The 72,089-nt window shown below is 41.7% G+C and overlaps 1 long non-coding RNA gene across 1 annotated transcript; it reads right to left on the minus strand.

The window, feature by feature from the left end:
- Nucleotides 1–12,022: 12,022 nt before the first annotated feature.
- LOC118239511 lies at nt 12,023–40,863 on the minus strand. The gene is made up of 3 exons (XR_004771943.1): nt 40,491–40,863; nt 16,800–16,942; nt 12,023–13,243 (listed from the first exon to the last, which is right to left on the minus strand). It is a non-coding gene; the product is annotated as an uncharacterized LOC118239511 (long non-coding RNA).
- Between the last annotated feature and the right edge of the window lie 31,226 nt (nt 40,864–72,089).

Genomic DNA, 72,089 nt, shown 5'->3' on the forward strand with positions numbered 1-72,089 from the left:
TAAAAGGCCTTTTAATAAACAGATGGGTGACTACCATTGTCTTTAGAGAATTTCCAAATGATCTGCAGGATTGGCCTGAAGGCAGCTCATTTTCACCTTCTTCTTTTCCAGGGTATAGGGGAACTCTGTTCTAAATTCCCATGTGTTTTCTCGGTAATTGGAAGTGGAGTCTTCTGTGCCCGTGGTGGTGGGGACTGACTTACCTGGAGTCTACTGCTCAGAGTCTAATTGGAGAACAGGCACCATGGTATGCCTCTGTATCTAGGGAGCGCCATAGCAGTAGGAACTGCACCTGTGTATCTAGGGAGCACCATGGTGTGCCTGTATAACTAGGGAGCACCATGGTGATGGGAGTTACACCTGTGTATCTAGGGGGCACTATAGTAATGGGAGTTACACCTGTGTATCTAGGGAGCACTATGTGATGGGAGTTATACCTGTGTATCTAGGGAGCACCATGGCCTGCCTGTGTATATAGGGAGCACCATAGTGATGGGAGTTACACCTGTGTATCTAGGGAGCACCATGGTGTGTCTGTGTATTTAGGGAGCACCATGGCAGTGGGAGCTACACCTGATGGGCAATGTCATTTTGTGTGTATGTTTATCTTACTGGTTGTTGAATAAAGCACTGTTGGCCAATAGGGGAGCAAGTTAGGTGGGGCTAGTAGTCCAGGAGAATTCTGGGAAATGTAGTAAAAGGAAGTCTTGTGTTACAGGCAGGAAGTGACATAGCAGGCAGACTCAGATATATGCAAGAACAAGAAAGAAGTCGTCCCCTTTTCTCTTGCTCTTCCTCCTGGTCTCTGCTCTGGAGTCGCCATGTGATCTGCCGGCAAGAGAGGGTGCCAGTCTGGAAGGACTAGAACTCTCCTGGTGAAGCAGTAGCAGTTGTGTGAGTGGCAACAGAGAAAGCAGGTGACAAGGAAGGACAAGGCAGCTGGGACAGCATCTTTATCCTGCCAGCCAGGGGCAGTAGGAAGAAATACAAAGTAACAAAATGATTTAATGAAAAACGTCATCATTATAGCTACAAGTTGGTTTTAATCAGCAACACTTCCTAGCTTGGCAAAGTCTGGGCAAGATTCCTAGAGGCTCTAGATTAGGGCCAACACAACCCTGTGTTTCCTTCTGTTCCCTTTCAGACAGCCACACCTTCAGGACCAGCTCTGGGTCAGAGCCCCAGGTAGGCTGGGAAGTAGCCTCCAGGACTTTCAGCAGGGACTTTCTGGCAATTGTTACCTGTAGACCCTATAAACAGTATGACCTTAGATATGAGGGAAGCCCAGAATGGTTTTAAACTAAAGATGTACAAGTTTTAAGGCATGAGCTATGTATCTTTTCAGATCTGTGTGTCTTAAAACTTACTGTGTATCAGAGTCATACACAAATCTGTTATAATTCAAATAGGTAGAACATGAACTTCAGAATTTTTTTTTTTTTTTTTAAGACTGGACCTTACTATGTAGCACTGGGTGTCCCAGAACCTACTATGCAGAGCAGGCTATCCTCTAACTCACAGAGTTCCCCTGCTTCTGCTTCCTGTGTGCTAGGATTAAAATTATGCAACACTACACCCTGTGAGCTGAAGTTCTAACTATCTCTTAGGTGATAAGAGTCCATAGACCACCCTTTGAGTGCAAGCTTTATAAGTATACTAATAGTTACCAGTGTGTGTGTGTGTGTGTGTGTGTGTGTGTGTGTGTGTGTGTGTAAATAAAGCATTTTTTTTTTTTAAAATCACAAGCCAGGTTTGGTGATATGCCCCTGTAATTCCCATTACTTGGGGGGCAGAGGTAAACAAATCTCTGGGACTTTGATGCCAGTCTGGCATACACAGCCAGTTCTAGGCCAGGCAAGAATACCTTATTAAGATCCTGTCTCAAAACAACGAAAAAAAAATTAAATTTCAGGGCAGTTCAAAAGATTATATTTTGGACGTATTATTTAGAATCTTGCGTCAGATTACACCCCAGCCTCTTGTACCCACTCTGCCTCCATTTTAATTTGCTGGCCGTGGCGGCATCGGGTCTTATCTTTAAACCGGGCTCTCAAGAGCCGCTTTGGAAGCCTCCTGCAACCTTCTAAAGCCCTACAGATTCCTAAGATATGTATTAGAGCAAATGGAGGACTAACTGTCTCCTGGAGTAGAAAGAGTTTTTGATTAGATTTAAACAGCCATCATCTCAGAAATTTCTCTCTCTACATCATTCTCTGCTTTCAACAAGCTCTCACAGGTTGCTCTCTTGGATGGCAGCTTTGGCCTGTATCCCTCCAACCCTGGCTAACTGTGTCCTCTGACAGGAATGGGTACATATTTAAGGACATCTTTACTAGCTCAAAAACACTTGGCATTGAGAAATTTTGCTCAGTACCTTCTTTGCCATAATGAGTATTTTCCCTCGTGCCCAGCAAAATTCAGTCACACAAAGGACGGTGATGCCTCAGGCAACACAGCTCAAAGCAGTTTTGAAAACTGCAGTGAAAAGTTGCTATTTTTCATTGAACCTAGAAGAGATTTAATCTAAAATATATGCGTTTTTTAAAAGCAGCTCAGACTTGTGGGAAACAGCAATTAAAAACCAGTGGACATTGAACCAAGATTACATCATGGAAAACTGACTAAGATTTTAAGGGTAAATATATTGCCGATAGTATCATTCTGTATTTTAAAAATAAAATGTAAAATACTGGGCTGAGTCTTGGATGAAGTTGCCCCTGGAGACTTTACAGATTGTAAGTGAAATGGCCGTTTTCTTGTTAGTCGTGATAAAGTGAATGGGGAATGTCTAAAAACACGTGAGAGCTGATTGCATGCTTTATTGCTGGCATTGCACTTCCAGGCCACCCATAGGGTACTGCGGTGGAGACTGTCAACTGGCTCCACCCAGCTTGAGGAAAACAGCACACTGGGCCTAGACCCTTAGAATGTATTTACCTGCTTAGTTAAATAAAGAGATTTTTGTAATTTTCCAGCCTTCAACCTTACTTATTCCACATAATGAAGAGGAAAATATCTTATTTTTTTTGGTGTTGAAACAAAGAACGTTCATCATTTAGGATTTCCTTTTCGGCTATGTATACCTAATTTTTAATGGAATTTGTCCCTTTTATATGTTGATGAGAGCAAAGGCATTCTTTTTATTTTGTTTTTATTTTTTACTTTATTTTATTGTTTGTTTTTTGAGACAGGGTATCTGTGTAGCCCTGACTGTCCTGGAATTCTCTTTGTAGACCCAGTTGTCCTGGAACTCACAGAGATCTGCCTGCCTCTGATTCCTGAGTGCTGAGATTAAAGGCGTGAACCACCATGCCTAGCTATAGCAAAGGTATAGCTATAGCTATACCAGAGGAAATGCGTAACACTGTGACATGCATTTCTTTTATTCTGTTATTTTCAGGCAGACTCTCCCTCTGTAGTCTAAGCTGGTTCCAACTTGCTGTGTAACCCCAGTTGTCCTTGAACTCACAATCCCTGCCACCTCAGCCTCCACAGTGTGTTGTGACCAGACATGCACCACTGCCAAAAGCTGCCCTGTGATCTCACTGTGACTGATACTGTCAGTCTTATCTACATTTTAAAACCATATGTGTGTTTCCAGGCCCACTGGAATTCCCTCTCTTCCAGGGTGACTGTATCACTCTCTCCCTCTTCTAGTCTAACAGTAGAATTCATCTGTGTGTAAAAAAAAAAAAAAAAAAAAAGTTCAATGTGTGAAATTTGTGAAGTCATCAATAAGGAATTAAAAATCACATATTGGAGCAGTGAGATGGTTCAACAAGGGCAGGGCCCTGCAAACCCGGTGACCTGAGTTTGATATCTAGATTTCACATAAAGATGGAAGGAGAAAACTGACTTGAGAAAGTTGTCCTCTAACCTACACACACTATGTATGTATGTATGTATGTATGTATGTATGTATATACGTACGTACATAAGTATGCACATACATAAGTATGTATATACATAATGACAGATGCCTATACATCTCTCAATTAAAAATTAAAGAAATCTCGGGAGGCAGAGGCAGGCGGATCTCTGTGAGTTCAAGACCAGCTTGGTCTACAAGAGCTAGTTCCAGGACAGCCTACAAAGCAATATAGAGAAATGCTGTCTCAAAAAACAAAAACAAACAAACAAACAAAAAAAAAACAAAAAAAAAGAAAGAAAGAAATCCTATTTAATTTGTTTTCTAGAAAGAACCTAAGTGTATCTAACAACGGAAGTGTGGTATTCCTAATGTCCTTATGTAATTTGTTTGTTTGTTTTACTTTGAGATAGGGTTTCACAGCATAGCCCAGGATGTCTTTATAGACCAGACTCACTTCTGCTTGTAGAGTGCTGGGATTAAAGGTTTATGCCACCATGCTCTACATTTAATCTTTTTTGGCACCCAAGACTACAGAAGAATGTTCCATGTGGTGACCCACCATATTTCTTTTAGTAAGTGAGTCATACAGTTTCATAACATATTTCAAATTTTAATGTGTACACATATTCTTAAAAAAATAAACTCATCTAATATGCTTGTATGAGAATCTCTCTTCCATACAGAAATATTTTGTTTGTAAAATTTCATGTAGGACTCGACTTTCTTGTCTTTTGTCTAACAAAATAAAGTTATATATTAAAGTCTAGTGCATAGGATTGACGTTGTTAGTATGTGAATACACCTCCATTCTTATTTAAAAATTATATTCTTACTCTTTAACTACTATGCTACTGAAAGCAATATACAATTAAAAATACATGTAATGGGCAGGCAGTGGGTGTTGCATACTTTTAATTCCAGCACTCGGAGGCAGAGACAGGTGGATCTCTGTGAGTTCGAGGCCCGTTTACTACACAAAATGAGTTCCAGGATAGCCAGGGATGTTACACAGAGAAGCCCTGTCTGGGAGGGGGGGAGTTAAATTAATGATTACTTCCATACCTTTCTCTCTATTATGAGAAACTAAGGAAGATCAAGAGAGAACCAGAGGCAAAGTTGAACAATATGATTTTCTTTTCCAAGTTTTAAAATCTATGATAAAATGACAATACTTCTATGTTTTCTGTTCCATCCTTTCCTTTATTAATTTTTTTATTTATTTTGCATACCAATCACAGTTTCCCCTCCCTCCTTTCCCCTTTCTAACCTACCCCCATCTACTCCTCAGGAAGGGTAACATCTCCCATTGGAAAATTTTCCATATTCTCTATTTTCAGAGTATTATTAATAAGCCCAAAAGCATCAGAGGAAACAGACCCTTTGCAGTATTAGAACAAGAGAAATCAATGATACGATGATCGTCTACTCTCAAGCCAAAGCTGCTCTAACTGGCACCAACTGGGTTGCACACAGGTACACAACCATTACTCACTTAAATCAGGGCACTGAAAAATGTAGGTCCAGAAAGCAGGGCTAAAACTCAGGGGTTGTAGAATGACCTCGACAATGATCAAGAGAGACCCTGCTCTCTCTTCGGAAGCCGTGGAAGTCATGGTGTGGCCCACAGAAGAGCGCTGAGGGCGTGGCTTCTCCCCATAAAGCCCACCCTGAACCTGAGGTCACATGGTGAAAGATCCAGATCCAGATGGCCAGACTTAACCTGCGCCGGCTACACCAGAGCGAGAGCGTTCTGGGTGTCTTCAGTTGTTTCTGTTTTTGTTTATTCATAGGCAAAAAAGACACAGCAGACTGTAGCAATTAGGAAAGTGAGAACCCTCAAAGTCAGGGAGAAAATCAAAGCCAAGACTTAGTCACTCAATCTTCCAGAAGGAAGGAGGGGAAAAACGAGCTGCAGCTTGATGGATTAAATGCCGAATGTGGGTTTTAGGAAGGAATTTTTGCGGTGAGGGGCAATGGAAGATACTGAGTTAACAGTACAAACCCTCATGAAAAATCAAAGACACTACCACCACAGGCACATTGTAGAATAAGGAGCCCTTGAAAGAGGAGGCCATGTATTTACCATTTTGCTTGATCTACATATCAAAAGCTTCCCCCACCGTATACAGAAGATCCTTGCAGGAATATGTTTCATAGGAAAAAGTGAAACGAAAAGGGAAGAAAGGGGCATGCGCTTCAGGCTATGTCCTGTCTTTTCTTCTTCCTCTTCTTTTTCTGTCCCATATTCTTTCATGAACCTCAGGTCAGTGCCATGAGCTCAGGCAAACCAGTTCCTTCCCAGATCTACACAAAATGCAAGAGACAGTGCAGCTAAAGGACAGAAACAGCCAAGGAGAAATCAAGTGGCCTGTGACACACAAAGGAAACACCCACCCCCCTCTTTAATGACCACTTGTATAATAAGAGCATTCTGTACCAGTCAGGGGGAAACTTTTACTCGGCTAATCTCGGAATCATTTCTATTTGATAATATAGCTTCCTAAGTATTTTCAATCAGTCATATTGAGAAACCGAAAGTCAACTTGCCAATGAGCTGAAACAAAGATGATTAGCTATTTGAAAACTAACATTATTCTACACACATATTAGGCCCATCTCTAACACTCTGTCATACTCTTAACAAAGAGATTTCACTCCTTAAAAAAAGGAAGAAACAGAAGTTTCTGCTCTCTGTGGTTTTTGTTTTATTTTCCTTGTTCTTATTTTTTTTTGTCCAGTCACTTCACCGCACTAATAGAGATTTAGACAGAAAAGTGATTTCATACAGATTGAAGATATTTAGTGTGTTATAACAATAAATATTTATGATTTACTTTGATCTTAAACCATCAACAGGGTTTTAACTGTGAGACTTCTTGACTTTCACCTGGAAACTCTGAGAATGTGTGTTGACCACAGCTCTTCTGACCAGGATCAGGGTTCAAATCCACCCCATGTTCTTTTGACATCAGGTGACTCTCTACAGTTTCCTTATCCTCATAATACAATAGCAATGCAGCTACTTATGGTTTGTGATATTGTGAGATTTGAGTGAACTAATGTGAAGAAATGTCCCAGTGCAGCGCCTGAGGTATTTGGGGCGAAACAAGTTCTGGTGTCATTCCCCACAAGAGCCCAGCCGTCACGCCCTGCCGGTCCTCTGCAGTCCTCTTTTGCCAGTCTTCCCTTCTGTCACCTACGTCAAGCCATGCACTCCCTCAGCCCTTGGCTAGAATAATGGCTGCTTAATTCTCTCTTACCCAAAGACTGGGATATTCCTAACCTATTCTTTATGTTGAACTCTTTCTTGGAAAAAAAATAGTCATATTGTTCTGCTGCTTAAAAGCTCTCCTGATGCCCATAAAACATAATTTAATTTTCCTAAAGGAGTATACAAGGGATTTGGTTATCAGAGAATTCACAGTTGACTTCTACCACTCCTTATCATACTTTCTATGTAACCAACTCTCTGTTCACCACACTTTTCCTGAAGCTCTGTCTTTGGGCTTGCATTCCTCACCCCTTTGTGATGTATTTCCCACCTTCTGACAGAGAACAACCATTTATCTTCAAGACATAGCTGAAATGTCACCTCCCATATGTCATCTTCTCAGGCACATAGAAGAATTTATCTTCCTGTAGGATTTGTAATTATATCCATTCTATTATACCATTTTTCCTTCAATAACTTGTTTATATCTCTGCCTCCACATTGAACAGCACTGTCCAATGTTTACCATAAGGCCAAGAAGGTTGTAACATTTGATAAGTATTTAGTGAATTAACAAATTATAGGATGGTGAAAAAAATAGGAAAAAGAAAAAAAATTAAAAACCCAATTGCAAACAACAGCAAAAAAGTCAATAATGCTACAACGGGTCAGCTCCTGAATTCATATGCAAGTGGATTTTTATTTTCCATATATATGTGTGTATATATATTCTTTCTACACTGGTGGGTGAAAGAAGTAGAATTGAAATATTTATTCAGGGAAGTCTGAAAAGCAGGAACAACCGCTGCTAGTTTACACATTGACTTATTGAAGATTGATATTTGTTTTTAATTATGTGTATGTGGAGGAAGCAGAACTCAAATGTGAGTGCAGGTGTCCACAGAGGCTAGAGGCCTACATACTCCTGGAGCTGCAGCCACAGGAGGCTCTGTGCTGGGAATCAAACACAGGTCACCCACAAAAGCAGGACCTACTGAGCTGTCTCTAAAGGCCTCTAGAGTCAATTATATTGGTTTTAAAAGAAAATGCATTTTTAACTTAAGTTTTCAAGCTCAACAATACATTTCCTCTGCTAGTTGGCACACAGCATAAACACGGAGATATTTTGTTATTTATAGAAAATAAAAAATTTTAGGTAGGCCAATTCTTTCTTTCTTTGCATGCTATTAAATAGGAAAGCCAGGGACATGTACGCACAGGAGCAAACCGACTCTTTTGTGTAGTTTTGTCATCGACTCTAACTCTTCATTCAGAAGGCTCTGTGTCCTGGTTTTCCTCTATCCTTGGGTTGCTGGGAATTTAATGAGAAGGTCAGTGGTGGTCTCATTTTCTTTTCTTCTGCTTTTGTTATGAAAGTAAGAAGAAAAAAAAAGCTGGTATGCAAAGATAAGTTCAGGGCTCTAGTAACAAGCTTCAGTGAGTGCCTAGCCTCGGGCTGACAGTGAATAAAGGAGCCTCGCTGGTGATGAAACACTAAATATGAGAACCTGTGTTTCTGGTTCTGCACTGTCATAGAGCTGCTGTTATTCAGCATTTATTAGGTACCCACAGCATGTGAGGCATAAACATGACAAGTGGAAAACACGGGTCCCTAGCCTCTAAATTACCAAAGACAGATGCACAAGGAAGGAGGTAGACCTGGAAATTGCTTCCAAATGGCTGTTTGTAAGAGGAATTAGAAAGGAGGGAAACTCGAGGAGGGGCCAGTGGGTGGACAGGATGGCGGGTAAGGCAGAAGGAGGTGTGAGAAGAGTTAGTGTTTTCATAAAAGGGAGAGGGTAAGAGGTCAGGCCAATTTCCAGAGTCGTAAGGATTGAGATGAAAGATGGACTGGCGATAATGAAGACCCCAAAGGGATGAGGGGGGTGGTGGTGGCTGCGCTGATGAGAATGCCCACATCCTGTCCTCCACCTTTCCAGGATGGTGGCAAGATAAAATATATCCTGGATCTCTTAAAATGAAAACCCAAGCTCCATGAATAGCTTGGCCATTCCCCAGCCCTGGTTTCCTCGTTTCTGATAACAAACAACAGAGCTGAGAACAGTGGTACAGGACTATAGTTCTACTTACTAGGAAACCTGGAACCTGAGGGCCCCAAGCTCAAAACCTACCTAGGGTAAAGACTCAAGTTCAGAGCCAACTTAGGTACTAAGGGTGGCCCTGACTTAAAAGTATAACAAAGACTAATGGCTCTCTGTTACCGCAGTACTGACTACACTCTCTCTACGGTACTAAATAAGTATGTTTTCTTTGTTTTTAAATATAAAAATGGGTAACTCCATGGTAGAACATTTTTGTAGAATGTGCATGAACCTAGCGAAAACAAAAAGTAAGATTTCAAAGAATCGCCCTGAGAATTAAAAGATAGAAAGCCATGCCAGTATCTTGCACATTGTTTGGGAGACTCACTCAAGACACACTGTAATCTTAGGCAACCTCTGATAACCAAGCTTTCTTGCTTTTCCTGGACATTCTTAGTACTCTTGAAGGAATAAGACTTTGTTCCCAAAGGAGAAGATTAAGTTTAAACAAGCAACATTCACTAGTAAGTACGTAGACAAGAAGAAACATCAACTAACAACTGAATTTTAACCTAGATGTTCGTTTGTGGTCATTAGACACAGACCAAACAATAAAATTAAAAATGAAGATGGCAGTGGGAGCCTTGTTCTATGGTTCTTGGGAACCTTGGAGGCAGGGCATAACCATCTTTTCATCCTCTGAAATGATCTATATGATCTTATTTATAAGGAGGCTGTCAGTCAATTTCACACTACCTTTCTCTAATGCTATCCCTCCCCCAAACATGTAAGCCCAAGGGATCAGTAACAACTTAAAGGGGGAAAAATAGTGTAAAGTTACACCAGGAACTGCTTCAGCGCTGCCTCTGTGTGCTGTTCCCTTGGGCTCCAACACTGAATGAAACTTATCTGAGTGGCCCAGTCTACTCCCACCCCGGTCAGATCCGCAGCCCTTTGTTAGAACATGATCGAGAATTGCCCAATCTCAGGGGGCAGCCAGTCTATAATGACCCACATTGTCCAAACACACAGGAGTTCACTCTCTAGGAATGAAAACTCATGCTCTTTTTCTATTTCTCTGTTGACAATGCAAAGCAGGGCTGTGTGGTAAACCCTGAGTTTATTCCCAGGATGCTGGCTTCATAGGCAGTACAGTTATGGAGTCGGACAGCTCACTGAAAGGGAAGCAAAATGGGATATTATCTCAGCATCATAGGAAGGGCCTGAGAAAGACAGAATATTCCCCAAATGTAGCCGTCACGAGCCTGGCATGCCCGCATTGATGATTTCATCAGGCCAATAATTAATAAGCGTGAATTAGGCTAATGAAATCAGATCGGGTAATGAAAAGCAGCCTTCTCGTTAGCCTCGCTATTTTCTCCATTGTTTAATCTCTAACAGAGACTGAATTTGCCGCTCGGGACCTAATTGAGCCTATTTGACTCCTAGCCGACTTTAAAAAGAATCTCAGGGAGCTTTTAGACCAAGGCAGGTATAAAAACCGCTAAGAATCTATGCGATGACACCTGTGACATTGGGAACAGATCACATCAGAAGCACTGCCAACTTGTCCTGCTCCCTTCAAGACTGAAGACGACGTTGCGATAAAAGAAATGATAAAGAGGGGTTTGCAGATGTTTTTCTGAGGCTGGAATTTAGATGAGGTGGAGATTCTCCTTCCCCCGATTGCAGCTTCTTTGAAATTTAAAGTCTATTTTGTGTGTGTGTGTGTGTGTGTGTGTGTGTGTGTGTGTGTGTGTGTGTGTGTGTGTGTGTGTGTGTGTGTGTGTGGCTCCTGGTGGTGGTGGTGGGGCTCACATGCATACAGAAGCCAGAGGATGACTTGGGTACTTTGGTGCCCATAGTCTGGCCTGAAACTTCCCAAGTAAGCTAGGCCAGTTGGGCAGGGAACCCGGGGGATCCACTTGTTCCCACCTCCCTCAGCCTGCGATTCTGCATCCGCAACAACACTGCCCGCCCACTTTCTGATGTGGGTGGAACCTTGCCAACTTGTCTGGACAGTTCAACCGCTGGAGATTCGGGACACGCGTATTTTAGTAACTGATTAAACTCTAATAAGTCGTTCCCTGTGAGGGCAAGTCTCAAGTGCAGTCTCAAGAGTGGAGGGATGGGAGTCAAGAGTGGACGCTTGGGCCTACACAGCAGAGCTGCAAAGGCTTGTCCTCCGTAGGAACAGTGATTTGCCTTCTCTGGCAAGAATTCACAGGATGGCTCCCTATCTTAAATCTGCAGAAAAAGCTGGACCCAGGCCTGATGGGATTTGGTTTCTATTTGAATCTTCTGTTCCAAAGAAAGCTCCAGAATCCACAGAAGAGATCAAGGGCAAGGAAAGCGTGTGCCTCCCATTCTTCTCCTGCAAGGAACCCGTGACAGGCTGGGCCCCATTCCAGTGGTGCCCCATGGTCCCCTGTCCCTGAATGAAAGCAAATGCAGAGAGGAAGGAAAGCGTCAGTGAGGAAGGGGTTAAACTAGGCAGGATGTGCGGTTTAAAAAAAATCAGAATATATTTCAAATCTGATAATATTGGATCTATTTTGAGATTACTTATCAGTTGGTTATTGTGCTAATAATTACCATTAAAATTAATACTACATTTTGGGAATTAGGCAAAGAGCTAACAAGTTTGCATTGACACAGAGCGTTCCAAAAGCAATCTGAGTAACTTGTTTCCGGAATGCAGCTGCGTACGTTTCATTACCATCTTGCAGGTGGAGCCTAATTTTAGTTCAGCCTTGAGAAGGAAGGAATTGTTTCCCTCCAGATACACACAGCCCCACAACAGCAGCCAGGCAGGTGGGGCTCCACTTGTTTACATTCCTGTTTTTTTTTTTTCATTAAAAAAAAAAAACAACATGATTCATCCCGTTAATCATACAGTTTCTCTCCGATTTTAACATGTTTTGAACAGAAAGAGTCTGGGTTACATTTGACCCCCGGTTCCTCCAATGTAAAACAAAGGCAATGAAATCGAAGATGATAAGAAAATGAGCAATGGATCCTAAATATAGTGTAGAAGCCAGTGAATGAACGCAAGGAAAATTTAGAAGTACATCTGTTTGGCTACAAACGCATTTTGGTTCTAACTGGTTGGCTCAGTTAGAAATACATACATTTCTTTCTGCCACTGCAATAAGGAAACTATTAGAGGAAGAACGCTGTTGCCAGGGGAAGAGATGAAGAGCAGAGAAGACATGGCTCAGTGGGGAAGACGTCTTACTGGACTAGCTTACATAGCCACACTGGGGACTCCAGCACCCATATAAAATGCCAGCCGTGAGCCAGGGTGGTGGTTCACACCTTTAATCCCAGCACTTGGAAGGCACTGACAGGAGAATCTCGGAGTTCAAGGCCAGCCAGGTCTACAAAGTGAGCCCCAGGTCAGCCAGGGCTACACAGAGAGACCTTCTCTCAAACAAACAAACAACAGAAAAGCCAGGCAGGCACAGACTCAGAGCTGAGTTCAGACACTCAGCACCCACACAAAGGTGTGCCTGTATGCCTGTAACCCAAGCACATGGGCGTGGGGGAGGGCAGCAACGGAGACCTGAAGGAGGCAGAGACCGGAGGATTGCTGGGGCTTGCTGGCCGCCAGGTTATCTGAAAACACAGAGCTCTGGCTGGGCCCAGGGGATAGAGCAGGACCCCTGATGTCTCCTTTGACCCGAATGTGCGTGGACATGTTCACTGCACACAAACGTGTACCCCGTACCCCACAAATTCAGGCATTAATTAAAGCAAAAATAGTGAAAGGAAGGGTAACTTGGCTTCAAGTAGTGCCCCACCTCTGGGTCTCCGGAAATCCCAGGAGCTTACGTTTGAGATGCAGGACAAAGCGTTTTAAAGGTTGGTTATTAACAGCAACGTCTCTTTAAATGGATTTAGCAAGTAGTTGAAGCTTCAAGGCACAAGCTGCATCCTTTTGCTGAATTTAACGTGTGCTGTGAACCTACTGTGTGTCTCTCTCTAGATATGAGAGCTAAGGGTTGGACCATAATCCAGCTGTGTGAGTCATCTTCTCTGTGGGGTGTTGTCGAACATTCTGCAAGCTCTAGAGAGAGGGGGTGGCGCGCTGTGAGACTCCTTTCTTTCAGTTCAGCCCTGTGGAATGGATGGAATTCGTCAGTATGCCGGAGAGATGCTTTTTGTTCTGAACCTGAACAGAGACTTCCTTGAGAGGCCTGTTTTGCACCTGGGAGGTCACCATTCAAAGACATCATCTTGATGACGTTTCTTAACCTGGGATGTAGGTTTGCCTGAGATCGAAATCTTCCTACTTAATGTGAATGTCTATTTTTCTCAGGATAGGGTGAAGAGCATTCCTGGGCTTCCCCCCTCCAAAAAGCAAGTCCATACTCCTGCTAAAAACCGCAGCTTTGCACAGAATGTTTTCAAGTAACTTTTAGCACAGTGGTCTGTGTCAGCTCATGGCCTCAGTTACACAGCAGCCTTTGCCTGCCTTCCTCTTACAGTAAGCTAAACTTTGGCAAGTTTGCACTTTTGCCTGCCTAGACTACTTAGGGTTTGCTTCACAATTCTTTTCCTGTCTCTGACCTCTAAGCATGTTGAATGACCATCTAAGAGAATGGTGGATTTTTCTAAAGACTGTTCTCTTATTCAGCATAGATTTATTAAGCACTGACTATATTTAATATATATCCAGATTTCAGAAATATGTAACACACTGTTTCCTTCTAAAATTCCAGGGCTTTTGGTAGAGACTTTTACCTAGGGAAAGAAATTCCAATCATCTAATCTGTTTGTAAAGGAAGAAAATATTCCTTAAGACCCCAGCTTTTCAAAACATCTTCACCTCTAATCTTGAGATTTAAATGAAAGGGTGGAAAACAAAGGATGGTGCTGTTTGTGCAGTATGACAAAAGCCACACCTCCTAGGAGGACTGTTTGCTCTACTGTCATATGCTACCTGCATGCAGAGGTGACTGACAAGGGGGTCTGTGTGGGTGAGCCAGAGCAATGAAACTTTCAGAATGGCTTTGGGGTGGAGTGATGGTATAGGTCAGAAAAGGCAGGGAAAAAAATGTGTGTTTGAAGCCTGGACTAAATTAGCATTTTTAAGCAATCTAATCTCATAGATGGTAATTGCTCGCTTACCAGATTGAGATTATGAAACTTTCTTGAGGGTAATTCTGACAGGATTTTAAAAAATCATGATAAGACCCAATCTTCTGATACCATCTCTTTCCAGTAGGTTGCAAACTGACTTCCCCATTTCTCTCATTCCTCCTTAATGAAGGTCCTTCCCTCTAACTTGCTCACAAGGCTGAGAGGATAAAGAAAAGGGGACAGAATGAACAAGAGAAGCAAATTATTTTTCCTTCTTTCTAGCTGAGACCCACACTATTAATAACAGGAGCCATCCCTTCCACCTTTGTTTGAAGCCTTCTTCCCTATGTAAATGTGGGGATCTACCCACTGCTCACCACCAGACACAAGGTTAGATGTGTGTGTGTGAGTGTGTGTGTGTGTGTGTGTGTGAGTGTGTGTGTGTGTGTGTGTGTGTGTGTGTGTGTGTGTGTGTGTGTAGGGGATTTATAGAATATAAAGGGAATTGTTTTAGCTACCTGTCCAGAGGCTCCTGGATTTGTTTGTTTGGGGTGTTGTTGTTTCTTTAGTATCCCCAGCTAAAAACCACAGAGCTGGCAGCTCCCTTCTCTTCTTTCAAGATGTGTCCTTTCCTGGTACAGTCTCTTCTGCTCACTCCCCCACCCCCCACCCTCACCCCCGAAAGCCTACTTTTCCTGCTAGGTTCCCTAAGACATATAGTCAAACATTACAGGAAGCACGTGACTCATTTTACTCCTGCTGCTCAGTGGACTCAGAATGCGACTTCAAAAGATTTGTTCCCCATGTTTAATCTGAACCTCATTGAGTCGCCTGCCATGGAAGCCTCCACCACAGCTGATGAGGTGAAGTCCTTTCTGAAGTACTTGGATGAGACCTGACTGGTAGGAAGCTGCTTCTGAAGAAGTTCTGACCGACATCGAGGCAACAGTTATGAGATTCTTGCAGATTTTTGCTTTCTTAAAGAGAGTTCAAGCTGTGGAGAGTCCAAGTACTTGATATGAAAACCCCCAGTCCTGTCCAAGTGCAGAAGACTGGTGAGACAGCCTTTTGGCAGGGTCACACCAACCTCCTAGGAGACAGATGAGATAAATCTCCTTTCCTGGCTCTCGGTGAAGGCAAAATTCTGCCACTTCAGGCCCAAGGCTGTCATGCCCTTTATCTGGAACCTGAGGTGGTTAGGGTTAGCACTAACACCCACCCTAGTGCTCACTGGGCTCAGCTCTGTTTAGTTTGTTTAGCACAGAGATTGGGTAAGGCTAAACAAAGCATTAGCCAAAACTCCTGTGAATGCATGAGAATCTTTTCGGTGGAGAAAAGAAACAATAATTTAAAAATAAAGACTATTTTGATTATACATACCAATATACTTGAATAATGTCTACTCTTATTTTATTTTTAAGGCTTTCGGTTAGCAAGAGTTATTTAGACTGGGGCAAGGTGTCTTTCGTATTTTTCAAGCCACTTTCTCCCAGCCTTACATATATAAGTGTATTTAAGCCCAAATTAAATAACGTATTTTGAAAGTGTTTATATTCATCCTACTGCCAAACAAAGATCCAGTTACTCAAATAGATTAGATTACTTGGGATAGCAGAATTGCCAACCAGTCTGTACCCAGCATTGATGGACCAGTTCCTTGAATGCTGTGCCCCTTTTCTGATTACTACAGGCAATGCAGGGTACAGCAGACACAGAATTGTTGGGCAAATGAAAATTGATGGTGCTAGTGGGAGTAGGATTGATTTGCAAATTGTCTTACCCAGTGTGATTTTCTTGATGTTTCTAATAATCTTTTAAGTAAATTGTAAAAGACTGCCCAGTATACTGATGGACCTGAAAGTCTGAAGGGGGGGCTCAAATGGGCAGATTCAGGCCCAGATCCCCATGCCTAAGGGGCACCAGAACCCTGTTGCCAGAGCCCAGTCTCCTATTCATTATTCTTAACTCACTTGGCCTTTCTAGGCATTTGGTATTTGAACCTCTGGGGTAAGAATATTTTTAAAAGGCCGTTCCATGAAAAGGCAAGCCTAAAATTTTTTGTTTTGTTTTAAGCATAAAATATTCCTACTAGACAAACCTGGGATAGTACATCATTCCCCCTGCCCAAGAACTCACTGCTGCACTGGATGTCTCTAGGTCTAAGAGCTCACATGCACTCAGGTTCCAGTATGGTTGGTGATGAGCCTCAGGCTGCCTCTCATTTTTTTCTCTGCTGAGTAAACTTAATCCTGGTGGCCACATGTGATATGCCCTGCTCTCTGCAGCCTCCTTGGAGCCTGTCTGCAGCTTCCCACCTGCCCCGTGTCTTTCATTTAATGAGTACCTGATGACTGAAGTAAAAAAGAAATAGCAATATTCTGTTAATATATTAGCTGGCCCTTGACTGCTCTCTCCTCAGGTTTATGTTGGAGTGGCAACATTATGGCTTTCTTCCTGTTTGAACTTCAGGTCAAATAACTTAACAAGGGAGATTTTAGGAAGAATAGTATCAAGCCCCATCTATCCCAGGAAATGAGAAAAAGTGAGGGCAATCAATAGGAAGATTGTAGGTTCAGACTTTTAAACTTACTTGCTTTCAAAATCGTTCCCTGTAGATTGGAGACGCAGCTCGGTTGGTAGAGTGAGTGTTCGAACAGCAAGGAGGAAGCTCTGGGTTCAATCCGCAGTGCTGGGGGAGCTGAGTTATTGTGGCACATCAATAGTCCCAGCACTCTGTTAGCAGAGGTAGGAGAACCAGAAGTTCAAGGTCATCCTTGCATGCTAAGGAGTTCAACTGAAGCCAGGCCTACTACACACACACACACACACACATTCACACACATACACACACACACACACATTCACACACATACACACACACACACACATACACACACACACACATATACACACACACTCACACACAAACATACACACGCAGACACACATATACACACACACACTCACACACAAACATACACACACAGACACACACAGACACACACATACACACACATACACACACACACACACACACACACACACACACACACACACACACACACAAAGAAAAAAAAGTTTCTTGCTTGAGTAGAGTCTATGAATCTGTTTCTTTACCTCTCTAGTTTGATAAACAGGGAGAACATTAATTCTGTCTAGAGAAGACAGTGTTCTGCCTCACCTCAGCAGGAGACAAATTGGTACCTGGCAGGGAAAATTATATGTCAAAAAATGATAAAGAAATGATAAGAACTGGCCCCAGTTATTGATTCATTCCCCAAATGTCCTTTAGGGCTTGTAGTGTTTTAGGGCTTGGTGATAAGGAGACATGTAAACACGTAAGTGCAGAGTTTGTTATGAGCACAGACGGGCATCTATGCAGGGAAGGAGAGGAAATGCGTGTGGCGTGCGTCCTGTCTGACGAAATCAAGTTGACGCTCCTGAGCTGAATCCTAACAGAAACCACACATTTTGTACTCAATTTGGATAAGACATTAAAGAATGTTTAACTCTATAAAGTAGATTAGGACAATTAATCTCCCTTCCATGGAAGTACAGGCCATAGAAGAACACTTAAGAATATAAGGTATTTATCAAAAAGCATCTAGGGGCTGCAAAATAAATGAGTAGAGGTGTATACTCTCCATTCTGCCTTGATTTCAATTCTGGCCCCATAGTCTGTTAACAGTGTGAATTGGGCAAGTTGCTTAAGTTCCTTCTGCCTCAGTTTTCTCCTTTGTTTAGAGGAAGTGATATGATGGCCTCATATCCTAGAGTCGAGACTAATAATAAATAATTAAATGTGAGGAAAATGTTTATCTCTGAAATGCCTGGCACACAATTGTATAAGGTCAGCCATTAGCAACATCACAGTAAAATACAGTAGAAAACAAACGACTGTGCTCCTCCTGAAACAGCCACCTCAACAACAGGATCATATATTTCAAAGCACTTACTAATGAAAACTTAGATAATTAAAACAAAAAGAACGCTCAAACCTCATATGCCTTGCATCATTTATGCTTCAGCTTTGCATTTTACTCTCACTCATCTTGGATAATGAAACCAGACCAGCTCCCATAATTGCCCTTCTGCAAGTAACTGATCAGAATTTGGTTTTTCAATTTTTCAGTGAGGATGGTCTTCCAGCTGCAGTAAATTAGCATAACATCGCTGTGTCTCCACATCGTCAAGGAGAAAGGCTCTACAATACGCTTTTATTATCAAATGTAATTTAGACTTGTGAATTGTAATTGTTTTGGGTATTGTTTTTCATTTTCAAGATAAGGTTTCATGTAGCCCAGGCTAACTTTGAGCTCATTTGGGTGATATTCAATTTCTAATCCTTCTGCCTCCATCTCCTCAATGCTGGGATTACAGAAGCTGCTGGGGATCAAACCCAAGGTGTTATGCATGGAGACAAGCATTTACCAATTGAGTTACTTCCTGGCCCCTGATTCAGAAGCTTTCCCCAACTGTCTTTTAAGTCCTTACAAATGTCACTGTATGACTCCCGCACCCACCCTCCACTTGGTAGGTAGATAGTATTCAAGGAGTATTTTTGAGATGTGTTTTATATGTAGGGCTTTTTACAGAACAAATTCAATGTTTGCTTTCCTTCCAATAAATTCAATGACAGCAAATGAACCCCAATAAGCTGAAATGAATGGGCAAAATAAGTGCTGGTACTTTCTCTAAAACGGAATTTCGGGTGAGCAGCTCTGCCTGATATGTTTGCGATACCAGAGAAAACGGGATAGAGTCAGGAAAATTCAATCAGTGCTGAGCTATGTTTGGTAAGAGTTCAAGGTAGGTCCTGAGCTTAACATCATTCCCTAAGAAAATTTACATGGAATTCATAAAGTGAAAGAGAACATTTAGAAAAGACGACGCTGGATATTACACATTAATACAAGTCCACTAAGAAGAAAATAGCCTCCAGGAAACCCACAGTCTTTCTTCAGAAGAGTGTGGGCCTGGATTTAGCAAGTCATTCCATCAAAATACACATTTCTAGAAGCTAAGTTAGAGTCGGGTGTTAATGCCGTTCTGGTTTCCAACAAGTAGGGATCCCAAACTTGAGAGTGATTGGGAATAGACTTTGGAGCAAGATGCTTAGACAATGTAGAAGTTCTAAAACACACTGACCAAGTGCATCTGTGAAGGTTCTGTCAATTTCCTGAACCTCAATCTTCAACAAGCAACCATTAAAGCCATCATGTCATCAGGATGCTGCGTTTAATAAAGCCATCCATCATGTTTCTCACTTGCTTCTTAACCATCCTTGTAAAATCAGTCTTTTCTTACCCACTTAGGGCCAGCCAACTATCTCTCATCAGCCTGTGTAGAGCTGTTTAAGATACATACAATTGCTTTCTTTTCCTCTTTTATATTAATCATTTAGAAGACAGCATCTAAGGCATTGCAATTGCATCAACAGGTCCCTTGCTGTGTGCAGAGCTCCCGCCAGGACAGCCTTTACCCTCTTAAGAGTTCTTGGTGTCATCAGGGACCAGCACACAGTCTGACACCCAGAATCGACTCAGATGCCTTTTAGTGAATGATGCACAATGAAATATGCTAACAAACACATTGAATAGTCAAGTCAGGCTTAAAAAAAAAAACCCACCAAAAGTAATTAGAACACTGGACCGGTGCCAAAGATGAACTCTAATATGAATGGGCATATAACTAATTTTTCCCACTCAAAACATTAATTCCAACAAGAACAAGACCTAAGAGACTTGATGAAGCAGGGTTCTCTCTGTAAAAGGCAGACATTTTAGTTTTGTGAAAGTCCAAGAATCAAGAATACGATCATGATGCCCCTCCCTCTTCAGAGTGCATTTCCGGCCTCAATATAAAAGACTTTAAGGAGTCCTGAGCAACTGCAGGACACTTGGATTTTGCATAATTAGACCACATTTCAAGTAATACATTCAGATCTGACTGCCACGTTTAGGAGAGACACAGACAAACTGGAATCCATCCAGCATGATGATAAGCCTTAAAAGCCATATCATATTATAATGATTAAAGGGATGTTCCATCTGGGAAAAAGACGACTTGGGGAAAATGATAGCCATTTTCAAATAGTTGAATAACTTTCATGTGGAATGGGGATTAAATTTTTCCTATGAAGCTTTTCAGAAAGAAAAAATATTCATACTAAAGAATAGATTATTCAGAAATGTAATGGTTAAAACTAATGTTGAGCTTTTTTAGCATGAGAGTGAGTGCTAGAGAGATGGCCCAGTGGTTACCTCCGTCTGCTTCTCTTTTAGAGGACTGGGGTTCAGTTCCCAGCATCCACAGTGAGCAATTACAACCGCCTGCAACTCCAGCTTGGGGTATCTGATACTTCTTCTGGCTTCCATGGGTATCTTCACACATGTAGCATACACACACACACACACACAACACACACACACACACACACACACACACACACACACACACACACACACACACACACACACACACACACACACACACACACAACACACACACACACACACACAACACACACACACACACACACACACACACACACGCACACACTATAGATGATTGGTAGATAGATCTTTAAAGTCAATAAAATAAGAAAGTAATCTGAGAGTTGTGTGCTCTCTTCAGAGTGATTTGCATATTCTTTACTTAGGAAATGATTCCCGAGTGCACCTATATGCATAGCTTGTATCATTTCTATACACAGGGGAAAGCCACAGTAGGTTACAGGCAAGTTAATATGTACCACTTACAACTTCCACTTGTGTAATCAGAAACATACCTGTAAAACTTTGCTTCTCAAATACTAGCTGAGTGTCATTATATGTCAATTTTGTGATGTATACAGGACAATTTGAAGCAAATGCAATATGATACACGAAATACCTACTTTCTACATTTTTTTTCTTTTCGAGACAGGCTTTCTCTGTGTAACAGCTCAGTATGTCCTGGAACTCACTCTGTAGAGTAGGCTAGTCTCAAACTCACAGAGATCTGCCTGCCTCCCTACTCCTGAGTGCTGAGATTAAAGGCGTGCGCCACACCATCTGGCAGAAATCTCTATTTTAAGAGGAATGTTGGTTGAAACTTTGATGTTTAAGACGAAATAAGTTTTAAAATTGTAAATTTGCTTGATTTAAATGTCACCAAGGAATCAAGAGGTTTGAGAACATTAAAATCTCACCTCTGAGTCCACTGACAACACAGGTTCAAATCATATGCCAATGTCAGGCCTTCCCATTCCCTGAGCCATTTGTTTTCTAAATGCTGTTTGCTTATGAAATACTTATATTAACAGATAACACATTTGATTATGGCATATCCTAAATTCTATTTTAAAAAAGTCTGTAAGACAGTTATGCAGCTAAGAAACATTTTAATACTCCAATCAAAAATTTTAATTCATTTATTGAGTGATTGTACCAACTGTCTACTATTCCAGTTGTAAGGTAGGGCGGGGGGAGCAAAGAAGGAGAGAAAAAGAAAATTACTGTTTTTTTTTTTTTTTCAAGAAGTTAACAGAACACTTGTTGTCTCTTAAAAAGAAGTAATGAGGAGCCTACTGAGCATTCTTTAATCCTAACTGACATATATGTTTGATTTGCCATCCAATAATTTAAGAGCAAAATGAACAAGATATGCAATGTAATTTTAGTTGTAATTATTATGGGTCTCTCTGCCTTTTGTTTTGTAAACATTTGCTGTAATTTTAAAAAAAAGATTGAAATGGAGTAATCATTTATGATGAAAGCTTTCGTGTTAAGGAATAAATATCAAAAGAAGAATCTGGTTTTGCTAACTGGTTAATTAAAAGAGGTGGTTTGTAAAAAGGAAACAAACAGAAAGCCGTCGAACTGCCCAGTCCTGCTTCCCGCAGCCCAATCCTGATTCAGCAAATAGGTATTTGCCAGTAGCTATGAGCATTGTGTACGACAATGACTGTGCTACTTAACTCTCGATACTGTTCCCACACCTCAGTGAGCTGAGCCCTGTGCGTGGGTACTTCATGAAGTCACCAGTTGCCTGAGTGAAATATTGAAAGCAAAGAGGGTTAAGAGTGTTTAAAGACAAGTGGAACTGGCTACATGATGGCAGCCACGCCCATCTCTTAAAATGTACTTGGCAACGAAATCCATGCCAATATGACACCTGTCTGCGTAGGAAATTCATGATGGGCCAGAAGGGCAGGCTTCAGAGGATCCCAGTATTGGTGTTGTGACCGGTCTGCTCAGGAGCCTCTCCGGGAAGGGCTCAGGACTCTCTCTCTTGGACCACTTGTCTCAAATTGAAGGGAGCTGATACGGGGTATTCTGTGTGGATCCAGGACTCCTGATAAGGTAAGGCCAATTCAGTTCTTGTCTTGAGCTTTGAGACACATTATAAATGTCTTCCTAGATCTTGGCAAACTTGGCAGTGCGGCTCAGCATGCTGAACAGGAGGGACAGAATTGTGTGGTGCTTGCTCTACAAAAGAGACAGCCAACCCAGGCAGGAGCTGTCTGTGCCATTTCTGGCTCATGGGATGCAGAAAACGAGGAGGAGGGTGAATGGTGCCTGAGTGGCGGGGAGTGACACGAGGGAGATATGTCACAACGGCTCCTCTCCAGGGGCCCTACCGGAGGATGTTTGGTAACTACCCACATCCAGAGATTTAAATTTATGAACGAGAATCATAATGATACCTTAATTACTCTGAGGATGTCTTTTCAAAAGAATTGTCGCAGAAGGAGTTTGTTCGGAGGAAGCGAGAAACCAGAGGAGATGGCTTGATTGCAGAAGAGCCTAGGAAAGCCTTCTGTCCTAGGAGTTAATGTTCAGGGATCTCTTCCGCAAATAAGAGTCTCCGTTTCAATTCTGTTCTATTTGATGAGGACTCAGAAAGTCTTAATCAAATCTAGCAGTCATCACTGCCTCTCTCTCTCCTAATCTCCCCGATCTTGAATGGTGTGAGCCTGAGCTCTGAAAGTAAAACACCATTTGTTATAGCCTTTTCAAAATTAAGACGAAGCCCATCAAGACTAATTGTTTGTTAACATCAAATAAACAAAATTTTTAAGTTTGATGAATTCTTTGTAAGCTCTAATCAAGTGGGCGGAGTCATCTGAGAGGGGAGGGAACCCGGTAGAACAATATGTGTAATTTGTCTGCATTATTATTTGAGATAATTACAAAGCAAGCGTTGAGAAGCTTTTTTTTTTTTTTTAATCTTTATTCCATAAAAGCAGAATGCCACCCAGCTATTGTCAGCTGCTCTCCAAAATATCGCCGGATTTACAATTGTCAAACATTAACATCCCTGAGAATACCAGGGACAGAAGTGTCACATTGAATGTAGAGTGATGACTTCATAGGAAGGCAAAGCAGGGAGATATGACCAGTTTGCAGTCACAGAGAAATCAGCTTTAATTAATTTGAGTGCCAGCTCTGTGTATAATTACCCAGCATGAGAGTTTGCATGCAAATTCAGAAATGCTGATTCTTCAAATGCTTGCACTTGTTCATTAATACGTTGGGACTAAGCAGAACTGGCAAGCAGACAGGGGACAGCACACTCTGCCTGCAGGCTCGTTCCTATCGTACTGTAGTTAGCAAACAGATTTCAGATGTTTCTTCCTGCTTTAAATAATAAGCACAAAAATGCGTATGATATTTTCATCCGTGACATACCTTGTTTTCATCTCGATTAAAATAAAATGTTTGGGTATTTCTAAAAAGGGAAGAGGGTACAATAAATGTCCCTGGGACACTGATTTATCACTGTTTGACCTACAGCATTTAAACCAGCTTTGCAGTGCTTATGCCCAACACGTCACCTGACTGTCTACCTGATTATGCTTCATAAATGGTGAAACTACATTCAAAAAAGTGTGAATTTATAATTAAATTCTGGGAGACACAACTGGACTGTCTCCTTGTCTACAGAATCCAGTCTATTGTGGTCAGCCTCAGTCAGGTCCAGAGGCTTTAGGCCAAAAACTGGCTTACTTGTTTTTGCAAGTATTTAGTTCCGCTAAGTCCAGAGGTCAGAGCCTCCACTATGCCCTTTGAATCTTAACAGAGATCAGATTCAACCAAATCCCTAAGCACCTTGAAAACATCCCGCAGGAACAATCTATCTACCTTACAACCCCAAAGGTAGTTAATACTCCCTTCAGAAAATGGTGTAGGGAAACAGCATTTTAGGGTACTTGGTCAAGCTCCACGTGTTTCATTTCATGGAACCAACATTGTGTCATTACCAACATATGTACAAGTGTTCATGGTGCACCTGTCCTGCCGCATCCCCCGCAGCACAAGAGAGCGAGCAAGGCAGACAAAGTCCCTGTACAAAATAGGACTTCTATTTTAGAAAAACACAACTCAGTTTCTCCAGGAAACACAGTTAGCGTTCTACCCGGGAAATCATGCCTTATATAAAGGAACCGTGGCCTTCCATAAGACAACTTTCAAGAAACCCTGGAAGACTGAACTCATTTTCTGTCTGTCACTTAGGCCTGTTCTTGTACATGACAGAGGGAGCTGCCTCCATTTTAGGATTTCAGGTAAATTATGAAGAACATGTGAAGTAGTTCATCAGGAAAGCCCAAAAATTATGGGAAATAAACTGTAGAACGATAACAATAGTCATAGCTCAAGAAACAAAAATAGGCACAGCCTGTAGACAGATATGGGACTTTTCTCATTAGCCTTGACAGTGGCAGGCAGAATCTGAAATACTGGTTTTCCAGAGCTATGAGTTACTAATGCCCTGAACTTTGTAACTTATCATGATCATACACCCATTATCAGAAAGCAAACATAAATACAGACCCAAAGTAATTAGTAAAATATGTATGTTTAAAAAAAAACCCACTGCACCTCAACTTTAATATTTAACTGTTTTTATTTGTTTTCTGTGTGGGCTGGTATCTACCACTAAGCTATATCCCCATTCCCCTTGATACTTTTTACTTACACACTTTATGGGAGTTTTAGTGTGTGTGCACATGTGATATGTATGCATGTTCACATGCATGTGTGCACACATGTTGTGTGCACATACATGCTTTTATGTATGCATGCATGTAGAAGCCCTGAGTTGACATTGAGTGTCTTCCTCAGTCACTCTCCACTTTGTTTATTAAGGCAGAGCCTCTCACTGAACCCAGTCACTCTGCACGTTGTTTATTAAGGCAGAGCCTCTCACTGAACCCAGAGTGTTCCAATTCCAGCTAGTCAGGCTGGTGAGCTCGTTCCAGGAATGTCCTAGCTACACCCATTACTGAGGGGATTAAAGGCAGCCACTGTACCTACCCAGCATTTACAGGAATGCTCTGGATCTGAGCTCCCTCCTCACCCTTGGGTACTAAGTGCTATGGAACAACCTCCCCAGACCCTAGTTATGCATTTTCATTATATGGGGTTATATAAGGACATTTCATGCTAGTTTATAGTATCCTCTGATCTTGCTTTTGTTTTGAGACAGACTCTCATTAAATTGCCAGACCTGGGCTGGCCTTAAACTCCACTCTCCTGAGAAGCTGAGAATATAAACTTGTACTACCAACACCAGAAAAAAAAAAAAAGAAGAAGAAGAAGAAGAAGAAAAGGAAAGAAAAAAGAAAAAAAAGGCAGTGTGACTTCATTTTTCAGGAAACAAAATATCTAGCAATTCAAGAACAATTAGCAGGGAGGTATATACGAATGGGGCTGAACTTGGGGAGAGACCAGTGAGCCAAGATAGCTGTAATGTAGTCTGTCTTGTTCTTGTCCTGCCCAGAGAGAGGAGAGAGGGGGATTATGCCTGGGAAAGTCTGAGGTCGGAGTGAGGAAAGTTGTGAGGGTGCCTTTGATCTTAGTGAGAACACTGGTGAAGTCATCTCCTGGAAATTGAGGGAAGGTGGACATCACACTGTCACTCAAATGACTCTACCTTCTTATAGAAAAGAAGAAACTGCGAACCAATTTACACAAAATTTAAAATTAAATTGTGTGTGGGGGAGCAGCAGGGAGAGAGAAGAAATGCAAAGTTTCTCTTAAAGGTTCCCTTTTGCCACACACAGTCAAGTAAGAAATGAGACCAAACTTGCAACCAGCTACTGAATACCTTGTTCCGATTACGCTTTCTAGTACCAACGCATGAAGAGGCTCAATCAGTTCACACTCTGGTCACCTCCATCAAGGGCGTTCACCCTTGATGGAGGTGACCAGCTTGTGAGGAAGGGGTCTATATATGAAGCAAGGGACAGAGGGTTTGTCTTCCAGGAAACCCATCCTTGCTGACCTTCCTCCTGCTCACCTTTGGCCTTGCTATGAGGACTAATGAACTGATATAACTGTAAGGGAAGACCTGCGTGCCTGTGGCTGGCCCAGGCCTTCCTTTAGCAGTGTGTCCTCCTCCTTACCTGACTCAGATTCCCCTTGACTCACAGCCTCCTGGGTGAGATGCTGTGAACAGTGCAGCCATCGCCTGAAAACACACCCATCCAATATGGGACTTCTGCTCTGCATGTCTGGAATGACCATCAACATTTTAGAACAGGTACATTCAGACACGTAGCGAGCTGTTCCTGTTTGCCCAGCTAAAGATAGGAGCGGAGGGCAGCACTCATTCAAAAGTATGCCAGTGGGCCCAGGGCATCTTCTGGGTGTGACAGGCACAGGATATTATGAGATGGAAGGAGGGAGTGCTGGTTGGGTGGGTGGATGATTGTAGATGGTAGGCGAAAGAACCGAGGGCAAACTGATAACAGAGTGCGGCTGATCTGGTATTGGCTGTTGCTTGCAAGGCCTTACATAGAGCAAGTTGGCCTGCAGCTTGCTAAGTGATCAAGGCTGGCCTTGAAATCCTGATCCTCCTACTTCTGCCTCTCAAGTGCTAGGATTATAAATCTGAACGAAGACACCCAGAAACTACTGGCTGCTTCTCTGTATCTCACTTTTTTTTGTCCCTATTGGTCTTCACTGTGTGTTTCCAAACCTCAAATCTCAGGGCACTGTTGGCTTAGTAAAGAACTTTGTAGCATGCAGTCAACAGGGCAGTATTACAGATCTTTCAACAATGGAATGGCTGCAATCTAAAATCAAAGAATCTTGAACATCAGTTTATGTAAAGAACAGCCATATGTAGAGGTCTTTGTTGGTAAAGCCTTTCTTGTATGTCCTCTTCTCTCTGGGACACCAAACCTCTTAGATTCCAACACCCAATGTTGACCCCAAGGAGAGGCAGTGATAGGCTAACAGAAAAGACATTTCTTCCATTGGGAAAGCACAAAGTGTGGGCAAAGCAAATGTCTGGAGCAAATGCATTTAGCTGTGGAAATGCACATAAACACGAACAAAAGTGCATTTCATAAAGATTTTACTGTCGACAATATGTGAATCCCTTTGGATGAAGAAAGGCCTCAAAGAACATTAAAGAGGCTGCTGAAAGAATGCTAAAGAAGAGACTGGGAACGTTGGGAATCCCCCAGACAAGGACCTGGTGATTTACAAATGAGTATGGAAAGAGACAGGGAAGTTGCCATATCCCATTTCAGCTTTCGAAGCTTGGAGATGACTTATTTCAAAAGTAGGAAAGAGGCTGAGTTGGGTGGCACACACCTTCACCCCAGCACACAGGAAGCTGAAGCAAGTAGATCTCTCTGAATTTGTGGCCACCCTGATCTATATATCAAATCTATATATCAAACTAGGTTATCTGGGTACACATCATAAGGTCTTGAATAAAAATACAAATTAAAAATAAAAACAAAGGTTAGATGAGGAAATGGAAACCTGAGAGAGAAGATAGTTCAGTTTTGATTGTGTTGTTTTTTTTTGGGGGGGGCGCGGTTGTGGTGGTGTTAGTACCTATTTTTCTGGAGAAAAAGCAGGGTAAAGTTCAAAACCCATATCCAGATCAATGGCCAAAAGAATGAATAAGATTGTCAAGGGACCGAATCTGACTTAGATTCCATGTTCAAAGACTGGGAGAGATTGGTGGGTGCAGTTACTCTTACAGGTTCAAGAGGAAAACCAGGAATATCTGGTGAAGGAACAGAGCAAGGGCAGTTTCTGGAAGGAAGGCCTGACAGGCGGGCAAGCAGGAGCCACAGATACAGATGTCATAACGGCTTAGTCACTGGTGACTTTCGGGAGAGACTCAGTGAAGGCCAGTTTCTTTCCTGGGAAGAGAAGGCAGGTGCTGGTAGCAGGTCTTGCCTGTCATCCCTACTCACTCTGAAAACCGAAACTGGATTAGCAGTGTGCTTTCTGGGAGGTCACTCTAAGAGAGAGGACCAGAGGAGGACAGGCAGCCGCAGAGGGAAGCCCAAGCTGTCTACTTGGTCCCTGCTCTGTTTATCTACTCAGAGCTGTTGTCTTGGTTTGTCTCCGGTTCACAGTCTATCAGCTGAAGGTGGGTGGCAGCTAGTGGGGACAAGCAGATGATAGTCAGTGACTCAGTCTGTAAATGACAGGCAGGTACTTCCTACAATTCATGCTTTAGAATTAGGGGAATTTTCCCCTAAAGAAAGTCACCTCTACTCCACCCATTTGTTCCTGGTCTACTTTATCTTTTAGGATGTGGCCTCTCGGTTTGGTATAGGCCTAAGTACAAATTCCTGTGTCACATGACTAGCCTGTTTGGGAAAGACTTTGATAGCATCCCTTTAGTTCAAGGTGTGTCGCCCAGTCCTGGTGACTATTAAAGGCTACAGAATTCTCAGTGTTGTTTTCCTGTTTAGGCAGCAAAGCCAGTGCTTATTTTCCTAGCTTACTGTGCCTAGTTTAGGGATGTGTGAATCTAGAAAATTCTAAATGCGTGCCTGTCTTCCTCTGGCCTTTTATTCTGAATATATCTGTTTTCTTTGGCATCCACATATTTGATGCTGTGTGTATTCATAGCAGTCTGATAGCAAATCGCACCATATTACCCGGGAGAAGGAAATTATTTTCTCCCTATTCAAATACATTTTTATTAGCCATGCACAAATTGGCTTCACCTACACACAGAGGCTTGCTTACATGTGCGGCTGAGGTGTGGTGTCTAGATGGTTGGAAGGGAATATAATTATGTGTTTATGTGCTAGGTAATCTCGGTGTTATCAGAGAGCTATGTCTGAGGAATATGAATGATCTGCATGCCATATCAACAGTGTTGCATCGCACAGCCTTTGTGTTCTTTCCAAAACACTAGGGGCCTTCTCCTGTATCTAGCCTCATACTCTACCTCTCTTTAGTTGTAAGACTTCCTGTCATTTTTACAATACTGCACAATTCTGTTTGTATGTACAGTGTATGTATAATCTCTCTCTTTCCTCTCCATCTGTTTTCTCCTCTTTCTCACATTCTTTATCTCCCTCTTTTTGTCACATCATTCTGTCTTTCTGTCTGTCTGTCTGTCTGTCTGTCTTTCTCTGGTTCCCCTCTCCCTCCCCTCCTAAGCACATAGGAAGTCACCTTCAGAAAGTTGCCTGGCATGGCTGATGGTTTATCTGTCAAAGAAATTCATTACCAAGAGAATGCTTTGCTTTATGTGCTCACTAAATTTTTTAAAAAATGTTTTTCATTATATTTATGCAAACGTAACTTGGCTAGCTCACAATTTACCAAATGCAAGCATTTGTCAGGGTTATTTCCAATCACTCAGGGGGGGAAAAGTGCCTTGTGTATTTTGATTATTTAAAGCAATTTTGTTTCCATTATGAGTGTGTGCTGCCAGAACAGCATGACTGTCTGGATGGAGGAAGCAGGAGTGCTCCCGATTTTCCTGCGAGCATCTGCAGAAGCACTGATTGTTTAACCAGGGTACAGATAGTGATGAGGCCAGAAATGCTTTAGTGCATGTTTATTCTCCTTGGCACTTCAGAAGAAAGGAAAATTGCGAATGCTCTTGTTTGCATTTAAATTATATACTAGACTGTAAGTTGTGGAATGGCTTAATATTTTGAAACAAAAAAATTGGAATACATCCCCAAAATAGATGTCTATCATATGACCTCATTTTATTTCTGAATTTCACTTAAATATTTTTTGCAGAGGTTGGGGTGAGGGTTGGGCCTGCACAAGCTTTATATCAAACTCTGAGGATCTCAGAGATCAAAATTGCCATTAAAAATCACCTGGCCTTGTAGAAAACTATTGTCAGTTCCCAGTAGATGGGTTTGTGTTTCTCCAGGAACACAGGGAGGGAAACAGCCGACCCATGCCAAGGCCTCAGAGGCCACTCACCGGAACACAGTCTTACAATGTTACTGTAGGGTACAGGTTGTTTGTGTGGCTGCAGGTTTCTTTCACTTTTCTGTTGTTGCTCATTCTGACTACATAATAAATATATTTAATCTAAATATTATCAACAGAAAGAGGCATAAGTATTTTATATTCTCCAAAATTGTTAAATTCTGCCAATAGAGCATTGAGTCATCACTGATAGCTCAGATGAGGAGAAGATTTGCAGTAGTTCAGAAAGGATACATACAGTCTATAGGTGAGATCTAGGTGGAGTTCGTTAACTCCATCAGCTCAAATCAAAGGTGAAACTATCTTGGTTAGATGAGGCTTGTTACACCTCTATTCAGGTGACATACATACGTAACGCGGTTTCAGACCCCTTCCCTTGTCCAGAGTTATCACTCAGTCTCTCTCTTTTAAGACTGTTAGTTTGGCTTGAAGGAGGCAGAATAGTAGTAGAGAAAGAAAGAAAACATCATGGGTTTAATTTAAAAGACAAAACACCATCTAACATGCTTCTTGTTTTGGTGAGAATTTAGGGGGTGGCTTAAGCTGTCTAGTATTCAGTTTCTCTACTCCATTGCCTCAATACTTCATTATGCCTGCCAGTCTTTCTTCTGGATCTCCCTCTGAGGCAAAGAGGAACTCAAAAGTTGTTATAGAAAAGTGGAATGAACAGGTATTGAAATTACATCAAAGGCAACAATAGTGCACTATTTTAAAACAGTCGATGGGCTGGTGCTGTAGTGGATCTAATTTGCCTACCATATGTGAGACCCTGGATTTTGTCCTGAGGACTGAGAAGCATAAAGTCAAACACAGCTTTAGAAATCTCTTTTGTTTTCCCCTTTGGAGTATTGGAAGCCAGGGCCTCATATGTGCCAGCCCTCAGTTTGTATTACCTAGGCTGACCTTGAACATACTCTGCAGTTTAAGCAGACTTTGAACTTTTGACCTTCTTGCCTCCAGCTTCCTAAATAGCCAGGATTACAGGCTAACTCCATCAGGCTGAGTTTAAGCACATCCTGAAAAGGTCCTAAAACTACCCTTTCTCAGACAAATTATAAGATTTATAAATTGATACTTAAACAAGTAAGCTTAAAACTGTGACTGTCACAATGTGGGGTTTAAGAGAAACAAACTGGTTGCCAGTTCTCTCCACACAACTGACAGGTAACTAGCAGGGTTCTCACCATGAATGTTTGGAGATTCAGTTAGTTAATGAAACATAGTCAAACAATCCTTGTCTGTTTTAAAGTCAGGCATTATGAAGCAAGAATAGCACTGGAGGCTTTTTTTTTTAAACTTTGCATCTTAATGGATGCACAATTTATTTTATATAAAGATATTTTCTGCTACAGTATCAGATTCTTCAGGGATTATGTAGAATTTCAGCTTCTCATCACCTACTGGTTGCTAAATAAACATCTGTGAAGCAACTCAGAACCAGGCATCTTAGATAGAAGGATAAAAGGAGAATCCTTTTGAAGCAGCAGATACCAAACTTAATATCCTTCCCATTTTCCAGAGTTACGGAATGGTCTGTGGATACAGCGAGTGCTTGCCCAGTATGTCTGAGCCCTGGGTTAGACCCCAAGCACTGTGTGCACTAGGTGCTTGGTGTGTAGCTGACTTTCCATTACTCATGGGACAGAAGGCAGAGGGTGAGATGATGAAGGTCATTCCCACCAGTGAGTAAGAGACTGGCCTGGACTTCATGAGACCCATCTTACAAATTAAAAAAAGTATTGAGGATGGGGTGGAGAGATGGCTCCACATTTAGGAGCACAGGCTGCTCTTCTAAAGGACCTGAGTTCAATTCTCAGCACCCACATGGCAGCTCACAACTATCTGTAATTCCAGTTCCAGCAGATCTGACACCCTCATACCAATGCACATAAAATAAAGTTAAATAAAACATAAAAGAAAAGTATTGAGGATCACAAGAGCTTCTGTTTATGTGGGTTATTTCTGTAGACATCAATCACATTGGAAATTAAAAGTGAACAAAACTGAATATATAATTACTAATTCAACTAAAAGAAGTCACAACAAGCTTGTTGCATATGATACATTATAAATTTATTATTGAACATGTATGTGTCATTGTTAATTCAATGAAAAAGACTCACAACAAACCCGTTCTTGTGTGACACATTGTGAAACGTATTTTAACGTATTGCTACTGTGTGCGCATGTGCTGTGGCACTCACATGAGGCCAGAGGACACCCTCATGAGTCATTTCTCTCCCTCTCACTTCCCCTGACTTCTGGGGACCAAATTCTGGGCGTTAAGCTTGAATTTCAGGTGGCAAAGGCCTTTGTCCGCCCAGCTACCCTGCCAGCCCTGTAAGACACAATTTTGAGGAAAATAAGCATATTTTTAAGATAGAAAATCATCAGAAAAGTGGCATTATTTAAATGTTTTGTGAATATGTTGGATATTTGAGCGAGGCCAGCTAAGTTCTCCTACCCCCTTCTATACCAATCTGCCAAGGTTCTGTGCTGTGTTTGAGGCACATGGAGAGGAGAGCTGCGTACAGATAGCTGGGAAAGGAAAGGGTATTGGTATTCTAATGTTCTCTTCAAGTAAACGTGATCCTCTGTTCAACAAAGAGCCTTCTGCAGTAGAGGCCGACTGCAAGCTGGGATCTGAAACCCTGTTAGTGAAGTTTCAAAACTCTGTTGTAGGAGCTGGAGAGATGAATCAGCCACTAAAGGCTTTTGCTGCTCTTGCAGCAGACTGGAGTTCAATTCCCAGAACCCTCAGATGGCTCACAACTACCCACAACTCCATCCCTGGGGGATCCAGTGTCCTCTTCTGACCTCCAAGGACACATACATTCACATATGGTCACAGTGTAATACGGATAAGAATTTTAAGTTAAAACTTGCTTGTAGTAAAATGCATTGGCAAAGCTTACATTTGCAATGATTATTTCCCCGAAGATTATCTGCATGACTGTGAGACACCATGAATTGTTCATTTGGAATGTAACTGTTTCACTGACATACGGGGATTTCCTAAATGCCACCATATGTCATAAAGCACATCTAGCAGAAAGCACCCCTGTGAACATCACTCCTGAACTTATCAGAGAAGTCCATCTCTAGGACTTGGGGAACTATCAAGCTAGCAGGACAGATTCACATCTTTCACTAGAGTGTTTGCCTTTTATCATTGGCAATATCTCTCACTGGGTGTCTTCCTTGAAGTGACAGACTTGCCTGTTCGTTCGATACAGAATGACTTCGCAAAGCACACCATCTACCATGGTGCATCTGTCTGCTGCTCCTGAAGTAGAAATGGAGTCGATGGGGGAGCATCTAGATCAGTCCCTCACATGAACAGTTCACAAGTGTTTGCAGCAAGACAGACTGCCATAGAGTTGAACTGCACACACAAGGGGTGTGTGTGTGTGTGTGTGTGTGTGTGTGTGTGTGTGTGTGTGTGTGCAAAGCATGTACATAAGTGCACGGGTATGCCCTTGTCCGTGTACATTCAGAGGCCAGAGGCAGATGCAAATGTGAGGTAACTTCCTCTATTACTTATTGACTTGAGACAGGGTCTCTCTCTGAACCTAAAGCTATGCATTTTAGCTGTACTGGATGGCAGCAACCTTTGGATATGCCCATCTCTGCTCCCATGTGCTGGGATTAAAGGAATGTGTAGCCATGCTCTTCTGTTTTCTTTACTGGTTGGGGACTTGAATTTAGGCCCTTATACTTGAATAGCAAGCTCTCTTTCCCACTGAGTCATCTCCCCAGAAGTTGAACTACTTTTTGGGTCCCTTTTGTGATAAATATCATTAATGATACATATTCTGAGATTTGGACTTTATAGGAGTTTTCATCATCCTTACAAGACATTCTTAATGGAAATCGCTGGTTTTTAATTCACTATGTGTCTTATGGTGTAGAAGGAAGTTGGGCAAATACTGACTACAGTATTGCAACATACTTGGTGCCATTGCCTCACTACTGCTCAGGTGTGAGCAGCTTTGTATGTCAAACCTCTCTGTCTTCAGTACAAATGTCAACACTGTGAAAAGGGCAAATAATGTCTAGTTTTATTTTGAAAATAGATTTTAGTTTTCACTCCCCTCTCCCAATATGATCTAAGGATACCCAGGGGTCTGCTGCCTCGACATTGAAAACCTACTTTAGAAATTCAAAGCATCAGGGAAAGAAAGAAAGGAATGTGGATTTTTCACTGGTGTGTGTGTGTGTGTGCATGCGTGCGTGCTATGACAGAGAAAGCATTGCCTTTTCAGAGCATTCTCTTAGGAGGGATACATGACTCAAACAGAGTCTGGAACTCACTTACATAGCCAAGGCTAGCCACCTACTCCCTGTAATCCTCCTGCCTCAGCTCCTGAGAGCTGGGATGATAAGTGTTTAAATATTCTTGTTTGTGGTGTGGTTTTGTGGTTGGGGGTGGGGACTGCGCTTTGTATATCGTAGGCAAATGATATATGGCTTTACGACACATACACCTCACAGAAGTTCCTAGAGAATACATCTGAGAAGGTCATGAAGGACACCTAAGTGCAGAGCTGGGTTAACAAAATGTCTGGCTGAGTGGCTTCTGGACCTGAGAATGCTGTTTCTGTTTCCATATTACTAAAGCTATTTTCTAAAGTCTAAAGAGAACCATATGGTTCCTATGGTAACTGGATTCCAAAAACATATATGCCCGGCCTGGAAAGGTCACTAATAAACTATGCCCATTCAAATGGAATGAATATGGGAATTTTGGAAGAGAAAAACTGGACAGTTGAATGAGATTCCATAAAGGGTTTCATCAATATTTTGATGGGGCAAGCCAGGTGTCATCTAGTTAACATACATTCTCACTCCCTGTTTCTATGGAAAAAAATTCAAACAGGTCTTCATTAGTGCAACTTGACTCAGTGCCACTCACCATTTTTGCTGATGCCAAAAACAATGAGGTACATGGCAAGGGATGAATCCATGTTCCATAGCTTGTAGGCCTTACAGATATCACCACGTTTAATATGTAAAAATGTGATAAGGAAGAGAATGTTCCCAGTTTATAAACAAGAGGCTGAGGCTCCAAGGCACCAAATAATACTCCCAGGGTTGGGAGATGCTCAGTCAGCAAAGTGCTTGTCACAGAACACGAGGATTTGAATTTACTCCCCAGAACTCGTAGGAAATGTCAGATACCTGGTAGAAACCTGTAGTAGCAGCTCCGGGGAGGTGGAGATAAGCATCTCCAATGAGCTTGCTGGTCCACCATCCTCGCCTGCTTAGTGAGTCCCAACCCACTATGACCCCAAGAAATGGCATCAAAGGTCTTAGCTAAGGTTTCTAGCTCTATGAAAAGACACCATGACCATGGCAACTCTTATGAAGGAAAACATTTACTTGGGGCTGGCCTGCAGTTCCGAGGTTTAGTTCATTATCATTGTCTCAGGTGCCATGCAGGAAGACATGGAGCTGGAGAAGCAGCTGAGAGTTTTATCTCAGGCAACAGGAAGTCAGCTGTGACACTGGGAATAGATGGAGCATAGGAAACCTCAAAGCCCAGAGCCACAGTGACACCCTTCCTCCAACAAGGCCACACCACTCCAACAAAGATACACCTCCTAATAGTGCCATTTCCAATGGGGCCATTTTCTTTCAAACCACACAATATCCACGGTTATCCTCTAGCCTCAAGACTCATGAACATACACACAATTGCACACACACACACACACACACACACACACACACACACACACTCCCCATGAAGACATAAACAGACAGAGAGAGAGCGAGAGGGAGAGAGAGAGAGAGAGAGAGAGCATGCTCAAAGTTGGAATGTAAATAAGAATTACTTCTGAGGTATTTGGGTGTAGTTAAGAAGCCCCTTGCTCTTTCTCATCTTCTCACACTAGGGTATAAGCAGTACCACAGGCAGAGGTCTATCACCAAGTGAGATACAACCTGAGAATTCACTATCTGACACAATGAGATGAATACTATTAAATCCTTAAATATGAAAAATTTGAAGTATAAATGGATAGCTCAATACAAGAAATCCACTTGAAGACGGGGACTTAAAGGCAACTTCCTCACATCAGAGAAGGATCTGAATTCTTCCCAGAATGCCCAGGGGTAGAAATTTATGTTCTACACTGAGTGGACTTTTGCAATGCTATCAATCATTCATTCTTACAGTAAGTAAGCTCACATACACTGCTCTGTGGTTGGATCAAATGCTGTCCTGTTAGTACAATAAAGCACTCTAAGGTGTCACAAAGTGATAATAATTCCTGTTGGGGGTACCTGACAAATTCCTAAGCATCTCCCACAGATGCAGCATCACAAAGCAGCATGAGTGTGAAGTGGGGAGGGAGAAATAGGTCATGTCTAATGTTTTCGGCCAGTTTCCTTTGCTGGGGCTGGAGGCAATAGGGATGGGTGCATGCAATTAATGGGTGTTTCCTTAGTACCAAAATGCCAATTACTAAGCATAAATCCATCACCTGAGTAAATGCATAGCAATCCTATACGGTAGTCCTAGTATTCCCATTTGTGTGCCTACCCAGACATAACACCATTGTCCTGATATTATCTCAATGAGCTATTGTTAGCCATATGCTCCTGATGGCAAAGATTGGTCTCAGAGTAGATAAGTAAGTGACCAAGGTTTCACCATAAGTTGAATGACGGAAATACGTTAAAAATTCTAGTGGGTTTGTCACAAACACTTGACATGTTTGTCTCTCACAATGCCTCAATATTAGGTTAGGGTAACTACACAATTTCTTGGTTAAAATCAGATACTTTGAAGAGTGAAAACAGATACTACTAATAATCATGCCAGAGCAACAGACATAAACTGGATTGTGCCAGACAACCAGGAACAAAGGCTACCTTATTATTAGGCAAAAATTACTAAGTATCATCAAACTTCTGGGAAATAAATGCATCTACATGCATGTTGACTGAATGGTATACATGCACACACATGAACAAATACATATGCTTTTCTCTGTCTGTCTCTCTCTCACACATACACATACACACACACACACACACACACACACACACACACACACACACACACACGCACACTAGATAGTAGCTAGTCATTTCACATGAAATAAACCCAAGGGAAGGGAGAATGCCCCTGAGTATGTTTAATACAAAGAAATAAGTTTTCCTAGAAATTTAAAACTAATATTAATCATTTTGACATACTTTTATACACAGTGAAACAGAAGTTTCTCACAAAATTCTAAAGGGGAATAATGAGGGTTTAGAAAACTAACTCAGTATTAAAAGTTAATGAATGTGACAAATAACTTCCTGACTCAGAGGAGAAAATTCTAAGATATGTCTTGCATTCCCGAGTGTTTCAAAACTAGTGCTATGGCTTTATTAACACTTATGTAACTGTGGCAGGTAGCGACTCCACCTCCCTCCAAATACAGGGTTAGCCATGCTTTCTTTCTTCTTTTATAGTTGCTTCTGTTGCAATATATACGAAGTCTTCATTTCTCTCCAGTAAAAGAATAGCTGTAATTTCTTTTGTTTCTTTTTCTCTGATGGAAGGTTTCTCCACTCCCAGTTTTTAACCTGCTCTGTTGTGCCTCCCTTTCCGTTCCGTTCCGTTTTGTTCTCTTTTCCTCTCCAGTGGATTTGTAAGAGGGTTAGGCAACTGAAGCTGTGACATGAGTTTTGACTTTTTTATGACTTCTTGCTTTGGTTGCTTCTGGCCAGGCTTTTTATTGTCTAAAATAAGCTAAGTTAGAAAAATATCATTTAATTTTTCTTCTATAAAGTAAGTACTATAAACATGACCAACCAGGACATTCAAAAAGGGAACAAACAAAAAAACCAAGAAAAATATCACATTTTGTTCACAAACAGATGCGTTTTTTTTTTCTTTTCATTTTTGATCAAGAGAAGTATATAAACCCCAGAGTGAAGCAAGCTGAACTAGCTTAACCAGATATTAGATCTCAATAGGACAGTCCAAATAGAATACATTATTACAAGGAAAATTTTGATTAGACATGTGTATTTTGTAATCTTTATTTTCTTTTAATTTTTCCATTTACTCTGTGTGTGTGTGTGTGTGTGTGTGTGTGTGTGTGTGTCTGTATCTGTGTGTGCAGTTCACGTGTGGGCATCAGAGGACAGCTTTAAGGAGTCTGTTGTCTCCTTTTACCATATGAGTCCAGGGACCAAGTTCAGGTCTTTAGGCTCAGCAGCAAGCTCCTTCAGCCAGTGAGCCATCTCAGTGGCCCCACCTTTTTTTTTCTTAACATCATCTTTCCATACTGTAAAACCACCCTCCTGGAGTCTTATCACTTGGCTGGACATTTTAAAAGGCTACTTTTCTCCCGAGTGTATTTGAATTAATTTACCATCTACTTAGGAAGAGTGTACTGAGCTCTCGGCTTGGCACGGTGTCTGGTATACCCCACACCTCACCTTCAGAAGAATGAGACAGACATACACGGTGCAGACACATCTCACTACTGAGTGCTTGCCTTAACCCCTCTGTTAATTCTCTCATTAGCTTTTAATGAGACCAAGAGCACAGGGCCCACTGAGAGACAGAAGCCAAAGAAGTAGAGCTCTTTGGCCTACTGGGAGCATTGAGAGGACTTGCTTGAGCTAACAGCTGAGGTTTTGAGGCTGACAAGAACAAGAAAAGCAAGGTGCTGTTCTGGTGGGTACCACTGGAGAACACACGGCCTTATCACTCTAAAGCCCCAGACACTGCTGATATTTAGTAGTCCATGTAAAAAATGGTGCAGAAGAGATGAGGCTGGGCTCAGCTGATAGTTTGCCTGGCTCAGTTTCCCTGGTGTGCAGAGTCCTGAGTTCAATCCAACAGAGCATCAACTGGGTATAATGGAACACGTCTATAATTCCAGCACTCTGGAGGTGAAAGAAGGGGACCAGAGGGTCAACATCATTTTCAGCTATCTAGTAAGAAGGGAAGAAAGATGTTCAGACAATTATATTCTATTCGTGTCTTTCACTTAGTCTCTAACACGAAGAAAGGTTCGTTTGTAACATTAAGTAAAGTCTCTCAGCTAAGTCTTCTGATTCCTAAACATGACAGGCAGCTCGGGAAAGAGAAAGACCAAGGGGACAGATCTGTGTCAGATCAGTTCCGAGACAGACTCAGGGGGTTTAGGGCCACTGTGAAATGGGTCACACAGTCACAATGACACAGCTCTGCATGTCATGAGTACTGAATTAGCTCCTGTTCACAAGCTGTCCAGCACAGTACCTGACAGACGAGAGCTGTGTTCATTGGATAGTTTCTTGATGTTATTAGCTCATGTCTGAGTTTTATAGTTCAGCAACAAACTAGAGAACCTCTTTTTTTCTCATCCCTGTGTGGTTGGCACTCGGAGGAAAAAACAAACAAACAAACAAAAAAAACGAACATCTCAGTAACAAGAAGGTACAGAACAGCCAGCTGTGATTTAACAGGGTCATACAGAAGAACTGTCCAACCCCACCAGCAAAGAAATTAGTCTAAAACGGCCTAAAACCACCAAAAGCAGCATTATAGGCTAAAAACACACAAGGAAATCAATGTCTATCCCCAAAAGTATATACAGATGGTAAGGTACATTTTGTAGTGTTGATGAGGAAGAGTGGAGAGAGGACAATGTTTGAAGTCATCAAGAATGCTGAATGTACATTCCAGTCCTGCTTCGTGGCAGAGCATTTGATTTTCAAAAACACTGTTCTTACCATCACAGCATGAGGGCCTGAGTTCCAACCTCAGCATCCCATGTAAAAGGCAGGCACATTGTGTGCCTGTCATCCCTAGCTAGGGGCTGGGGGTAGGCAAAGACAGGCATTCTAGAGTTCATGGGTCAAGTGGTCAGTCAATCTAGAAAAACAGCAAGCTTTAGTTTCAGTGAGAGACCCTGTCTCAAAAACAAAAAAAAATAAGGTAGGGATCAACTAAGGAAGACACTCAGTATCAGCCTCTCCACACACACACACACACACACACACACACACACACACACAAACACACACACCACCATTCTCAGTCTTCCTCTTGAAATAGGGAAAGTTGAGTTACTCACAAGACTGTTGTGAGGCCTCTACCAGAGATGGCTTGCAAGTGGTTGGGGAAGCCTGTGGAAGGTCTTAGTGGCCTTCCAATAAGTGTCATTTTTCTGCCTCCACTTCTGGCTGTCACTGAGTTATCACGACTTCCCAAAGAGAAGGCTAGAAACGGGTGCTCAGGGACACTTGAGTGTGTTCCGGTATTCCAAGAGAAAGGCCTTTTAGATGACAGTTGGGAACCAGTTATGCATGACTTTCTGTGGAAGTTTCCAGAAACCCCTGGGTCCCTGGCTGGGTTTTTCTCTCCTTTGGAAAGAGCCACACCAAGGCTCCCTGAAGGCCAACTACAAATCAAATGCTGTGTGTCATGTTTTGACATTTCCCCATCAGAATTTGCCTATCAGCGAGGCAGAGTTCGTGTGACTAATCTTGTTTGATTTGGCATGAGGTGAACTGTAGGTACGCTTCCTATTTTGACTAAAATTATTAAACATACCAAAGGGAATATCCCACATGTATTAGTCATCCCTGGGTACAAATGAGCACGCAGGACTGAAGTTCCCGCACTCACAGGATAATGGATGGCCACAATACCTCAGGGTTAAAGCACATAGTTGGTTTGCATTCTTGGTTCGCTTGGAGATTTCTGTCACTGTCATGAGAGTTTTGGGTTTCCTCTTCCCTGTGCCTGGATTCTCCATTGACACAGATGGGAATTTCACAGGACAATATATGGGACTAAGATGACAGTAGCAGAAGGAGAAGAATGCATTTTATACGCTGCCCAATGGAGCATTTTTCTTGACTGTTTCTGTTATAGTCATTGACTAATGCTGAGAAAGGTGGATTAGCAAACCCAAAAACATATGTTCTCTAGGGGCCAGCTTTTCAAAAACATACCTTTACCCTTACATGTCATCACAGATTACATAAAAGAATAATTGTAGATCTATCTACATAATTTTAATTTTGTGGTTAGCTGATTATAAAAGCATACCTTTCTGGCCCTGCCCAGAGTTCAGGGGATGTGTGGTGCTTTTCCTTCAGCAAGTCTTCCAAAAGATGGGCAATGCTTTCTCAAGGAAACATAGTGCAAAAATTTCCCCTTAACGAAACTGAAAGTGTGACGACCTCCTTTGCAGTTCATGTTAGACATGTTAGACATAATCTGTAGAGCAATCAGCTCTTAAGATGTAGCATTAGAAAGAATTACCTGAAAAAGAAAAAGACAAAAAGCCCATTTATATGAATGCCAAAGGGTATCACACCACCTTTTGGGTGCCCTGTTCATTATTTTGTTGACTGAAAAACAAAAACAGAAACAAAAACAAAAACAAAAACAAAAACAAAAACAAAAAACCGCTTCAAGTGTTTTGTGTCCATTTCATTATCTACAGAAGTACGAACTGATGGACTTTGCACACAAATCCTGGTGGAGAGCTGGGCCTCTCTTGCACCATCAGGTCTGTCTCCTGATCCAGTCTTCCACAACATAGTCTGGATGGCAGTTGCCTCTTCCTAACAGCAAGTTCTCTTTCATAAAGAAAAGTATGGATCTGAGCTATAAAGCAAGCACAAGTATTTTTCTATTACTCCGGATATGTCCACTTGCTGAGTTTACATGGAAAGTCTAGCAGGCGGTGTTATTAAATAGCCGCAGAAATTAGCCCCAAAACAATTATCTTGGTTTAGCTAGGGGAAAAAAATGACACCAGAGGCTTAATGAAAAGAGCATTTGAGGTTTTGTGATTGAATATCGGTTGGACACCTCTATAGCTATTAACCCTTATGGGCAGGATTTCAGATTTTTTTATTATTTTTAATTGAACTGTTTTTGGAAAACAACAGATTAAAAATTGTCTTCTCCCCTGTGACAGTCAGGGATCTAAGGGCAAACTGTGAAATAATGGAATCTTTCAGGGTTTGTTTTAAACCTTACTGTACTGCAAGGTTCAACATAAATTAGTGTTTGGTATTTAATAGATTTATAGAACTACTAAGCAGGGGAGAATGTCTCCAGTAACATAATCCACCACCCTCCCCTTATAATCGTCTTTTTTCCCCAACACCCAGGGTTTTCTTTGTATTTTGTAACAAATGGGATATGAATTAAAGCTTCTTAAGCTCTCGGGAGAATATTCCAGAGTTACTAGAGTTTTTCGTTCCCCTCTCCCTTTCTTATATCACCAGAATGTTAGCATTTTCAGGATTGCTTTCTTGCCATAGTTTTTACCACTCCAAATAGTGTCTCTTTGGTATTTGCTATTCTCAAATATTTGTTGGCTCTTATCATGTCAAATCTTAAAAGTTCCTTAGTCAGTTGCTTTAATCTTTCCTCCCAAGCCCCTCTCCCAACCTCACCTCCCGAGTCACCTCATCATTCAAAACAGTTTTCTCTTAACTCTCTCCAACTGTCCCTGTACTTCTGGAATCAAGCTTATCCAAGCTAAATGCGCTTTTCCAGGTGGGTCATATATCACTCCCCGAGTCTGAGATGTGATGGCTCTTTGTACACAGCCCAGATGCTCCTGGGGTTCATCTTTTTTTCCCTGATCATTGTCAGCACATTGACTCTGAGTGTGTTTGAACATCTCCCACTGATTCCTGAGGGAGTTTTCCTATAAACAGGCAATCTTCTACCTTCTGACCTGCAAAAAGACTGGACAGCAGAGAAAACGGGATTTGGTGAAACTTCATCGTGAAACACGTCCAGGTACCCCATCCAGACGCCTGTCATCTGCAGAAACAAATCTATTTTCTGGGCATTTCCCTTTGTGCTAATGGTGCTTTATTATGGAAATATCATGACCGCCTATGCAGACAGCACTGCTGCTGAGACCATCAGCAGTGCAAGCAGAGAACTCAGCTCGGCTTAGGGGCCATGGTTCTCCTTTCTGCGTGACAAACGGTTGGAAAAGTCCTTGGAAAGGCCCTCACTGAAAGGAAAGCAGGGTTTACTTAATGCCAGCAAGCTGGTTCTTCACATTTGGCCCACTCATCCACTTTAAATCGTTTAAGTCCTTCCCTAATGATCAAAATAGTTCATAGTAAATATAAAATTGGGCACAAACAAGAGATGAAAAAAAAGGGAAATTAAATATGATACTCTGTAATTTTAGTTATGTTTAAATTTCTTCAGGCAATCTCATAAGGAGTACTACTCTAAGCTGAGCAAGAGAATACAAATCTGTAACTCCAGCTACCCACAAGGCCAAGGCAGGTGGATCACAAGTTTAAGACCTGGGAAAACTATGGAGTGAGTTCAAGACAATTTCAGCATCTTAGTGAGTCCCTGTCCAAATTACAAAAGACAGAAGGACGTAGCTCAGTAAAACAACTTACTTAACGTACTTAGGTTCATCCCCCAGAAATATAAATAAATTAACTTACTACTACTCAACATAAAGGGCTATTTAGTGCAATCATTAGGTGAAAATATGCTTCACCAAAAGACACTTTAAGCATGTAATAAAACATTCTCCAATACCTGCACACCAATAAAGGAAATCTAGTGAACTTAAGCTCCCAATGAATGTGGGGAAAATATACGCCAAGTTTTATATACCAGTATAAATATATGCCACTTTGCAAGATTCTAAGAGACTGCCAGTTATAATAAACTCCTCTAGATGATCTGATTATAGCACTTCAGAAAGTAAACTAAGTCAAATTTGTGCTATTTATTTTTGCTGACAGACGATAACACACATTTATGCATATGGAAATACGACTCTCATCTTTGAACTTCAGTCAAAATTTGACTCAAAACCTGCTTTTTATCCTCAGGGTCACTTTGGTGCCTTGCAGGCACTAACAAGTAGATAGACCACCAAATTTCTTTTCAATTTATGCATGTTCAGTTCTGTCAATATTCCCCGATGTTGTACATCAGAACTGCAGAACCGACCTGTGTTACCTTGAGCAAGAAGGAAACATACTAGCTTTTATAGCTTACAGATAGAACCTTCAGTCACCGAGGCTAAGAGTCTTTCTCCCTCTGTCTCGCACTTATGTGATACCCCCAAGGAAGGTGGTATCACATAAGTGCTGTTTTACTCCTCCGATTGACTCTGCTTTCTCTAATTTCAACAGCCATGAGAATACTCCTCTTTACATTCCCAAAGTCACAGGCCTGGTTCTCACTGGCCTGAGCTGAGCTGAGCTCCAAGTCCTTCGATGAATGGTCAGTCCCGTGGGATCCTCTCTCTGGGTTTTACTGAAGCTCCATAGTTTGATCCCAGAAAATGTTCTGTGATGAGGACAGTCCTATGTAACTTGAATCCCCCAGTACTGTAGCTACTAGTCATTCAATGCTATTGTTTCTTGAAATGTGCCCAATGTATCTAAAGAAGCATTGTGAGCTTATTTTAGAAAATTTTAATTGGAGTAAAATAGACATGATTGTATATACAGTTCTAGAGTGTGATTTTTGGAGCAAACCCACTTGAGTTCATAGCTTGGGAAATTGGTTTAGGCGACCCACAGGGACATCTAGATGCCAAAAAGTGATCAATACAACACACATCTAAATACTCTAAACTTGAGGTATTAATAACTTTTGAGGTGGTGGTTGAAACTGTTGCGTGGTTCACATCATATAACATATAATTTTCTAGTTAAAACGAATACGGAAGGGATTGTAGATAGGCAGTTGGGTCTTTATGGTGCACCATTGTGAGTTTTTGTTGGGCATCTACTGCCTGTGTCTAAATTAATTGTTGTTTATCTACAACACTCTTTTTGGAGGGCATGGGGAAGGTCTTCATGTATGCCTGTCTAACAAACAGCTGATGCTTCTCACTGACGAGGCCAGGATAACCTCTAATGTCTAACCCTCCTGCCTCTGCTTCTTGAGTGCTACAGCTATAGGTGCTCTTTACGTTCTCACCAACCACCACACCCAGCCTGTACTTTTCAAAGGAAAATTTGAAAGCCAATAGATGGGACTAAATTTAAGTTCATGCATTCTCCCTATGATGAACTCTACTGAAGACAAGAAGAAATAATCATCTTCTGGGCACAAACATGTACAACCATAATCCGCCATAGTGCGCTTCCTGTGTCACCCCTGGCTACAAACCACCTAGTGACTTTGAGCATGGGTTATCGATGCCAAGGCCTTCAGCATACAGAGATAACCGTCTTGGACTTGGTCAGTGTTTCTAATGGTGCTAATACTAATTTCTTTTCGTAATCATTTTTTGGCTTTGAGAATTGAGTCCAGAACCAATGTGCCAAGCGCCTGCTGAAACAGTGAGCTACACTCCCTTTGTGTGTTCTTTGTAGGCAGAAACCCACTGTAGAGACTCCTTAGCAACTCCTTCTCTTCACCTGGCAACATCAGAACACCATGCTTAAAGACAGACTGGTGTCCTACCACAAGGGTTCAATGTATGTCTGAGAAAGGCTACTCTGTTAAAAGGATGTGGGTATTCTTAAGCATTCTGGCAGGGCTTTTATTTACTGCTGAATAGCACAGCCTGGAACAGTATCTGACATCTGGGATACATTCAATAAGTATTTGGTGAGTGCATATTGATGCATTTCCTTTCAAATTTCAGACAGGCAAGAATGAGATGAACTCATTTCTTTAAATCCTCATCAGCTCTGAGACTTTTGATTTATCTTCAGTGTTTTAGACAGAGGATGGTATCTCATTACAGATTCATTTTAACGTATTCCTCTTGGAAGTACAAGTTGTGTCAAATCATGCTTATTTAGGAAAAAACAATTTCTATACACTGGGAAACTTGTAGCTTTGAATTTTGGCTGAGTGTCTCAAAACTTTAAAGTTTTGACTAAAGGAAATCCAATTATGTGCTTGGAGTCAGATTCTAGTCTACCAAACACCATGTGACCTATAGAAGTTGTCGGACATCTTTTATCTCATTATTGCTTCTTGAGATACAAACAACCCGTGGGAGGTTGAAGAAGGAAAATCAGACCTGCTTAGGCCACAGAGTTAGTTCAAAGTCTGCCTGACCAACTAAATAAGACCCTGTCTCAAAATGGAAAGTAAGATGAGAGCTAGGAGGATAGTGGTAGAGCTCTTACCTAACAGATATGTGGCCCTGGGTTCAATCCCAAGGACATATATGTGAGTTTATGTTTTAGCAAATTGACAAGTAGAGAAACCTAAAAGAGAAATGTAGTATTTATCTCTGATATGTGACTCTCCCACCTTCATCAAATCTTACCCTTTACTCCATGTCCTAAATTTAAGTCATAATCTAGCACTGAGGCAAAACTTCATTATTAGGCAAACACTAGAGAGACTAGCGACGAAGCTCCGTGGGAGAACCCTGGCCTAGGCGCACAAGGGTTTATCCCAGCACTTCACCACTGCCCCCCAAAGAGGAAATCCCAAAGTTCAGAGAGATGAAGGTGGGAACTCCACACAGATCTTAAGAGGGACATTTTGTGAGGCAACCTCTCTGGAACATCTTGCTCACTTCCCTCAAAATCAGCCCCTCTCCTCTTGTGCCTGCCCTACTCACTTGCCCTCAGGACGCCTCTGGCTTTTCCTGCTCTCTCTTCTTCTGCACAAGCCTGGATTTTGCAGTCCTTAATAATCTGTGCTCCTCTTCCCAGTTCGCTAGAGAAAGTGAATCAGGTTCACTTGCCTTGGGTGTGGGTACCTCTCCTCTGGCTCCAATCCAAAACACCCTGATGACAGGGAAGAATCGTGAAGTTCAAATAATGGGCCAAGAACTCGTCACTGACATGGGGCTATCTTTCAAAAGTGTGCAAGGATTATAACTTCCTCTAAAGGGCTATGTCACAGTGCCTGCATTTGTTAGATGCTGGTGTACAAAGGGAGCCAGAAAGGGCTTCCTACGCCCATTCCACACAGAGGAATACTCCCTGAGCCAAGACACACAGCGGTGGGCATAGGCCCTATCCCAAAGGATACGATAGACTCTGATGACACCCTATGGGAGGCCTCACCATCCAGGGGGAGCAGAAAGGATATGTGATAGGTAGGGTTTTAGTTGTGGGGGAGGTGGGAGGGGAGGATGAGAGGGAGAAGGGAACTGGGATTGTCATGTAAAACAATCTTGTTTCTAACTCAAATAAAAAAAATCTACAAAAAAAACAAAACAAAAGAAAAAAAACAGAAGAGTAATTCTCAAATAAAGGAATGAGGTTGGGAATGCCAAAAAAGGGGGGGGGGGCTTCCTACTGTGTGGCAATAATTTAATGACCTGGGGAATATATAAATTAAATAATCTTCCAGTCACGACTTTTTAAAAACACACCAGTTTTAATTCTAATGCTAAGATTTTTCCATGTTTACTTTTCAATTTAAGTGCTTTGCTATTTGCCTATGCTAGGCATCTTTGATTCTACAGAATAATTTTAAGAACAAAAAGAAACCCCCAAAATTGATGGTTTTGTTCTAAATATAAGACCACTCATTGCAGTTACTTTCAACTAGGCATCTATATGTGAAAATTTTAGTAGTTGCTTTCTTATAATACTTTCCCCCCAAAATATCTGATATTAAAAAAATTAAATAAACAACCACCTCTTGCAATGCCACATCTCAGGCATATTTTGAGATAACTCATTATTATTTATGCATTCTGTAAGATGCAAAATAATGAAACTGGAGCTAGGGATGCAGCTCAATTGATTGAGGGCTTGTCTAGCACGCCATCAGAGTCCAAATGCCTAGCATTGCACAAACCAGGTACCGTGGTGTGGGCCTGTAACTTAGAGGCTGGGCGAACAGAAGTTCAAGGTCACCCTTAACTACATGGTGAATTTGTGACTAGCCTCTGTGCTGCATGAGACACTGTCTAAAGCAAACTAAAAGAACTACAATAACAAAATGATTGACTTGAATTAGTAATTTTATTATATAGCCATTTCTCTCCCCTTTTTTTCTTTCATTCTATGATTTTTACTTTTTTTCCTTTTGGTTATGTTGTAACTTAAGCCAAACCATTTTCCCTTTATCATTTAATCTTCCCAATCTTATTTAGAATTTGTCTCTTAAGAAAACAGAAATAACCTGATGTGCTGGCGCACACCTTTAATCCTGGCACTGCGGAGGCAGAGGCAGGAGGATATCTGTGAGTTCAAGGCCAGCCTGTTCTACAAAAGGACAGTTCCTTGGTACACAGAGAAATCCTGTCTCAACACACACACACACACACACACACACACACACACACGAAGAGAACAAAAATACAACTTATTCAAGTTACACCTGTGAACACTTGGACACTACCCTGTTTCAACCAAGCCGCCTCCATTGTTAATGAGAAGCAGTCTGGCCACACTGTCTTGTCCTTGTAGTTTGTGATGAATATTCAGGAATGGCCGTGTGGGTTTCTTTGCTTTTGTTGCAGTTTTGTCTCCAGATTTCACTTGTGTGTCCACACAAGTGAAATGAAAACCTTCCATAATTCCTGATGGGGCTCATCTTTCACTTCAATGCGCATCTAGCACAAAATCAGCTAAAGATGTCACATCTACCCATATGCTCTTTTATCCTGAGATCCTAGGAAGCCATGACTGTCAGCACAGAGTCAAGCGATTGCCTGCCCCTGTGGTCTCCAAACTTCTCTAGCTAGAAGATCTGTAATAAGCCATGAAATGCTGAAAAATTCCATGGTAGCACATACCTTTTTATAACACTTAACCAACTGCTTTATTTTTTTTTATTTTTTTCAGAAAACTGCCATCATGTCTACAGAGGCTGAACTGTTAGCTATACTTGATGTTAGAAAGATTTACACATCAACTTTTGATTTCCTAGTTATAATAGTGCCTACTCTAGTTCAAAATGTGCAATGTATCCTTTATTTAGTTACCATATAGTGCTGAGTGCTTCAAGCAAGGCAAAAGCAACTGACCTGAAAAGTGGAGTCTTGATGCAAGCACTCCTACCTTGAGGATTTAGATAACTGAAAGCTTATGTTGGTTTTTTCTCCTCATGTTGATTGGCTTGTTTCTCTGTTTCTCCTAAGGAATAGGAACCTGTGATTTCAAAGGAAACCCCATCTAGGCTATTCAATCACCCTTCCATGAATGGGGACGGGCAAAATTATAAGTGTATTTCCCCAAGATGCAGTAAAACAGCCTATATATTATAACTTCCTCAACATCTCGGTCACAGGTGGTTATGCCGTGAACAATGACTCAGAAGGCCTGTGTGGGCAAGTACAATAATTTGACTTTAGGAAGTTATTATCTGAGTCAGCCTCCCTCCTAGTAGGGCTCAAGGTTATTATTTACAGAAATGAACACATGTGTTATGTTTAATAGACTCTTAGAACATTGGCAAATATACTATATCACGTATTCTTGTTTAAGTGTTTCTATGTTACATGCAGTCAAGAAAAATACTTTGCATGGGGCTAGAGAGAATGCTCACACATAGTTAAAAGCACTTGGGAGCTCTTGCAGAGAATCGGAGTTTGACTACCAGAACTAGCCTCTGTAGGCAACCCATTCACATGCACATATATGCACTGGCACACACACACACACACGCACACACGCACGCACGCACGCACAGAGGGGGGAAGAGAGAGACAGAGAGAGAGGGAGAGAGAGAGGGAGAGAGAGAGAGAGAGAGAGAGAGAGAGAGAATTTTTTAAATCTTTATTGAAAAACATTTTCCATGTGATATCTTTTGCCTTCATCCAAAAAAAAAAATTGTTTTGTTTTGTTTTGGCTTTTTGGGGGGACAGGATTTCTCTCTGTAGCCCTCATTGTCCTGGAACTTGTCTGTAGGCCAGGCTGGCCTTGAACTCAGAGATCTGCCTGTATCTGTCTCCGGAATGTTGGAATTTAAGGTGTGTGTCTTCACACCTGGCTTCCTTCTTCAAAATTTGATTTAAAATTTATATTCTCCAAAAAAATATTCCATAGTTCATACTATGGCAGATATATTGTGCTCATATCTTTTTTTTTTTTTTTTTTTTTTTTTTTTTTTTTTGGTTTTTCGAGACAGGGCTTCTCTGTGTAGCTTTGGAGCCTGTCCTGGCACTCGCTCTGGAGACCAGGCTGGCCTCGAACTCACAGAGATCCACCTGCCTCTGCCTCCCGAGTGCTCATATCCATTTTTAATTGCTTTGTGATCTGCAATGTGTGTGTGTGTGTGTGTGTGTGTGTGTGTGTGTGTGTGTGTGGTCAGTTATAACCTTATTTCACAAATGCTTCAGTCTGCATCTTATTTACTTATTTATTGGTTGGTTTTGACTGAACCTAGGGCCTGGGTGAATGCTGAGCAAATCCTGTACCACTGAGTTCCATTGCCAGCTCCTCGAATTTTGATAGTGCTTTGTTTCTGCCTGTAGCAGCATGGACTAGGTGTCCTAGGTTTTGATTTGATTTTGAGTTTCTCTCAATGACTTTTCCTATCATTTAGCACTATTGACTAAGCAACAAATATATTTTCTCCAAGCCAGGGTGGGGAGGAGGTTGTTTATATACCTTAGAATTGGCTCCTTCATTAAAGATCACGTTCTACAAACTAATACTGTGCACAGCCCCTTGAGACAAGGGACAGAAGAGAGAGAGAGAGAGCCCTGTGGTGCTTATGGTCTAGAAAAAGATGCCTTCATCAAAGTATTTGAGGTCTAATGCTAATATGCTCTCCAGAGACACTTGAGTATCACTAGCTTGTCTCTCTTGATTTTCTCAGTAGCCAACTCATTGCTGTTTACACAGTCAAGGGGCATGCAGGTTTCATTGACAGTGAGAAATCCATACTTTCAAAATGAAGCGAGCAGTGGATCACATATTCCTTATTTTAACCTTGGAGCAGGTCAGAGTCAACGCAGAGGAAAGGAATGCTGCCTGCTGCCAACTATTGTTAAGAGAACACAATGTACGATACACCCCCGCAGCACTCTTTGATGTATTCCCTAAAATCTCTAGGTATGCCAGCTGTAAGAAATCCATCAGATGAATAGCTTGACAATAAATATAGGGGAAATTATCCTTGTCAAAGAAATGCTTGAGATGAGGCAGAATTCTTTAACGGGGCTGTTCTTCTTAGATTTCTCCTGATACCATTATTAATAATTCATGTTAATTGTACATGCCACTATAACCTTAAGGACTTCATGAGGACCAATACAGTGGTAACAGAAACAGGTATTAACATATCCTTTAAACTCAATTCCTTCACCAAAATCCCCAAACAATGAGACAATGAACTACAGCAACAGCTGTGATTGTCATAAGTTTGTATCAAGAAGATAACACTTGAGAGTTTGGGGTCTTTTGAAGACAGTAAATAAGAAGATGTAGCTCGGTGGTGGTGGCACGTACCTTTAATCCTAGAACTCAGGAGGTAGAGGCAGGTGAGTCTTTGGAGTCCAGCCTGCTCTACAGAGCAAGTTCTAAGACAGCCGGAGCTGCACAGAGAAACTCCATCTCAAAAAATCAAAATAAATAAATAGGTATAATATATATATATATATCCTTATGAAAAGTAACTGCTAAAATTAGCTAGCAGAGGGCCACAGAGATGGCTCAGCCATTAAAGGCTAGGCTTACAACCAAAAATATAAGAATTAGCTAGTGGAAAATGCTAGACTAGTTAAATTAAAACGCAAGTCAACAATAGGTCTCACACTGAAATCAAATGAACTATTATGATCCATCTTAGGATGTTTATTTCACTCTCTTACCTAAAATATTCAATTTATCAATTATTTATTTTTCCCTGCTTTTAACTTGACCTCTTGGAAGCAAGGAGTGCTGGTACCAGGGAAAACCAGAGTTTACCTTGTACTTATGACTTCCTTGTGTGCAACACGTGCTTGGTAAACAAGGCCATGCTCTCTCTCCGAAGACCTCTAATTATGAAAAACCTGAGGTTTTGAGAGGTGTAAGTGACCATCCCTGAGAGACTCAGCATCAAGAGGCCACTCAGGAGTCAGGTGATTGGCACCACCAGACACAGAGGTGGGCGGGGTCCTCGTGAGTCGAGGCCAGCCTGGTCTACACAGAGTGTTCCAGGGCTACATACTGGACTCAGTGGTCCACGGAGGTAGTAAAGAAGAGTGGTTGCAAGAAGCGGGTAGAAAAGGCTACTTGAGTCGAGTGTCAGCTCACCACTCAGGTAGAGAAATAAGCTCGCCTTTCTCTAACAGTCCTGCCTGCCGTTCCCGTCTCACTCATTCCTTTCCTTCTGATTCTGCTGAATGAATCAATAGGTACTGCCTGCCACCCAAGACTGTACAGCTCAGGCTGTCCTTGAGCTAGGTATGTGGCCAAGCTGGCCTCAAAGTCAGTATCTGTACCCACCAAGTGCTAGGACTAGAGACATGTAACAACACCCCAGGCTCACATTCCACTTTAACACCCTCCCACCCCTGTCTTCCCTCTGACCTAGATATCTGTGCCTAGTGATCTATGTGTGACTGCTACTTGCTTCTACACTGTGGTTGGCTCTGCTGAGCAGGGCTCACCAGTAGGCGGGGCCAGAGGAGAAAAAGCAGGAAACCATGAATAAATGCGGGGATGGTAGCTGAAATCCATGAACATTCTTGCTCCATGGATTGATTTTTAAAGCTTTTTTTCTTAACTTAGAATCTTGGCCCTCACTGGGCTCTACCTGTTCAGTTCTGTCACACTGACAGAGCTGAGTTGTTCTTAGGTATAAATCTGAACTGTGAAAAAAGGACATATTGTTATGGGTCCATTTTCTTTAATATATTTACACATTTCAAGGTCAGATGATGCATTTATTTTTCCATTTGCTCGAAATACCACCACTATGGTCTGAATGTGGAAAGAAAGTCTGACCAGGGAGCCAACTACCAGCTCTAGAACTCCCATAGCTACCCTGGAAATGAGAAATTTTGAAGATCTGTCCATGATTAAAATCAAAACAATATGTATGCATTTTTATTTATAGTTACAAAAAAAAAACAGAACACATCTAAATTCCACAAGACAAGCAAGATATACCTACCCTGTAGAATAGTTTTTGTTCAAATCATCAAATAAGCCTTTGATATACTAGACAGAACTGGAGACTTGGGAACAGACTAAAGCCCAGTTTAGAATTCAAACCTGAAGCTGTCTGGAAAGATGGACCACAACAGCCTTAGAAGTAAATTTAAATAAATAATGAGGTCATAAAGCAAACCAACTCATGTATCCTGCAATGCAGAAAATGTATCAACATTGCCCAATTGTGGCTTCAGGGTGTCACGGGTCTGGATTTAGGTCAGGACTGAATGCCGAGCTAATGATAAGCAATAGAACTGGAGAGAACCCGTCCCATGGTGCTGATTCTCACAGCCGGGGCAATGGTGAGTTCTCAGAGCCAGTGCTCAACTTGTGCCACAGTTGCTAGAACCACTCCCCGTTGCTATGAAGAGATTCCAAAGCCTCACCCTAACCCTCGACAGTACAACATAAGAATGTCACCAGAAGAGAAAAATGAAGACTGAAGACTGTCCCAAGTACTGTAGAGTGGGAACTAAGGCATGCCACTCACAATGTTTACTACCAGAAATTACAGGAAAGGAACACAGCTTTGGTACCTATTCGTTGCTATGGTAGTTAGGACGCACTACAGAAGAGATCCACCCAGTGAAATCCACTGTGCTCCCCCCATCACTCACTCAGCCTTGTGGCTGTCTCCCTTCTACAGTGCGCCTGACAATGTGCAACTTTTTTTTTTTTTTAACCTTTGTTTTTCTAGTGCAGCCTGGTGCTCTAACACTTGTGTGGATGACCTCATTTCTTGTTTGGGCCTCACCTTCTACCCTGAACTCTGGGCTCTTTACCAGAAACCCTTGGCCTCGTGACCTCAGAGATTGTTGCTCTGAATGCCACCATCATAACAATTAACCTAGTTATAGGGTTGTAGCCAGCAGCGCTCCGGCTACTGATGATGACGCTCATTCCACCAGGTGCTTTCTTAAGCCTGCTGCCCCAGGGACCTAAGGCCTTTCTGATAACACAGGTGCTTCTGCTTTGGAATAATCAGGCCAAGGGAAAAGAGCTTTCACAGAAAAGGCTTTTGTGCTGGCAACTGAAGACAAAGCATTTATTCATGAACCAATGCAGCAAAACAAGCCTGGCAGACAGAAAACAAAGCAAAACAAAACCACAACACCAGACAACAAGAGTTGAATTAATTACCTCAGTTATCCAATGGCAAGCTTCATTGATTGCTGAGAGTATAAACTTTGTCAAACCACCACTAATTCTATCACGTGTTGCATGACACTAGGTGTGTTATCTAAATGACTTATGCCTCGGTTTCCTTATCTGTTACAAGAAAAAAAAAAAAAAAAAGGATAGGTATGTTGAAAAGCTTAAAATGTAACCACACAGCCAGGTGCTGGTTGTGTATCTTTAATACCTGCCCTTGGGAGGCAGAGGCAGGTGGATCTCTGAATTTGAGGTCAATCTGGTAGTCTACAGAGTGAGTTGCAGGACAGCCAGGGCTACACAGAGAAACCTTGAAAAAACAAATATATATGTGGTGTTTGTGTGTGTGGGTGTGTGTGTGTGTGTGTGTGCCTGCATGCATGTGTTAATGAATGATCATACATGAAAACACTTCTATAGCACTGCTGGCACCCAATGGTGCTCTAATATTCTTTATAACCCAGACTGGCCTTCAACTCACAAAGATCTGCCTGGCTCTGCCTCCAAGTTCTCATACTTCACTATGTCCAGCTGCTCAAAAAAATTCATAATGGTTTGACAGAGTCTGCCAAGTCATTTCCTGCACTTTTGATGTAACAGAATCTGTTTAGTAAAGAAAAAGCTCTTGCCTAGAGCAAACAGAAGGAGCCACCCTAAAGTCCCTTACACTGTCTCTCTTAGGGCTCCCTTTTCTACTCCAGCTTTGCCCTGGGAGAGGAAACAAAAGTGGGAAATTGGTTGTGTTAAAGTAAGTGTTGGAGGGTAGATAGACATGGTATGTAAAATGATGCAGAGATACCACTTCAGCACAGACCTTGTGAAGCCTAGGTCAGAGTCACTCACTCTACATAGCATGCTTGGCAAGACTCCAGGGTGCCTCAAAGGTTCCAAGAGTGGCTTCTCAGCTTCGCTGACAGGATCACATCTTCTCTGGATCAGCACTGTCTCAGGAATGTGGGTGCAACATACTCTTGGGTCCTTCCCCTTAAATAGCAATAAATTTACCAATGCCAGATGCCTTACCCTACCTGTGTCTACCCCCACTTCCGCCCTTCAACAACAGGGCCTCACGTAGAGCACTATGACTCTAACTGTATAATCACAGACATGTCTCTGTAAGTTGGGTTCACTGAGGTAGATACCTTCTACAACCAATGAAGATTAGGGTTGGATAAAGGCAGTTGTTAGCCCACATCCGGGAATGTGGTATTCGTTCCTCTAAACCATTAATATTGAGGTGAGATCGCTTTAATGAAAGGGATTTTAGTCCATATTTCTCTGACGAGATGCCAATTATTCCATATTCTGCATCTTAAGGAGGATGCCCACTGCATATAGTGCTACCAGATAAATTATGTCCATTTTAAAAGGGTTATGTGAGCCAGGACAGCAAAGTTTTGACATAATTTGTAGTTTAGTAGCCATATCTGAGAAGGCAAGTTATTATGAACTTGGAGGTAGTGGCTATTAACACACCACAGCTTTAAACCATTTTTTTATTCCTTTTTGTTCTATCTGTGAACTTAAGTCAAACTGTCTGGCTTGGCAGCATTTCTGTTACAACTTCCATACCTTCTGGCTTGAGTAACTGCACTGAACAATCGTAACAGGGTTCAGACAAGCGCAAGTTATTCAGACGCAGATCCGGAATCCAGACACACACAGACATGACTCAAAGGTTTTGTGCTCCCACAGTGCCCACGGACTGTCCTGCTGCACAGACGGACGGCTGCTCAGCTCCAGCCAGCATTCCCATTTACTGTACGAAAGTTAAGCCGCTTGCAAAGTGGGCTTTCTCCTTTGCGTTCCCTCCCCAGATGGGATATCAGGAGGATGGGCTGCTAGGAACAGAACCAAAGAGCTTTTGAAAGCAGCAATGCAGGCAATGTAGAGAAAGGGATGAAAGAGGCCGAGCCCTCAGCAGTAATAGAGGGGGAAGGTCAAACCCCGCATGCCGAGCGTGGAAAGGTAGAGTGATGGATTGTGGAACAGGAGGAAGAAAGACCCGGTGAAAGGATTCTGTTACCACAAAAAGAAAAAAAAAGCATGTTTCATATGCAGGAAAACCCCACATAAACCAGAGGGTTAGGTTGCTAGGATATGGGACGTCTGCCATCTTTTCTGTGAACTGCGGGGCAGGGGTGAGACTCAGGTGAAGAAGAGACAAGGGCGTTCACAGCGACAGAAAAGAAGGACGGGGAAGGAGGAATGAGGGGGGGGGAGGGGGATGGGAAGACGCTGCGTCCTGGAGCAGGGTAAAGAAAACCAAACTGAAATAAAGTTGAAGAATAGAATAAGGCCAGAGCAGATACAGGAAATGGCTAAAGGGTGGGGGAGGTAGGTGGTAGGGAAAGGTTAATTAAAAGGAAATGCAGTACGAGGAAAAGTAATTGTATGCCTTCCTTTGGCTGTGGAGTCACTGTACTTTTAGAAAACAGACTACGGGGCAACATGTTCTGATATTTTGAGTGCAAACCCCTGAGACACTGAAACTCAGTTCACTGAGACGATGCACGTACATTTAGTCTCCATAGTCTAAGACCAACTTTATATAACACTAATCAGATAAAAGCATCATGGTTAGATATGTTTAATTCAATTTCGTAGAATGTTACCTTTATTTCTGACAAAACTTGGAAGCTTTTGCACTTAAATTTAAAAGTACATGTAAAATGCACACAGACATTAATATTCTCTTTAAAATCCACGGTAATAGTCCCTGGCCAAATTCCTCTTATAAACTGTGTTTTTCTAAGGAAAAAAAAATCAAGCAAAGACAACTTTTCAATATTTCTAACCAAGAGGAAAGCAATACCCAATCAAATTAGTGTTATCAGCATCATGATTATTTGGATATCTTTCATGTCAGAGCCAGTCTTCAAAATGTTAACGTTTTCTTGACTTTGAAATCAAAGAATAGATGCCTTTTCCCTATTGTAATATAAAATATAAATATTAAAATTTCATCAAAAAATTGAACACACAAAAGGGAACTGTAAACCTTGCCCAGGATTTTGATAAAAATTTAATCTGTTTTCAAATATCTTATTAACTAGGAAATATATAAAACATAAGCTAGCCGCCAATGTGGTATACATTTTACTGTTGTCTGCATGACAAGCCTGGGTTGACTGCTGTGTATTTACTTCATGACAAATGTTTAAAAGGCAGTGGTACATGTTATAACATAGGGGATTTATGCTTTGGCCTCAGCCTAGCCCTCACCTGTTAGTTCTGTTCATTTGCTCAACTTCTTCTCTCTTTTAAACTGGGAATATATTCCCTCTGGAGTTGATTGAGCATATAACATTTCTTTTCATTGAAACATGTTTAAAAAATAACTTGAAACATAGTTTAGTTCCTTGCATGTACTAGGAACCACAATGTCCCTTATTAATGGTTATTGTCCAATGCATGTATATCCCTCTCCTCTTTTTGTTATTTATTTCCTTAGTATCTATTTCTTTACTGGGTGTTATTTAGATATTTATGCAGGTGCACTTGCCTGTATGGAGATTAGAGGTTTGATGTCAACTATCTTTTCCCATAATTTCCCAGTTTTTGTTTTTGTTTTGTTTTGTTTTGTTTTGTTTTTTGTTTTTTTGTTTTTTTTTAAGCAAGGTCACTCCCTGAAACCCAGAACTCACTGTTTTGCCTAGGCTGGCTGGCTAGTAAACCAGGCTCTTTTCCTCACCTGCAATGTCCAGCCACATTAGGCTTTTCTATATGTTCTGGAATCTGATATTAGGTCTTCATGACTGCACAGCAAGCCCTTTACTCACTAAGCCCTCTCCCAGGTCTCTCTTCTTCATATGACTAAATGATGGAAGAAACAGGAAATGAAAGAAAGAGAAGAAAGATTTTTCAAAACCAGCACATTTCTATCATACTTGAAACCACTTGGAGGAAAAGAGAATTCAATCCAACATTTCAAATCAAGCTTTTGTTGTTTTATTTGTATTTTGCCTTCAAATCTTAAAAAGGTATCACATGAGGAGTTACAAATGCAGCAAAAGAAAAAAAAACTGCCACAGGTTAGGCATGATGCATGCCTGTAACCCCAACACTTGGAACCACCTCAAGGTCTAAGCTACAAAGAGAGTTCTAGGTCAGTCCTGGCCTATACCAAAACTGCTTCCCAAGTCAAAACGCCCGAACAGTTTGTAACTGTAAAGAACAATAACTTAATCCTCAATTTAACATTCCAGAAAAGTAGGTGTTTTCCTGTTACCATTGTTATTATCCCATCCAGCAGGAACCAAGGAAGTTTATATAGATGAATGAGTGAATGAATGAATGAATGAATGAATGGGTGAACCTCACTATATTCTCATTCAAAAAGCTTACTCTTTTTTTTGCTCAGTTGTTAGTTGTACAGTAGTAACTCTTAGCCACAATTTCTTTGTGGACAAGAACCCTGTATTTTTGAGACTGACCTGGAACTTGCTAAGTAGTTAGTCCAGTTTTACCTTTGAGTTAAGATCTCCCTGCCTCAGCCTGCTGAGTGACAGAAGATTACAGATAAGAGCCACCATAAAGCTTGGGGGAGGAAATTTTTTGGTTCTCAAGTCACTGAATCATTGCTTTCCCAGGAGCACAAAATTCTGAGCTGTTGCTCACTTCTCAAATATAGACTGTAGAGTCATCATTGGGACATTTGGGCCAGATCACTGTTAACATTTAACCTCTTCTGCTGAATCTAGAGGCAATCTCCCAAACCAAGCAGGAAAGGCCTCAGAGAACTAAAATAACAGACACCATCTTTGCCAAACAGTGACATCAGCAGTAAGGAAGTCAGGGGACAAACTAGAAGAAATGAGCTCGGGAAGAAAGCTAGCCTTGTAAGGAATAAAAGGAAATGCAAAGACTCAAGTACTTTTGGCTAGCCTAATGAATGGGTTTGAAACTGAGGATCCTTGGAGGAGACTTGGGATTAGAGCAGGCAAAAAAAAAAAAAAAAAGAATGAAGGGGATGGAGGGAGGGGCCTGGGTGTCTAGGTTGGGGACTTGGGAGACAAAGGGCACCAGCAGCAGTGGCCTGCGAAAGAACAGACATGAAGGCTCTGCACTGTGACAGTCACGAAGGACCTGACCTGACCATCCTCAGGAGTTACCTAAAACTGCAGTCGGCTTTTCCTTCTCCTCCTATTTCTGTCCCTTGCTCAACATCATTTAAAGAGAAGAGGGAAATGCAAGTGACCACTTTGCAGGATGTGCTTTAGGAACTGTTACTAGGAAATAAAGAAGAAAAGCCCTGGAAAATGTAACTGTACCAGAAACACAGAAAGAAAAGGGACAAACCAGGCTAGCTGCCTTCCATTAACCTTCTGTGACATAGGTTACAGGGCATAGTTCACCTTTTCTCCTAGCACAGCGTAGTTCACCTTTTCTCCCAGCACAAAGTTCCCCTATGTGTAATGTCCACATACAAACTCCTGTTGTGACCATATATGGAGAAAACAGTGAGCAGCCCCTATGTCAGCTGTCTATGTCGGTCTGTCTGTCTATCTTTCTGTCTGCTTGCCTACCTGCCTATCTATCTACCTATCTGTCTATTATCTATCATATATATATATATGAATATATATATGACATATATATATATATATATATATATATATATATATATTCTATCATCTATCATCTACATCCTTTCAGTCCTTTTCCTCTGATTGGCAATCATTCATTTGGTTCTTTCTTTCTTGGCTTTCATTATTTTGAGGTACTGGGGACTAAACCTAGGGTCTTATTTGTGGTAGGTGAGTGTTCTACCATTGAGCTACATTCTTAGGCCCTTAATTTGTTTGTGTGTGTGAACCTAGTTCACGTGCTTAGCTTTGGGGAGATTTATCTGTACTTTCAAAAGTGCCCAATGTATCTGCTCTCTGTAAGCCTTCGAGGTCTATTTTGGTAATAGAGCAGACATCACCAAGTGATAATGGAGAACAATGAGGTGCATGACCACACTGAAGGAGAGGAAAAGTCAAGGTCCGGCCTGGCTAGTGACAAATTGTATTCAGTGTGGGAAAACTAGGATGGGGTAGAAATGCCGGGAAGTTGGGAAGTGAAGTGTATTTCTGGGAAATTAAACAAAAATCAGACACAGGCTAAGAGTGTGATGAGTCACTTTCAAGGATGCGAACCTAAGTTACTGATAGGTGTTTGTGCACAGGAAATCACTCTTGGTTCTAAGATATGTTCAGAGGTCTCTGAGGAGTAAGTGTCCATTGGAACCCTGGGCAGGTGTGGGGCTGTTTCAACACTCCATGTCAGGTACTGCTGGACTGTGAGAGGAGACTCTAATACACTCATTTTACAAATACACACATGACGACTAGACTGAAGCAGTCTCAAACGCAGGTGGAGTCTGATTTTGAACAGACAGCAACTCCCGAGCCAAGCTACATAAACACTCAGCCTTGTGAGTGTAGGAGAAAAATAAGATAAAATGCTACCACTGCGGGTGTTATATTTATTTAAAAATAGTATTATTGTGCATGACATGTATATGTAAGTACACAAGACATGAGCACTGGGGTTGGGGTGCTTCGTGGTAAATCCAGTTTGTTGACTCTACTCCAGGGCTGGAGGTCTTCTGTCTTCCCTTGCTGCAGTCCACCCAACAGGCTCCAAGTGAACATGTCTCAGTGCTCCTAACTCACTAGATAACTATCAAAGAAAAAAAAATTCAGCACAGCAGCTGGGACACAACTTACTACCAGAGAGAGCCTGAGACGCTGGTGAAAATAGACAAGAGCAGAACAGAAGAAGCAGATGTCCCTAGTTAGGTTGCTCTGTCTCCTGCTGTAATTTCCTAATCCGTCTCTGGTTCCAGCTCAAATAAAACCACATGCAATTATATCTGAGTGATATGTTCATAAAGTTCCTGAGATATGTCATGCATCTTAGATCTTTAAATTTCATCCCCCAGTGGCCCAAAAGCAGGAAATAATTTGAGCACCAAGGAACTCCAGAGACTTCATCATTTAGGACAGGGTGGGCAGAAAACAAAACAAATATGGATGACTCCAAATTAACCTGCCATTTTAGAGCCACAGTCATTGCAGAAGGTAACTAATACTAAAGCCTTCTGACTTGGTAATAATAAACACTCTTCCCTGGTAATCCTCCATCACTGAGAAGAAAAGACTCAGCAAGGAACTAGGAGTAGACCTCTTTATAAGAACAAGAGAAGTTAACTTTGATATCGCAATGAAACTTAGGAAGTACAAGTGGAAGTATTTTAACATTGTTTTTAATTTTATTTTGAGTGTGTGTGTGTGTGTGTGTGTGTGTGTGTGTGTGTGTGTGTGTGTGTGTGTGTGCCGCGCGCGCGCGCGCGCGCACGCACACGTTGATGCCAGAAGAGGGCATCATATTCCCAGAAAGGTGGAGTTACATTTTGTTGTAAGCCACCTAGTTCCCTAGGTGCTGGGAACTGAGCTCTGTTCAGAAAAGGCAATGTGTGCTCTTGTCTCCTGTGCCATCCTGCTCCCACTTAGAGATATTATCTGTCTTACTATGTATCTCTCAAGAAATAAGCAGTTGGGTAATTTTTGGAAATGTATTATTCTTTTTTTAGCACCAGCACACATTCTCAACTATAAGATGAAAGAGAAAGTGTCTCCTTCAGCCAGGTTGCTGAGTTCCTGCACTTACAAAGGGGAAGAGTCAGTTCTGCTGGATTAAACAGGACTAGGAGGTGTCGCCCACAGAAATGGCAAATTCTTGGGCTCTAGCCTGTCTTCCACAGCCACCAGGAGCGCCCCACACGGAGCTCAGCCTGTGGTACCCGCTCAGGCGTCATCATTCTTCCAGCGCAGCTTCTTTTAACCCTCACAGTGATGCACTGGACGACATCACGTTTCTTCCTTTGGATATAAATGTATAGCCCAAATCCACACATTCTATTTATGTGGGGTGTGGGAGAAGGCAGCTTGACAACCATCACCACCTCAGCCAGAGTCCTGCTCCACTGTGGTCTCCTGGCTGCTTCTGTCTGCACACCCTAGCTCAGCCTGAGGGTCTCCGTACGACTTTTCTGTACAACCACCTCAGGGAGGTCAGATCACTGGCTGGTTTTATATGTGACTCTGTGACTTTGTTTACCTCAAAAATGGCTTGAGGTAAAAGGAATTACTTCTGAGGCTCACCACTTCAAAGAAAGATTTCATGGCACAGTAAACTTGGAAGCAGAGTTTATTTATTTATTTATTTATTTTAGAAGACCCAGGTATAGTTGGTGTTAAAGGAAGTTAAGTAAAAGGTAGCTTTAAGTTTTTTTCAAGGCTAGGAACAGTGTTTTGCACTTGCTAGGTAAGTGCTCTACCAGTGAACCACAACCCCAGCCCCACAATGTAACTTTTGGGTGTATAGATAGAAATAAAATGACAGTTCAATTACTTATATGCAATAATTACTTTGTGGAAATATCTTCATTTTGATTTTTATAGTTTAAAAAATATTTTGTGTGTACTGTATGTATGAGCATGTGTTTGAGGGTTTGCCCATGTGGGTGCCAGCAGCCTTCATGTGAAGGCCAGGGGTTCACGTCAGTTGTCTTCCTCTCCTGCTTTCTGCTTTAGTTTTTGAGATAGTTTTGAACTAAACCCAGAGCTCATATATTGACCAGACGGGCTGGTCAGAGAGCCCTAGGCATCTCCCTCGCCCTCCTTGTCAGTTCTGGGGTTGCAGACACAACCCTACTTCTGGCTCTTACAGAGGTCCAGAGGATTCCAGTCCTCATGCTGACGCTTTGCTGACTGAGACATCTCCCCAACCCTTGGTTTTTATTTCTAGAAAAACATATTTAAGTTTCTTACCATTGGATATGTAATTTTGCAAATACGTGTGGATTGCAATTATGCTGAATTGGCATATAGTAAGAGAACAATGTATTCATATTAAAGGTACAGGATGCCAAATATTTCAAAGTCAATGAGCTAGAGAAATAAGCATCTCAAAACTGTTTAATATATATTCCACAAGAAGCCTTTGAAAATGAACATAGAAGACAGTATGTATGTGGTGAAAGGCATTTTCCTGTAAATTAATGTGCCGTTTAAAGTCAAGATTTGTAATTAAGAAAACAGCACTATTGGATAAATTTTCCTCATAATTTAAATGCTTCAATAGTATTATGGTTACTCTCTTCTGTGAAAATTAGTATTCTAGTTCAAAATCAGACTTGATCATTTATTTAAGAAGTAAAAATCTAGTGCTGGGGGTGTAACTCAGTGATGCAGCGCTTGCCTGTCATGTACAAGACTGTGAGTTCCAGTATCCCTCTCTCTCTCTCTCTCACATACACACACACGCGCACGCGCACGCGCACGCGCACGCACACACACGCACACACACGCGAGCACACACACATACATACACACACACACACGCACACGCGCACGCGCACGCGCACGCACACGCACACACACGCACACACACGCGAGCACACACACATACATACACACACACACACACACACACACACACACACACACGCACACGCGCACGCGCACACACACATACATACACACACACACACACGCACGCACACGCGCACGCGCACGCGCACGCACACTCACACACACGCACACACACGCGAGCACACACACATACACACACACACACACACACGCACGCGCACGCACACGCACACACACGCACGCACACGCACACGCACACACACACGCACACACACGCGAGCACACACACATACACACACACACACACACACACACACACACACACACACGCACGCACGCACGCACGCACGCACGTTTGCGTGCATGTCTGTGCATGTATGTGGGGGGCGGGGAGTAAGAGACAAGAGAAAGAAAATCTGTACATCAGAAATTCAAAAGAAGAGAGATGCCTCTTTGGAGCAGTTTGCTTGTTGAAGCCTGGGGAGCTTGCTGCTAAATGGTGACTTTAGACACAGGCAGATGGTCACAATTTACAAAAAGAAGACTAAGTCTAGCAATTTCATATCAAAAATTAGGTGGGGTTCAAGCCCTGTCTCAAAATTCTGTATCTGAAGAGTTTTCTCTTGTATAAAGAATAGTAAATGACTCCCATTTACCCTGACATTCTGGAGGTTTGCCATGTCCACTTTCTCACTTTCTGAGCAGTGATATCAATTCCTTAAATTCGTGGTGCTATCACCAGGCCTGACAGACAACATTAAGCTCAGAAGTGATGTGACTTTTACTTCAGAACAACAGAAAACTTTCTGAACCAAATCAACACCTTAAATTATGAAAACAAAGACAGTATTTAAGTGAGTGGAGCTTAGGTAGTAGAAGAATAGCCTAGGAGTGGCGGGCTTTTTTTTTTTTTTTTTCCCCATCTCACTTGGCTTTTGTCTGTCTATCTCCATCACTTTATTTTCTGTTTATTCTTGTTCCAAGATGGATGCGCTCCCAGCATGCTGTTAGATTTAGAATTCATCTACTACAAAATGCTTCTTTAAAAATAATAAATTTTCATTAGAAAAACAAGCACTATGAAAACTTCCTTTTTAAAGTTAGAAATCTGTACAGACCGCTTGCCCAATGCCCCTTCTTCCCATTCTTCTCTCTTCAGCTTTCCATGCTGATTGCTAGCAGCCCTGTCCTTCCATGGATTTTTAAAAGATTGATTTCATTTGTATATGTGTGTTTTTGTGCATGTGATGTGTGTATGCACAATTGCATGTCATTGGGTCCTTTGTAGCTGGAATTATAGTTGCTTGTGAACTAGCTAATATAGGTGCTGGGATTCGAACTCAGTCCTCTGATAGAACAGTTAGTTCTCCAGCAATAAGACACTTCTCTGGCCCACAATGTGGTTTTGACAGCTGTTAGTTTGCTACAAAACTGACCCAAGTATACTTACAAAATGCAGCAAACGAGTTTGATCATTTATTTTTATTAGAAACTCTTGTGGGAGTGATGGCTACAGGCAAACCCCTTTCTGAAGGAGCTGCTCGTTACGTCTTCACGCTCTATCTACCCTTGCCCTTCTTCTTCTCTTAGCATTATTCATTCTTTAAAGATTTATTTATCTATTTTATGAGTATGACTACTCTCTTTGCATGCATACCTGCATGGCAGAACAGGGCATCAGATCCCACTATAGATGGTTGTGAGACACCATGTAGTTGCTGGGAATTGAACTTCAGGATGTCTGGAAGAGCAGTTGGCACTCTTAACCACAGAACCATGTCTCCAGCCCTGCACTAGCCATTTTTAAAGTTTATTTTCAATTTTGTGTGTGTGTGTGTTCCTGTGGGGGTATTACATGTCAGTACAGGTGCCCATGGTAGCCAGAGGTATTACAACCCTGGGATCTTTTATTTTTTAATTATATTTTTTTAAAAAATTACTTTTCATTTTACATAACAACCCCAGTACCCCTCCCTCCCCTTCTCTTGCCCCCCACCTTTCCCACTTTCTACCCCCCCATTCACTCCTCAGAGGGGATAGGGTTTTCCTTGGAGAGTCAACAAAGCCTGGCATACCAAATTGAGGCAGTACCACAACCTCCCCCCCCCCATATCAAGGTTGAGCAAAGTATCCCACCATAGGGAATGGGCTCCAAAAAGCTAGTTCATGCACCTGGGATAGGTCCTGGTTGTACTGCCAGGGGCCTCCCCAACAGATCAAGTCACATAACTGTCACCCACACTCAGAGGGTCTAGTTTGGGCCCATGCGGGTTCCCCAGCTGTCAGTCCATCATCTGTGAGCTCCCACTAGATCGGGTCAGCTGTCTCTGTGGTCTCCCCATCATGGTCTTGACCCTCCATTGCTCATATGATTCCTCCTCCCTCTCTTTAGCTGAACTCCAGGAGCTCAGCCCAGTGCTTGGCTATGGATCACTGTATCTGCTTCCATCAGTTGCTCGATATAGGTTCTATGATGACAATTAGGGTAGGCACCAATCTGATTAAAAGGCACCCTCTCTGTTATTGCTAGGAGTCTTAGCTGGGTTCATCCTTGTGGATTCCTGTGAATTTCTCTAGCACCGGGTTTCTTCCTAACCCCATAATGGTTCTCTCTATCAAGATATATCTTTCATTGCCCCCCCATCATTCCCCCAACTAGGTCTCTTGATCTCTCATGTTTCCACTCCCAACCCCTCCCTTCTACTGCCTCCCAGTTTACCTAGTAGATCTTAACTATTTTCCTTTCCCTCCAAGTGTGTCTCTCTCGGGGTCCACCTTTTTACCTAGCTTCTCTGGGGTTGTAGATTGTAGCCTGATTGTCCTTTCTTTACACCTAATATCCACTTATGAGTGAAGACATGCTGTGTTTGTCTGTCTGGGTCTGGGTTGCTTCATTCAGGATAGAACCCTGGGATCTTGAGTTGTAGACAGTTGGGAGCCACCCAACATAGGAACTAGAAGCCAAACTCATGCATGTGCTCCTAACCACTGACTTTTTAGCATTTTTTAACATCATAGAATTCCATGTGCTGTGTATTTGTTGTCTTTCCTCACTACAAGACAGTAACCTCATCATTTGTCTTAGTAGATTTCTTTAGATTTCCTAGGTAACCCAAGCTGCTCTAAACTCAATTGTAATTGAGGCTGACCTTGAACTTCGTTCTTCTGGCTCTACCTTGAATTACAGGTACAACCCACCATGCTGAGCTAGAATTTTATTTTCTTGGTCAGCATTTGAAAAATATAAATGTTTCTTATTCATTAAATGAATAAGCTTGAATCCACATGTTTAGAGGATAAAATGTTTTATCTTAATGGCATAAATCTGTGTTTGTTGTAAGGATTCGAAGATGTCCACAGTCAGCCCATAATGATCCAATTGTGAGTTAATATTCTTTCTGAGCTTCATAATTCTATGATTTCTCATGGCTTAGAATAATATATGTCACAAGAATGATAGCAAAATCCATGCTGACTTCAGGGGTGACCTTATTTTGAATAAATTGTCAGTCTCAACATGGTTTCTTATAATTGGCCAATTTCCCTGAAAAGTCAGTAAGTAAAATATATTGATTAATTGATAACTGCAGTTAATTGGGTTTTTACTAAAATGTATTATACTACCACAGAGTAGGCACGCAATAAATATCAGTCAAATATATGAAGTCTAGTTAAAGGAGAGCTACTTTGTTTTTAGTTTCTCAGACTAGAAAAGAAATTTTCAATTAAGCACAATAATTTGTCAGAACTCTAGAATTCACATTTCGGAGAAGTGATTTTAGAAGTATGTTTTGCTCTTATCTTTTTTCATCTTCCTTTCCCTTTTCCCTTCCCTTCTGTTCATCCCTTTCTGTCCTGAGCAAGTCAGTCCTAACTCATGAGGTGGGGATAGGAAAATAAGATGCTGGGCATCCATAGGCTTCTGTGGGTGGTATGAGACAGTAGGATAATAGACATCAATAGGTGGTTTGGGATGATATCCGGAATCTCAGGGGACTCTTAACTTCTGATAGGGTGAAGGGACCATTGTGGTAAGGTGAGGGTGTTCAGTAGCAAAAAGATAAGTTGCTTCAAACTCAAGGTGATTAGCCAAATAAGGAACTACATTAAACATAATGGAAGACCCATTGTCAGAGAAAGTAGCAAGGAAAATGAAAGTAGAGGCCATGTAGGTCCCCATAAGACTGCTTTGGAAATGGAGCTATCAATGTTTCATAAATACATAAGAAATAAATACAGCTCTGAATATGGGAGATGGATTTTTACACCATGTGTCCCTTATTTCTGGGTCCTAAGAAGACTGCCCTTGTGTGCTGGGTGCACTCTCCTCCCAGATCTTGGTTGCTACCCATCATTCTCAGCCGAAAAACATGAAAACTCCTTGGAGAAAGAGCTGATCCTGGGAATGTGGCATGAAAGAACAAAACACACCAAATGGAAGTGGCACATGCCTTTAGTTCCGGTATCCAGGAGAAAAAGGAAGGCAGGTCTCTCTGAGTTTGAGGCCAACCTGGTCTACAGAATGATTTCCAGCAGGATGGCCAGGGATACACAGAAAAACTCCATCTTGAAGAAAAAAAAAATAAAATAAAACTAGCCTGGAATATCTTGTTACGTAACAGCACAGATGTTCGTGCACAATGCTAGAAACATGTTGAAGAAAAAAACCCAGATTAAAAATAATTTCTGTGACCATATTTGAGATGATTTGAAGATCCAAACTTATAATAACAAATAGAGATATACAGATTCAGCTTGACACAATAGCATGAAAGACAGCCACCAGGACTACCCCAGGGTAATCCTAGCCAGTTCTGTTCCATGTGGATTCCCGGTGAATGGCACGTTAGTGTTAGAAATCCACCTGACTCTAATGTGACCTGTAGCTTAGGATAACCCAGGTATGTTATGACTTAAATGAAATCGAGTTTGTCCTAAACAATACACATGTCCTTCCTTGTGACCCAATTGTCAAGGACCACCTAGGCTTGCTGTTCCTGAAACTCTGCCAGTAAGTCCCCAGATGAGGACTTGAACTCTAGAATCCTACTCTCTCTGCCTGTCTTTCTTCGATTATGTGATTATACCTTCTTAGGCGTGGCTTCTCCTTCCAGAGGGTTGGGATGTTCTGGCATAGCCAACTCTTAACTCATTAAATGGGACAAACATCCACGAGTTCACGCTGCCATAAATAAATACAGTTTAATGTACTGCTCTGAAAATACTTACAAAATGAAAAAGATCTTTTACAGTTAGATCTTTAATCACAGGATTAATATTGACATCACGAATAAAATACCACCTGATAAGGTGTAGAACAATGAATCACCACCACAAATTCCAGCCAAAACTAGATGAACTGAATTTGAGGAGGGAGAAAAATGACAACCTAAACACAAGGGCTGATGAGAGGATTCAGCAAGTAAAGGAGCTTGCTGCCAAGCCTGCCAACGTGAGTTCGATCCCCATGACCCACGTGGTAGATGACTAGAACTGACTTTATCCAGTTTTCTTCTGAAGTCCATGGCACGCATGCCCTATCACACAATGCATACAAAAATGCCAAATAGAAGAAATTAAAGACAACCCCCAAACAACAAGCATCTTACAAAAAAAAAATCATACTCTTTAGAAGTATTAAACCCATACCATCGAGATGGCTCATGCCTGTTAATCCCAGCATTCAGGGAGCTATGCAAACAGAATTTTTTGAGCCTAGAACTCAAAGCCAGTATAGACAGCGCAGTGCAACATCAACTCCCCTGCCCTAGAATGAAGAATGGTGCAAGACCTAGTAAATAAGAGGGTTCCTGGCTGTATAAAAATTTTCCCCATTTTTTATTTTTATTTCTTGATTGATTCCAGGGGACCAAACTAGGCCCTGCGTATGTGGGAGACAGTTGTGAAGCTTGGACTATCAGAGGGGTCCCTGGCAGTAGGCCCAGGATACAAACCTGGTACATATACTTTGGAAGTATATGAATTGTAGCACATGAAAGCCAGGGAGGAGGACACAGTGGTAGAGCTGAAGGTGTCTCTCACTGCATCAGTCACTCAGTGGTACCAATGCTTGATTGTGGGACGAACACAACCCACATCAGAACACATGAACTCATGGATCAAGGTTGAACTCTCTGGAAGACTTCTGGGCTTGTCAATGTGATGTCATGCTTACAGAAAGCAAACTTCTTTAAAGCCACACACACACACCCCAAAAATCACACAGTTCCAGATATTATGAAATCTAGTTTGCCAGCTTGGATTTAGATATTAAAAATTTAGATTAAGAGGCTCTGGAGATGGCTCAGTAGTTAAGAGCACTGGCTATTCTTTTGGAGAACAGTTCAACTCCCAGCACCCACATAGTGGCTCATAGCAATCTGTAACTAGACTTTCCAGAGGATCTGATGTCCTCTCGAAGCCTTTACAATCTCCATGGACACCAGGCCAAATATGGTTCACGGGAATACATGCAGGCAAAACACCCATGTATATAACATAAAAATAAATGATTAATTTAAAAAAAAATTGGGTTAAAAGGGTTTCTATGTGTGATACTTAGAAGGTCCCTGTTACTACAAAAGTATCAGAGTGATGGGGGAGGTCCTTCTGTGTATGTTTATCTTATTGGTTGTTGAATAAAGCACTGTTGGCCAATGAAGAATTGAGTTAGGCGGGACTAGGAGTCAAGGAGGATTCTGGGAAATGTAGTAAAGATAAGTCTTGTGATCCAGGCAGGAAGTGACATAGCAGGCGGACTCAGAATATAAGCAGGAAGTCAAGCTCTTGCTCTTCCTCTTCCTCCTGCTCTCTTCTCTATGGAGCGGCCATGTGATCCCGGCAAGATAGGATACATTCTGCTGGTGTCCTCCGTAAAATAAATCTTATGATTATGGTTGATAATTAAGACTGAGCTAGCAGATAAGAAATCCTAATCATAGACCAGCAAGCATTTGTACCTAATATAAGTCTCTGTGTGTTATTTTGGCTACCCACATGGCAGGCAGAACTCGGATGGCTGGTGTAAAGATTTATCTTTACATCAGAGAGATTGGCTTTCTTAGAAGGAATACTATTTATTCTGTTCTGGAACAGAGTTGCTCTGACAGAGATTTGGAATATGGGTAAAGAGATCCAAGGACTACAAGGACCAGACTATTTGACTAACTGTCCTTAGAAAAGATTCCACTCCAGGATTAGCTAGATGTTATGGTGGACTGCCCATAGAACCCAAGAGGTGACAGAAAGTCCCCTTACTCTGCATGGACATTTTCTTAACCTGTGAGAAAGATGAACTTAAGCATCTTCTCACTGGTATTATTTGTGTGTATGATGTCTACACCTGGGTGCACACATATTTGACAGTCAGAGGACGATTTTGTGTTGTCAGCGACCTCCTTCCATCTTTTCATGCATTCCAGGAATCAAACTCATCTCAGATCTACACAGCAAGTGCTTTATCAACAGCACTATCTTGTTGGCTCTTGAAATCAATTTTTCATTAATATTGTGATTTAAAGTTGCTCATTTAAAAAATCACCCACAAGTCTACGTTTTTAAAGATAGGCTGGGAGACCATCAGCTACACAGTTTAATGGGCCCTAAGTCTACTGCTATAGATACAGAAACTTAGACATATTATTACACCTCTTTACGCCTCATTTTCCTCATATATAATAACAACACATTAATTGTAGAATTATTATGAGCATTGAATGAACAACACATTCAAATTGCTTACAGTGGTACCCAAGGCACAGGAAACACTAATTGCTAGTCATAGTTATAATTATTGGAGCTAAGGAACAAAGCAAAAGAGAAAAAAGTCAAGCAAAAAGTGCAAGAGGAATCTTTGATGTGGTAGAATACATTTGATCATTTTCCTGACAAATATATTTACTTAGTATGTACCAGGCACAAAATTCACACAGGGGTATTCCTTTATTTTTACACTCATCTGTATAAATGAAGACAATTTTTAGCCACGTTTTTCACAGTATTGGTACACAGATTTAATTATAAAAATTTCTTTAGCGATTTGCCTCACAGTACTAA

The sequence above is a fragment of the Cricetulus griseus genome (genome assembly GCF_003668045.3).
Source record: "Cricetulus griseus strain 17A/GY chromosome 1 unlocalized genomic scaffold, alternate assembly CriGri-PICRH-1.0 chr1_0, whole genome shotgun sequence".
In the NCBI taxonomy this organism is placed as follows: domain Eukaryota; kingdom Metazoa; phylum Chordata; class Mammalia; order Rodentia; family Cricetidae; genus Cricetulus; species Cricetulus griseus.